The following is a 72,089-nucleotide window of genomic DNA, read 5'->3' as shown; positions in this document are numbered from 1 at the left end:
ACAGTTTTTCATCATGGTTTTTGGAGTTCGTCACTGTCTTTGGTGAAATAAAGGAAGGAGATTTATTGAAGGAGAAAATGGCGTTTTGGCTAAGGTAAGTGAAGCACTGTATTTGTCTTTTTAGGTTTTAATAAAAGTAGTTAGTTAGAACCCATGGCTTGGCACAATAAAACTGCTAAACCTGCTCTTCATAACGTCTTTGTTTTAAATTTATCCCATTGGTGTCAACATTCGTTGTCAAGCTGGATGGATACTCTGGAAAACGGATGTTTTCAAATTGAGGAGTCGTCCTTGGACAAAAAATTAAACATCTCTTGGTGCCCACTACACTGGTATGAAAAACTACACTCAACAAAACCTTAAATTAAAGCGTTAGTTTACCCCAAAATTTAATTTCTGTCATTACTCTCCCTCATGTCGTTCCACACCGGTAAGACCTTCATTCATCTTCAGAACACAAATTAGGATATTTTTGATGAAATCTGAGGGTATCTGATCTACTCATAGGCAGCAACATCATTACACCTTTTGACGTTCAGAAATATAGTTAAAAACATGGTTAAAATAGTCAACGTGACTGCAGTGGTTTAACCTTAATGGTATGAAGTGACGGGAATACTATTTTGCACAAAAACAAAAATAATGACTTTATTCAACAATTTAAACTGTTGTCATACGTAGTGAACTCACTGCTGACTGACTTGTTTACGTCCGAATAACAGCTCGTTATTGGCTGACTCCTGTGTCAGCATCAAATGCACGTGTTCAGCTTCAGCCTATACTAAGTTGGCATTCGGATGTAAACAAGGATGACAGTTCCAATTGTTGAATAAAGTCATAATGTTTGTTTTGTTTTTGACCACAAAAAGTATTCTTATCGCTTCATAACATTAAAGTTGAACCACTGCAGTCACATGGACTACTTTAACCATATTTTTAACTACCTTTTTGGACGTCAAAAGGTGCAATGACGTTGCTGCCTTTGAGTAGATCAGATACCCTGGGATATCAGCAAAAATATCTTAATTTGTGTTCAGAAGATGAACGAAGATCTTACTGGTGTGGTACGACATGAGGGTGAGTAACAAATGACAGAAATGTAATTTTAGGGTGAACTAACCCTTTAAAACAATATTCTCTCACTGGGGTTATGGTCATGAGCATGCATAAAAAAACAGATATAAGATTGTTTATTACCATGATAAATACAATAAATGCAAAGTAACTGACAGATGTTACATGTATAACACTATTGTTAATGGACAATGTTCTGCAGAGTTTAGCTCTAACTTACCCCAGCGCAAGCTGAAAGTTTAACACTTTGTTCTTATTTGAAAATTCAAAAAAACATTGATGGTTCAGGTGCATTTAATTTGGGTCGAGCTAAACTCCGCAGAACAGTCCCTCTAAGAGCAAGCTTTCACACACCTGATGTAAAGCATGAGGAGGATGGATAACTGAAAGTGGTTGAGTATGATGGGAGCAATGGCAGGGTAATCCTATGGAAAGGTGAATTATTTTCATTTTAAAGGGTAAAGGCTATATTTGGGTAATGTTGTTGTTGTTGTTGTTGTTGTTTGCATCTTTAGAATGGTGACATTGAACTGAAGAGAGAGTGCACAATCAAATCTCTCTGTGTCTACATGAAAGAAGGCCCTAGCAGTCTGATCTGTATATGGTGAGTATATGTGCATTTTAAAATGTTGTTTATTTTCAAGGATGCTAAATGCTTTGTTAAAGTTAATACACAGGAATTTAAGAGTACTGTTTTTTTTTTTTTTTTTTTTTTTAATATCCACACTAGGACAGGACAGGAGGCGATTCAGAAGACTTTGATGGGGATTTATTTCATAAGACTGGAAGGTGCAGATATAGAAGAGAGCCTAGCAGATGTTGGAGTGGTGTTAGAGGGGCAAAAGGTTCTTCAGACCTTAGCAGTGTCCCATATGCCATATACAGCCATGTTGATGAGAGTAAAATATGGACTGAATTTGAGCTACCCTCCTGGATTCAGGTATACTTTCAAAGCACTGCAAAAGTTGATGGCAACAAGTTATCCAATAAAGTGCATTGAAGGGCACAGTACCATCTGGACACTTTTTTTTGTAAATTTGTATAAAAAAAATTTAATTGTATTTATCCTTTGTTTTTTGTTTTTTTTTCTAGGTTAATTTTCACTTTCTGAGTTTGCAGAAGTCTTTTGATTCTAACATTATCTAAAATTACTTTTACATCAGACTGTTAAAAGCATTTGCACAAGTTTAAAGATTCTTGAATGTAATGACTGAATAGGCTGTTTAAAACATAGTTTATTGCAACTGACAAATACAGTTTGATAACTTGTTACATATCTTGTCTTTTTTTTTGTCTCTACAAGGTAATCACACACAAATAAATGCTGCTTTGAAGTGAGTTACTTTAAATAGAAATCACTGAGTTAAAGTAACAAAACCTAATTGGATGGAACCACTGTCCATAATTTAATTGAGTTATTTGAAACAAATCTCCTTTTGTTGGTTGAATGAAACATATTTGGCTGGTTTTAAATAAACTAAAGCATGTCCACTAAACTTAACAAGTTTAAGTTACAGGGAAGCAATTGCATTGATTTGATTTGACATTACTATTTTAAATAGATTTGTCCTCATTCAGTTGTGTTGTCACAACACAAGAATTTTACATAGATTAAAAAAATTCTATTAATGTTAATAAAAAACAATTTGCTTGTGTGGAACCACTGTCCATAATAAAATTAAGTAGGTTTAAAGGATCATTTTTTTGAGTGTACATTATTCATGGCGTGAGCACGTACATATTCAAACGGATCAGAAGTTATTAATCTGTAATAAATACAAATGACAAAGCCAAATTTTGGTCAAAATTATTTTGAGTTTCACTTTCACCATTGTGTTTCTAAGCCGGAAGGCAGAAAATGAGGGACAATAAAACATGCTTAACGTGAAAAAGCTTAACGTGGCTTAATTTACTAATGCTAATGCTTTATTAGTTTGGTGTTTACTACAGAAAAGCAGACGATCCCAGAATATGAACGCACATTTAACACAGGCATTTTCCTCCCATAAAGAAAACAGTTAATGGACAGTGACTTAACGTGTAATAAGACGGGTTCTGTTCATATTCTAGGCTCATATCTGCTTTGCTGTAACTGTTACTTACAGTTTCTATGGGAGGAAAACGTTTAACGTGAAATTAAACACGTTGCGTTCAAATTCTGGGCTATTAGTATGATGTTTACTTACATTATGCCACGTTAAGCTTTTTAGAATGTCCCGAAAATGGGACAAAATGGCGCTACATTTCACATTCGTTTTCCACGCTGGTCAGTATATAGTTCATACCACAGCCAGCGTTCACCATTCTAATATGTTTTTAAATGTATAATATAAATTTTAACATCTTCCTCCACTATTTCCCAGTCTCTACTGTACTGTCCGTGACCTAATGTCCCAGAATGCAATGCGCTGCTGACGTCACGTTCCCAGACTCTATAGTGGACTTCAATGGAGCACAAATGGTTGAAGGTCAAAATTATAGTTTCAGTGCGGTTTCAAAGCGTTCTACACGATCCCAAATGAAGAATAAGGGTCTTATCTAGAGAAACCAAAAATAAAAAAAAAATTATATACCTTTTAACCATAAATGCGCATCTTAAACTGGCTCTCTTCTTCTTCTCTATTAGAATTCCGGCAGTAGACGCTGCTAAGTGTATTACTGCCCTCCACAGGTCAAAGTTTGATTTAATTGTTATATACTTGCACTAGCATATTGTATATGACAATTTAGTTCAAACTTTAACCTGTGGAGGGCAGTAATACACTTAGCAGTGTCTTTGGAATTCAAATACAGAAGAAGAGGAGAGCTAGTTCAAGACAAGCATTTATGTTTAAAACGTATAAAATTATTATTATTATTTTTTTTAGAAAATGACTGAGACCCTTAATTCTTGTCTGGGATCGCATAGAACACTTTGAAGCTGCACTGAAACTGTAATTTTGACCTTCAACCGTTTGGGCTCCATTGAAGTCCATTTATTTTCAGTAAGTACAAGCAGCTCTTTAAAAAATGAACGTAAATAAAGTCGTTTTTTCATCTAGTGATTTGTATTTATTGTCATTGTACGCTCCTGAGCGTGACATAAAACATGGCGGCGACTACCCAGAATGCAACGCGCAGTGACGTAGTTTGCCAAGCTCTATATGGAGAAAAATCCTGTAATGTTTTCATCAAAAACCTTAATTTCTTTTCGACTGAAGAAAGAAGGACATGGACATCTTGGATGACATGGGGGTGAGTAAATTATCAGGAAATTTTAATTTGAAAGTGAACTAATCCTTTAACAAAGGGTTATGACACTTACACGTTTTGTCTATTAGGATAATCTTTACAAGTTAAAACAAAATGTATACATTTTGAAGCCTAAATAAAGTCGTCAGATATAAAAGGCTAACAGTAGGCTATAAACGGACTACAGCACACCATGGACGCGGATCAACGTCGTCACCACCAAGCGTCCTCAAACTGTATTTAAAAAACAACTTTATTTATAAACATGCTCGCTGATTATGATCTGTGCTGTGTATGAATACTTATCCACTTTTTCATGAGAAATGCTGTCCAAATGTCCTGTTTATCATGATGATGTCTAAAGTCTCCGCCAAAGGAAGTAGTCCCTTTTAGCAACTTGTTAGCAACCGCCGTTTTTTAGACATAATAAAGGTTTAAAAAAATGTGTTTTATGTCATAGATCAAAACATGAAAATATTTAGAGGCTTTGTTAACCAAAGAGCTTATTTCAGGCGATTTAGCAAAAACCCATAAAAAAAACATAGACTTTAGGGCGATGGAACCGTAAGGAAGTCCTAAAATGCTAACTCACTTCCAGGTTTTGCATACAAAAACACATCCTCTCTGAGGTACACTATTGTACTCTGATTATATCTAAGAACAATTATGTTTGTCTTAAAGGAGAAGTGACAGACAAAGCACAAGGCCCAATCTTTCCTGCAGGACCGTGGTCACAGTTTTAATTTCAATTTAAGATATTATTCATATGCGTCTGTCCACAGAAGCCTTTGAGAACATGAAACGGTTAGCTGTGACATCATCAGTTTTATCTGCTGCTAACCGCAGTGTCACATGACTGTATCTGATTTAATCTCTGTGCCCTTTCTTCACACCAGCCAAGCATCAAGCAATACCACCCAAGAACGGACTCGTCTGTCAAAACAGCCCTCAGGACAAAGTGTGAACTTAACAAAGCCAAGGGTTGGCTGGTCATTGAGCAACCAAATAGACTGAATTACATACTGGGACCTGAACAGTCCTAAATACAATGGAAGCGCTATGATCCATTCTATATGTAGCCACCCATGCTTTGATAATAGTGTTTTTTTAATTTATATCTTGGCTGCTGCTGTCTTAAGTCAATGCAGGTTTATTTTGAGTAGATGAAATGTGTAAATGTGAAGTACAAGTACAAAAATAGCTTTAATAAAAAATGTACTTTTATCAGCTCAAAAGAGTACATTTGAGAGTTTACAACTATATACAAGGGCATTAATGGAGCTTTCACAGTTCACTCTGACGCTACAGTACATTGGATTCAGATCTTGGCTTCAGGTTTTGCTGTTGCGATGTCAGAGAATGGTACACAATCTGGATGCTGCTGGTGAGGAGGGAGGCACGGAATCTTCCGGTAGCTTTGGAATGCCATCCAGAACTTGAAGTTTTGGCAAACAGAAGAACACACTGCGGAGGAAACGGCACAAATCTCAAGGTTAGACTTGGCTCTCTTTGAACGCTCGGAATGAGCTATCAATCTTTGGTCAGCTCTTTTTTTTTTTAGTAAATTATATCTTCTGGCATAGCTGTTAACTTGGGACATTATACGATTTCTGAGACAAATGATGCTGTATGGCGTTTTATAATAATTAAAATCTGTAATTAGCTGATTAGTTTTAAGCAATCCACTGTTTTGACAGCAAGTTATTAAAAGCTCAGTGGTGATCTATGTATCTATGTGAAATAGAAGTGTGCTTAATTGTACTGAATATGCACTTGTAGTGTACTTTTTTAAAAAACTGTACTTGCAGATAATATATTATGCTGAAATAAAAGACCATTTATTTACAATACACTTTTCAAGTTTCTTAACACACTTAAAAAAAAAAAGAAAGTTTTGTCATTGTTTACACTAAAGAAATTTAGAAGAATGTCAGTAACCAAACAGTTGATAGGCCCCATTGACTTCCATAGTATTTTGCCTGTACTATGGAAGTCAGTGGGGTCCATCAACTGTTTAGTTACCCATATTCTTTTTAAATATCTTCTGTGTTCAGCAGAAGAAAGACATTCATACAGGTTTGGTGCTTACAAACTTACAAACTGCACTTTGTATTTTAGATTACAATATTCTTTTGTTGTGCTTTAAAGAAGTACAATTATTATCTTGTTTTGTTGAGTAACAAACTAAGGCACATGCAAAGAACTTAATTTTTAACTGTAGCGTGTTATTCAATATTACATTCAAAGTAAATGTATTTTAAATGTACTAAATTGCAATTTCAAATATTTTTAAAAACATGACATAGACATTTCAATAGGAATTACATTAAATTTTAGTTTACATTAAATATTTGTCAGTATCATTCACCAGTAAACTGTTAAGAACAATGTAATGAACATTTCAAAGAAATATATAGAATAGAAGTAATTATGAAATTACATTTAAGCCTCTGGTGCTGCTCGTTTGGTGGTCAAAAATGACAGATTTTATTTTTTATTATCTCAATTAAATGAATGTACTATATTTTAGTATGATAGTGTTTTTTATTTAATATTTTGTATTTTTAAGGGATTTCATGCTACTAAATTATATTTATAGAATATTTATGATCCATTTATTACCTAATCATAGACCTAAAAATGAAATTTCCTACTTCAACTGTCATAAATCTTGAATGCTTTGAAGCACAGACTTAGGTTTAGTCTCTTTTTAAAGAAGACACAAGGCAGAATATTGCTTAAGTTAAAAAAGTAAAAAAATAAAAATAAAAAAAAGTAAAAATGTTACAGAAGTTTAAGTTTATTATTATGAAAAATGCATAAAAATACTATTTTTAAATTTTATATGAAATATACATTCCAAAATAAAATCAAAGCCATATCTAAACAAGTTGTGTTCCAAATTTGAGGTTGATATCCCAAAAAATGAGCTTTTAGTAAGATTTTGTTTGGATGCAGTACCCAACTTTTCCACTAGATTAATTTTGCTTCCCTTTCATTATCAATGCAGTCATTTTTTGACCATGAACAGTACAAGTGTGACTATTTTTTCAGGACCATTTAACCTTTTTGAATCATGTCCATAATTTTTGTGTGCGTGTTCATATAGCAAATCCCAAAACTATTACCAAGTATTGTACCATTCCGATGAAGTAAAACATTTCTCTCACCGTGAGCGGTAGTCCTCCAGAAACTGGCAGGGGTTGCATTTGAGGGTCAGAGATCTGAGCGGCGCGCTCCTCAGCAGGGACAACTCGCCCAGAGAGGAAATACTGTTTTCAGACAGGCACAAGTGCTGGATCTCAGGAACCTTTGGCAGCTGACGAATGGACGTCAAGTTGTTCCGGTGAAGATTCAGGATTTTACATCTATAACACATGCACATTCTCACTCACAGGTTTTGTTAGTGATTGTAATGTGCCACAATGTTCTGCCTTATATACTAAACTCACATTGTATGAAATTGTATGAAATGTATGAATGTCGTTGGACTAGATGATAAAATATTAAAGCAGGATTATTCTAAAGAAAAAAAATACAACGACATTTTTGAAGCCAAATATTTCACACACAAATGTGCAATGTGTTGATCTATAGTGAAGAGAAAAGATTGACTATATTGTATGTATTATATAAATTATATCTAGTGAAATGATATTCACTGACACTAAGTGTGACCAAATCCTTTTTGGAGCCACTGTATTAATAAGTCTCATTCATTATGGCTGAAAAATATTAAATTTTTTTTATATTTAGTTTAGCCCATAAATTGAAATTTATGACATTCCAGAAATTGTGTCTAGGAAATCCGCAAGACAATTTGAAGTTCTGGAGAAAAAATATGTAAAATTAATTTTATGTCATGTAATTGTAAAATTCAATTAATGTCGTCATGATTATAAATGAAATATTAATATTATTAATGCAAATATAATCTTTTATCAGCAAGACCCATATTAAAAAACAAAAACAAAAAAAACATTGGGATTAAAGAGGCTGAGTTTGATGCTGATACATAATTAACAGTTTCCTTCTTACTGTAAAATAAACTCCTCATATGAGATTACAGCACACAGCTAAAGTTGCACTACATGTATTTTTACACAGCCATACACTACAATGTTACATAACAACCAATGCAATATAATAGGACCACCTCCATTGAAAGATCAAGGGGAATTTGTGTTATAACCAACCAGATCTGCACTCCATCAGCTCATTTCCACAGTGTCATCAGTGTTCAGAGTTACATTCATGAGCACTAAAATAAATACATCTTGCAGTTATTATAGTGTAAAGGTTAGTTTGGTACCTTGGCAGTCTGACAGAACTGAGATCCCTCAGTGCATTATCCACCAGTTGCAGACGTTCCACCCGGATCAGTCTCCTCAGGATGCGGATGAAGTTCTCCAGCTGGTATGGATCTCCCAGGTCCTGATAAGACAAGTTCAGCACCTGCCATCACAGAGACAGAACTGTGAATGCAATATGAAGCTAGATAGATAGAATTTTCAGTATCGTTACTTCAGTATTCAGTGTCACATGACCCTTCAGAAATCATTCTAATATGCTGATTTGCTACTCAAGAAACATTTCTTATCATTAGCAATGTTGAAAAAGGTTATGCTGAATAATATTTTTGTGGAAACCGTGATATATTATTTTTCTCCAGGATCCTTTAATTAATATAAATTTCAAAAGAACAGCATTTGTTTGAATTATAAATATTTTGCAATTATTATAAATGTCTTTACTGTCACTTTTGATCCATTTAACCCTTTGATGCACAACATGGGTCAAAAATGACCCGACTGATTTTTTTATTTTCTATATCTTTCCAAGAAATTAATTTCATCATTCAGTATTCCAGGTATTCCTCAATGAACTTGTTTTTGATCATCACAAATCCTCATTTTCATTTTTTCTTTCTTACTTTTTGAATAAAACTCATTTTTGTATCACTACCCTTCTAATGCACAACATGGGTCTAAAATGACCCGTATTCTGCAGCATCTCTATAACCATTTCAGCCATTTTAGTATGGAACAGCCATACTAACACTCTGGATAATATTTTCAAATACACATCAAACCGATGATCGATATACTTATTATTTCACTGTTGGACAGAAACCTTGTCCAAAACTGTTACTTTTCAGGAATACTGACAGACGTAAAGGGTGACCAATAGCATTGATTTATGACAAAAATTAAAAATAATGAAATATAATATATAGTATATTATATGAAATATAATAAGACTTGCATCCTTCAAATATACAAAAGCAGATGTGGCAGATGAATAGTTTAATAGCAGTATAGCAGTAAATATGTTCCAACTTGTAAAAATTTGCAAAGGTTTCTATATGGGTCATTTTGGACCCATGTGTGTAAAATTGATGTGGAAATACAAAAACTGTGTTTGTTTATAAAGTAAGAAAGAAAAAATAAACATAATGATTTGTGAAAATCAAAAACAAGATATTTAAGGAATACCTGGAATAAATAAATGATGATACATTTCTTTCAAAGATTCAGCAAAGAAACACTCAGCCATGATTGAAATAACATAGGAAATGAATACGGGTCATTTTAGACCCATGTTGTGCATTAGAAGGGGTTTTCATAGCGTGTGCATCAAAGGGTTAATGTGTTCTTACTGAATTAAAGGGTTAGTTCACCCACAAATGAAAACTCTGTCATTAATTACTCACCCTCATTTCGTTCCACACCCGTAAGTCCTTCGTTTATCTTCGGAACACAAATTAAGATATTTTTTAATCCAATGGCTCAGGTGACAGCAAATAATTAACACATTTAAACGCCCAAAAAGCTACTAAAAACTTACTAAAAACAGTGGTTCAACCTTAATGTTATGATGCAACAAGAAACAAAACATCTTTATTCAACAATATCTAATGATGGGCAATTTCAAAACACTGCTTCATGAAGCTTCAAAGATATACAAATCTTTTGTTGTGAATCAGTGGTTCGGAGCGCGGATTAAACTGCCAAAGTCACACCCCCCAGTGGTGAACCATTGACATTTCGAAACACTTATGACGTAACAAAGCCTTCTTTACTGAAATCAGGTGACTTGGGCAGATACACGCTCCGAACCACTGATTCGAAACGAAAGATTCGTAAACCTTCATTAAGCAGAGTTTTGAAATCGCCCATCACTAGATATTCTTTAATAAAGTCATTATTTTGTTTTTTTTGGCACACAAAAAGTATTCTCGTCACATCATAACATTAAGGTTGAACCACTGTAGTCACATGAACTGTTTTAAATACATCTTTAGTACCTTTCTTGGCATTTGAAAGTATTAATTATTTGCTGTCAATGCAGGCCTCACTGAGCCATCGGATTTTATCAAAAATATCTTAATTTGTGTTCTGAAGATGAACGAAAGTCTTACGGTGTGGAACAACATGAGGGTGAGTAATTAATGACAGAATTGGATGAACTAACCCTTTAAAATATTAATTTCTTTAAAAAAATTAGATAGATAGATAGATAGATAGATGTCTCACCACACAGTTCTCCCAGTTCTCCTGGAGTCTCTCCTCCCATTTCTGTCCTTCATCCTCCCTCCTCTTCCTCCTTCCTCCTCTGAGAAATACATCTTCACCGTTAACAGACAGCTCGTCTTCAGCAGGTCCTGTTTGATGACATCACTGATGGTCTGTGTCCAGTGGTTATATGATGGTAAAACTGAAAAAATTTATAGTGACCCAGAATGTCCTCTTACCCTCTCTGACCCTGGGACAGGCGAGCTGGTCTCCGCGGACATCATGCTCCTCTAGCCAGTGCCACGAGGCAAACCTGAACCGGCTGGATGGCAACTACACAAAACAACCACAACGACAACATTCAATGTCCGTATAGTATAGACATATAAGGTGTCAATCAAACCAAACATGATACTTTGCAATCATATTGACTTTGAATTGACTCACTGGTGTGGCAACAATGCCAGAGTCTGGAGTCAGTTCCACAGAGAAAGGAGTGTGTGCGTCACTTAACTCAGAGTAGTGCGAGTGAGACTTCGGAAAGCTTTCACTGCTGGTGTTCACTCCAGAGGAACTAGACAGAGAGAGACTGAAGTCATTACCAAACATTTCATTGGCCTAGTCATGCTTAAAGGGATAGTTCACCCAAAAATGAACATTCTATCATCATTTACTCACCCTCAGGTTGTTCCAAACATTTTTTTGTAATGTTGAACACAAAGGAATATGTTTTAAAAAATGTGGGAAACTGAGCAGTTCTGGGGCAGTATTTTTTTTTCCTACTATGGAAGTCAATGATGCCCCAAAGCAGCCTGGTTACAAACTTCAAAATATCTTCCTTTGTGTTCAACAGAACAAAGACATTTTTACAGGTTTGGAACAACTTGAGGGTGAGTAAATGATGACAGAATTTTCATTTTTGGGTGAACTATCCCTTTAACATACAATTTACATTCAAATTTGAATAGATATGAAAATATAGCTGTTTGACTTCACATTACCTGCTATGATAAGTACAAGTATGATAAGTAATATTTGTTAAAGGTCCCGTTCTTCGTGATCCCATGTTTCAAACTTTAGTTAGTGTGTAATGTTGTTGTTAGAGTATAAATAAAATCTGTAAAATTTTAAAGCTCAAAGTTCAATGCCAAGCGAGATATTTTATTTAACAGAAGTCGCCTACATCGAACGGCCAGTTTGAACTACATCCCTCTACTTCCTTCTTTAATGATGTCACTAAAACAGTTTTTTGACTAACCTCCGCCCACAGGAATACACAAGAGTTGCGTTTGTAGAGTGTGTTTGTCGCCATGTCGTCGAAACTGTGTTATTTTCATCCCGCAGTCCAATCCCCTTTGTTTGGCCTTCCCAGGGACGCTGTACTTAGAGATCAATGGTTACAATTTATGTTTAACTCGGTTCCCGAAAATTATAATTGTGGTATCCTTACTGCAATAGTTTATGTTGGACTGCAGTGCACATAATGGCCACAAGAGGGGACTATGTTTATGTATATGGCTGTTTTCCGTATATGAGGTACTCTTCTGAGTGAGTGCTAACATTGTACATTTTCTGTCTCTCTACAAAGCGTTCAGTCTCTCGGGAATTATTGTCTTTTGTGTTCATTCGGCACAACACCACAATAATCCACATGTAAAACTATGTGCAGCACACGTTATGGTAAGAGGCGTGACCTTTCCGGGCAAGGAGCGCTAAGCTGCTGTCGAATCACAACACAGGAACCGCTGGAACAATCAGAACTCGTTACGTGTTTCTGAAGGAGGGACTTCATAGAACAAGGAAGTCATCAGCCCGTTTTTATGACAGTGGAAACAGCGGTATACAGATAAGTAAATTATGTGAAAAATACTGTTTTTTTACACGCGAAACATGAACACATGTTATATTGCACACTATAAACACAATCAAAGCTTCAAAAAAACATGAAAAATGGGACCTTTAATGTTATTAATGACCAAATATTTTCAATAAATTTGCACAAATAGAGACAGATCCTTGGCTGTGTCCCAAAACATAGTGAGTTGACTATCCATTTGTATAGAAATTTTGCTGTCATTCACCGCACCGGTGGATACTATACTTCGGAATCACAGATTATAGTCTTGGAAGTATGACCAAAATAAGAATTTTCACAGAAAAATATCATCTGAACAAGTAAGTAACAAATCTGCCACTTTTGTTCTGACCAACTGAGGAAAAAAAGCATTACAATAAATCAAGCTACCAATGGTGATTAAATCTAACGATCGCTTGGCTCATACAAAGACTATAGAATAAAACAAAAGATGTCACTCGTATTGTTTTGAATGGGAGAAAGTGTAACGCACAATATGGCGGAATAAGTCCCGCCTTCTAAATAAGAGCCAATCGCCGACTGGTAAAGTCATCGCGTCACTTCAGCGGCCGTTAGAATCGCCGGTTTCTATAGAAACAATCAGACGCGCACCTCCGAAGAGACATGCATTTAGGTCAGCGCATGCACATTTGTTTGATCCAGCCTGAAAAATACAGTTTTTTTGTCATGATTCGAGCGTTTAGAAACTAAATTTATGAGCCGGTTGTTGTTAGATTTCATTGGTGATTTCAAATAAGAAATTTAATCGTAAGGTTGGAGAACAGTTTTGGAGAATTTGATGTTTCCCCATTCAAAGAGATTGCATGATGCCCGCGAGGTGTTTCAAAGATGGCCGCCGAGTGAAATGACTTGTCTTAAAGGGACTTTGGCTCATATCACATCAAACAGTGCAAATTATTATTGTTATACTTTGTTCTCAAATTGTTAATGTTAACAACATCAGCATTGCGTCACTATGTGTATTTAGTGTGTATTAGCGTAACCTGTAGATTTCAGTTTCTGTACAGTCTAATCTCTAATTCTCCATTTGTCATACCATACAACTCGCCATCAAACTGATAAGTTTAATTATTGCAGCAGCTGTGAGAAAATGCTATAAATGATCCGCCACCAAGCAGCATCCTCACTTGCCATATAGCCTACTAGCTGAGACGACTCCTTTATGTAAACACGAATGGCTGCATGCTCAAATTTCCCACGGAAACCTACCAGTACCACTTGAATTAGAAAACATTATTACAAGCTTACCATTATGAATCGGGCTAAGGAAGGAGATAGTTTTGAACACTGGCTGGTTATGTACTTGCTCAGAAATTGATTTTGTATACTTTTCAACCAAAAAAAGTTCATTCTGTTCATTCATTAATTCAGATTCAATCATATTAAATTACCACTTAATTTATATGTTATAATATGACAAAACATCTTCATAATGTACAGTACAACACCTACGCTGCCCAAACATGCTACCTATGTAGGGAGCTCAGCAAGCTTTGAGACACATCTTCTGTGTGTAATAAGAGCCTGTGCGTCCTTACATCCGCTGGGCTGAGGTTCTGGTGTAGATTACCGTGAACTCTGCACCCTGATCCGGATTAAAGTCACCCACGTCACCCGAGCACACCGGCACATTATATCAAAACATTGTATATAAGACGTGCTCACATTAACGCTGTTATATTGAGGATGTGCTAGGTTTTGGGAAGCTGCTACTTGTAAATACAAGTTATTTTCACACAATGATTAATTAAAATATCTTGTCATATTTGTAACATGTACATCGATCACATAATGTCTTAATTATATTTTAATATAATGTCTTATATTAACCTAAAGCCTATATAATCCACGAAAGAAAATAGCTTTAAAGATCGATCAGTGGTAATTCCCATAAATTATGCAGAAAATTAACTATCAACTATTCTAAACACGATTAAAGCAGACAGGTCTAAAATAAAAGCCAGATGACCATGCGTTTCTGTTCCAGACATTGTTTAGAAAAGTAAAAAAATAAATAAAAAAATACAGCAAAGTGCTCAATATCAGGATATACAAAACTTTTCCTACCTTTCGGACATGTCCGTAGGTTCTGACAGATCCCTTTGGCATTTGACATGCAGTGAAGAGGGTTATTTACAAGGAATATGGTGCGGTTTCCCATTGATGATGGATGAATTGTGTGCAAAAGTGCGACAGGTGAGTGTGAGCTCTGCGCACGCGCGCAGCAGCGTCAGCTTCAGTGATCTGCGCAGGGAGGTCAGCCAGGGCAGCAGTGTGTCTAAGGTTGCACTTCAGTGACTTTTGGAAAATGCAGCATAGCTGTAAACGGTTAGTATAGCTGTACCCCTATTATTCGGTATAGACTATATTTTTGCATTGTACATGCAGTCTTTTTTAGATCATATTGAGATTTGTCACACCACAGGACAATTTTAAATAAATTTAATACATAAATATATAAATAAAATATGCATATATCCTTTCAGCAAAGCAAAGCTCAAAACCTAATTTTATAAACTAATTTTAGGTATATATATAAATAGGCCTGAGTGGCTTGAATATGTTGTCTGTCAGAGATGATAATGTACATAATACATAACTGACTCTCATAAGCACAGATTTAGTAACTTGACAGGTGATTATTATTTTTTATTTATTTATTTATTTTTGTTGTAAAAATCTAGTTTGATAACCATCTTCTCAGTTGTTAAGGCAATTATCAAAGTTTGATAAAACATTGTTTAAATTTTGAAAATAAAAAATGATATTGATAATTGATTTTTAAATAATTTGCTACATTATATGAACTTTTTCTGACTTTTTTAAGTTATATTGGTGATGCGATCTGGGAAAATCCGTCAGATGTCATGATGGAACGTTTTCAGTAAAGTAAAAAAATAGGTCGAATGTCTTTTTTGTGTGTCAAAATTCTATAGCATCTTGTCTATCATCTCTGAAAATATCTTGGCAAAATTTTCCTGTTAAGTGCAGAAAATAGCGATTTATAGTGGCAAGGCTGTCTTTCTCCAACGCCTCTGTTTAGGAATACACCCAGCGGAGGTAAAAAAAACAAACTCTTAACACAACAAAGACAGTTCTCAAAATAAACCACATAACATGTAGAATGAATGTGTATTAAAGGTGCAATATTTTCTGTCCGCCAGAGGTCGCTAGAGGCCTAGTGCTCAAAACAAAGGCGTAGCTTGATGACGCCAAGTTTGAGCATGGAATCTTGGGACATGTGGTCTTCAACTCACAGCTGGTGGAAATAAATCGGGATAGGGCTCGGTAAGAAATCACGTTCATGGATGCGATTATTAACGTTACAGTAGTATGAAGCAGTGTTGTGGGAGCTGAACGAGGCCGCTGGAGCCATTGCACAAAACATGCCTCACGAGCAGCAGAACTTTTATTATGCCACAGTCGCCGGCACCGCTTCCATTTTTCCAGTCACGAGTCTGAGTTAAAGCAGATCTGTTTATCATATTAGATACATTTGAGTGTGTTGGAAATGTTATAACATTACACAGTGCGTTCGCTCTGTGGCTGCTGTGAGACACTGTTGCATACTGCAGCAAGATAGATCGATTTTAGAATATCATATTAAATATTGGATGACTTGTGTTGATAAATGGCATGCAATTAATTTTAAAACGTATTGTATGATGGAGAAAATTCTGTATTAATGTTATTAAAAATAAAGTTGCATCTGATTATACTATGTTAGCTACTTCATAAAATAGTGTTTTTCTCTGAGGCATGGTAAAGTGTGGTACTCGCAAACAATCAAGAAAATTAGATTTAAAAAGACCCCCCCCCCCATATAAGGTTATCGTGAGAGGGCGGAGCACAAGAGAGCAACGGAGCTATAATGAACACACATTATGTTCTAATTATGTGTTTATTAGAGGTTGAATTCAAATACTGCCCATACTACTTCTGAATAGGATGTCTACTTCATAAAATGTATGAAAATATGAAAATATATGGTTCAGATTACTCAAATAAATGGAGGCGTTCTTAAATGGTCAGATATGGAGCTTGGGTGTCACCAAGTGAAAAAGTTTGGTACTGCGCCCAAACAAACTCTTACTGAAAGCTAATTTTTGAAATATTTCCACGTAAAATTTGGAATGTTGACATTTTTGGCTTTTATTTTCTTGCAGTTTAAGAATACAACATGCCTTGTTGTAATATATTATTATAAAATATAAACAATTATATTTTTACATTTTCATAAACGTAAACTTCTGTAACTTTTTTATATCACAATTTATTTCACTTCTACAATAATCTGACAAGTGTCTTCTTTAATACAAGACAACCATAGGTCTATATTCCAAGGCATTCTTGAATTATCCATTTATGTTTGGATAGTGAATTTTCATGTCTATGAAATTTATTTAAACCTGTTTTTCTCGAAATTCTGTTACTGAAAATCAGAGCGATCAGCCGACTTCAAATAACCATAGCTTTTGTTACAGACAAGCTATGAAAGAAGTAAAAACAGATTTGGAAAGGACTCAACTCCTGCATTCAACGGGATGGGTAAAATTTCACCATGTGATGGTTTTTCACAGATCACATCACATTTGTCCACCAGTAGGTGGTGACAAATGACCATCTTTAAGAGTGAATTATTCAATAAAACAAAAGTAATTAATTCTAACTATATATATATATATATATATATATATATATATATATATATATATATATATATATATATATATATATATATATATTTAGATATATATATTGAACTAATTTGGTATCAAGTGCTAGGTGGATTCTGAAGGGGTCGCAAAGACTGATGAAGTGGGCAAGGATGTCCTTTAAGCCTACAAAATCAAGATCTGTTGTGCTGTAGAAGGGGAGAGTCTCAGAGAAATTTGTATTCTCAATAGAGGATACCAAATCCCAACCATCACAGACAATCCTGTTAAAAGCCTTGGGAAGATATCTGATGCAACACTCAAGGACAAGACAGAAATAAGAGATACTTGTGGGGAGTGTGAGCAGGAAGTTGACAGGATTGGCCTCCCAGGACGGTTCAAGACTTATACCAATAATCCTCTGACCACTGCTGATATATGAGTTCCCAATTTCCACTGTTGGTTCTTGCAACGATGGCTGGGTTCCTTATTAGGAGCTCCTGCAAACAGACTCCCCTTGAAATCTTTTGAAGAGGAGTTCAAGATAATGCTGCAGAACCGTGAATCTTCAGATCCAAAGGTTACCGGAGCAAGAGTAGCAGTGAGAATGGGAAGAAAGTGGAGAGCAGAAGCTGTAGTGGAAGGAGCTGAGGCGCGGCTGAACCAGGAGGGAAGAGCTATTGAATCATTCATTCAAATGATTTATCCAAACACACTGATTCATACACTGCTGTGGGTTTGCTCCACGATGCACAATGGCTGATTCTGCTTTGACTCAATTTAGAAGTTTTTTCCTTTGGTGGAGCAAAAATACCCTAAAACAACGTCCGTCTGTCTATCTATCTATCTGATGGTCTTAACATAGACACTTTACTCTGTTTGAACACTGCTTTCAGCATCTTCTCTTGCTTTGGCATATAATCTCACTGACATTTATCATACAAAATAGCACACTAGACATATTTTTAAACATTAATAACCTGACTCAATTGGCCTTTTCTCTTTATATTAACTTCCAGCGACATATTGTCAGTAAAGTAATAAATGTTTGTCTTTGAAGTGGTTTGTTAATAGTTTTCAATAGAGGTTATTTTAGACATCAAAAGTGTGTGCTGACAGTGTGTGAACAGCATAGAGGCTTTTTCTGTATCTAAATTTTGCATCAACTCTGAAATTTCAAAACATCTGTCACTAAAGTAGCACAAGACGACAAGTTGAAGACATTCATCTTTATTTCTGAAATAGAGAATACAGCTGGTATTTTTTTCATCATTTATACCAAATGCACTCTCTCTCTCAGTCTGCCTGAGTCTCCATGGCAACAGCGCTTCACTACCTGTACATTCGCAACCTTACATTAAATCAAAAACTCATATTTATATAATAAGGCATATTAGTATGTCAGCAGTAGTTCAGCCGTGTACAAAACCAAACAAAGGGGTGTCTCACCTTAAGTGAGTCTACATATAGAGAAGTGCACAAATCCTTGCAATAAATATCAACATTTCTCTACGAAACACAATAGCAAATATACATGAGAAGAAATACAGGAATTACAGGAACAAATGATGCTGGTGTGGAATAAGACGTGATTGAATGCGAGTACATGGAATGCAGTGGCCGCTGAGACTTCAAATATTTACAGCTCTGTATTTCCTGGTACGGTTAAAGCTTATGAGTATCAAAACACAATCACTTTTATAATATAAATATCCTGCTTATATAATATTTTCTTGTGTGTTTAGAAAACCATGGCAAAGTAATGAGTTTCCTTTCTGTGATGTAACTCGTGGTTGGCAGAAGATAAGCATGAACTCGGTTGAGTGTCACGTTGTGATTGCTGGGCTTTTACATGTCAAAGTTGTTGTCAAATGGCTCGATGACTTCAGGATTCATAACTCTGCCCATGAAGAGGATTGATCCTGTGAGAAAACAAAACAATTTATAGCACAATATATAATACTATGCAAAAGGCCACCATTAGATGTTGTTTTAGCAATAGTATAATGACCATGGAAAAGGACTGGAAGGCCAAGAGAAGTTTCTCAGAATTTCTTCTTTGAGAAAATGGAAGAAGTTTGCTGATTTTTGCTCAAAGAAGCCATTTTGTTCTGATTTTTTTTATTTTTTTTTTTTATTTTGTGTATATATTTCATGTATTTTCTGTTTGTATCGTAATAAAGACATAAAAATAAATATTATATTATTATTATTATTAGAAGTAGTAGTAATTATTATATTAGTAGTATAGACAGTACACTATCATTCAAAAGTTTGGGGTTAATTTCTTACAGAAAAATTCTATTTCAAGTAAAAAATAATATTTTTGGACCTGAAAAAAGTATCATGGTTTCCACAATTTAAGCAGCACAAATGTTTTCAACATTATTAATAATAACAAATGTTTCTTGAGCAGCAAATCAGCATATTAGAATGATTTCTGAAGGATCATGTGACACTGAATGCTGGAGTAATGATGCTGAAAATTCAGCTTTGCATCACAGAAATAAAACAAATCATTTATTGGCAGTGTATATATTGTTTTGTTTTTAATTTGTGTTATGGTCATGGGTTTTTGAAGATGGCATGTACCTGTTTTTCTATTTCTGATGACGAAGAAGAAAGGGTGGTCAGCCATGACCTGTGGGTAAAGCACCAGCGTCCTCGTCAATGCGATCATACCTGTAGAAGGGCAAACAATAGAGGCTCAGTGATGTGAAACCATTTGTTTTGACTGGAGTAACCAATTTTATAAAATACATTGAATGCATTTTTCATCTTAATGCTCTTTTATGATTTGTTCATCATAAAAGAGCATTGAAATGAAAAGTGCATTCAATGTATTTTATTAAAATTGTGACTTTTTTGTGGGGTTTAAAATGCAGGTGTAAGTCTCATTAAATCCTTGAGGAAAAACTAGTTTAAAGTAGTTTTGGTTTAAAATATCAATATTTAAAAAATGCTTTGTTCACTAAGAATCTGTTGTTTAGAGCAGGGGTACTCAAGTTCAGAGGCCAAGAGGGCCGCATTTTAACCAAATGAAACGCGAAGGGCCACAAATTATAACTTGGATCGTAAGACTTTTATTTAGGCCTACTTAAGACAATATTTGTAGTTTTACTGTTTATTTACTAAAAGTGCAGTTTTTAAGGTCTGGCTGTTGTTCACTGGCTGATGAAAGTTTGTCCATAAGACGAAAACATTGCACTTTTTTATAGTCTTTTTATACTCCATTGCACCTTTTTAACACTTTTTATAGCACCTATTTATACTCAGAGAATAAATGTTTTATTATTTTTATTATTATTACCTACCTTTTAATTTGGTCAGAATCCAACATTTTTTTTTTTTTTAATGTTCAATCACAATTTTATGAATTATCTAACTATAACCAACGTTGTAAACATGATAAAATATTCTCCGTGAGCTCAATGATGTGATGACAGATCTGTAATGGGAGCGCTGCTTGCTTTCTGTTTATAACACATTGACATTAAGAATAAAAGGTGTGTTTTTCATGCTGCTCGGCAACTTACACACTGCAAAGTTTGAGGAATGTCAACTGCATTTCATCATGGAAAAATAAGGTTACTTTGTTATTTACTTGCGCGCACAGTCTCGAGTCTTTGGTGGCGTTCACGAACACAATTGCTCGACACATGCGCACTAGAGAGATTAATGCTTGTCTAGTCTTTTTCGCTCAAATAGTTACAATAAAATGTCTTTGTACTTGTTTAAAATTAGAGTTGCTGGTATCTTTTAATGCCCTCAAACGAGCGCTCTTCAACACGGTAGGTGTTTGTTGTTACTCTTGTTCTGTCTTCTCCGTTTCTTTTCAGACTGAAACAACAGCCTGTTTCAGTGCTGACACCTTGTGGACAAACTAAATTAGTGCAAAAACTATTCAATGCGCGCGTGCAAAGTGCCTTCAGTTTATATTGTTCTTTGCGGTTAGAAAAACTGTGCTGCGCGCGTACACTATACGCGATCTCTGCTGATGATTACAGCGTCACGTGCACTGTACGCCTAAAAATACGTGTACGTGTAAAAAAAACGAAGTAATATTCACGCTAATTTTGAACGCAAATTATAATAAAAATATACATTTATATGTAGCATGATTTGGGCCACAAATGTAATGCTGGCGGGCCGCCTGTTGAGTACCCCTGGTTTAGAGTCAATGGCAGGACGCCATTTCTTGTCATGTGACAAGAAAACTGGGAATTATATAACATTTTTCCTTCAGGCCCCTTAAGGTTAGAAAGTTCTATGTGAATGATCAAATATGCACTTGATCTGCTAAATGATATTTAATGGGTATAACCTAATGTAAAGAATGAATTCGCACACAAAGAATTAGGGCAAAAGTTCTCCCAAAAATCTTTACTTTGAAATTTACAGAGGCCACAAAAAGGTGCAAAAAGGTATGCATCAATGTGGATATATACAACCATGACTCATTTCTATATGTGATAATGGCTTTGATCTTGTATTTGACAATGTATTACATGTATTAGGATGTTTATGGTAATACTGCATGCTTTAAATGGACGGAGGTGTGCAGTTGCAGTATATGGCACTGATGAAGGATTGATCATGAAAACGTTTTGCACTTTGCACTTTAATGCACCTGTTTGTGGCCTCTGTAAATTGGAAAGTAAAGATTTATTTGGAGAACTTTTGCCCCAGTTCTTTGAGTGCGGATCCATTCTTTTCATTTGATTTTGTGTGGGATTTACGCACCTAAGCTTTTTGATGTTGGACTTTGGGACGTACATTTGGTGCTATACCATTCTCTTTACTACTGGTATAACCAACATATGCTTGAAAAATGTTATTTATTTTTTATTTTTTTTTTAATTTTGTTCCACTTTGATACATGGAAAATTAATAAAATAAATAAACAAAACACAACTTTTCACCACACCCAACACAGAAAAAAAGACAATTTCAGCTGAATAAAAACATGCTGTATTCATTGATTTAATCTTCAAATCTAAGCTTAATAATATTAATAATAATTGTTATTGTTATATCGAGTATATAACTAGCTATATAAATTTGCGATTAAAAGCCATTTGAGTCATTACATTTTTTAATTTGAAAATGGTAAAAACATAAATGATACAACCTGAATACAAAGATTAAACATCTAATAATAGGCACATGCATTATTTTTTAAAACCATTTCATATTTTCCTTATTAGTTTTTGACATCAATACAGAACTGATATATAAAAACTAATATTAAAAAGATTTAACCAACACTACATGACTCAACCTTTCATAAACCTTGATTAAAAAGACAAGAGTTGAACAGGAGGGGGCGCTTTTAGCTTGTCTGAATGTACAAGATTCTCAAAGCAATTTACTGCAGTGAGAAAAAAAGCGTATAGAGAACAGACGGAAAAAGGAAGGATGGAGGAAAGTAAAGGTGCACAAGAGGCAAAATTGAGAAGAAGTGATAAAAAAGACTTGAAAAGAGAAAATTTGAATTAGAAATGCAAAGGATGATGGCTGTGTAGACGAAGACAGACAGAGTGAGAATATTAAATGTGTAATGTAATTATAGTAGAATGTGCCAGTAAAAAAAAAAGAGATAAATGTCACCTGATCCTGCCGCCCCCTCGGCCCCTTCCTCTGTTACTTCCAGGTAAGCCTTCTGTACAGCCTTCCCGATAAACAGATCCTGTCCATCTGTAGACAGCATTTTCAGATTTTTTTTTTTCTTTTTTTCTCCATATTCTGTCTAAGCAAGTTATTTCCATTTATTTATGAGCTGGTGTAATCAAGGATGCAGAGCAGTGTATAATACACATAAAGCTCATTCATTTAATTTAATAGATTTAGTTACATCCTGTCCTTGAGCTGTCAATTACATTTTGACCATCTGTGTACATGTGCAGAATAACAGAGCGTTCTCATAGGTCAGTGGGTGTGTTTTATCGATTACCTGTCACATCGGCTGTCATGGCTGACAGATCGGCATCTTTGGTGAAGATGTTCTTGATGCCCAGCTGCTGCAGTACATCTCTCAGATCAATCTTTTGTTCCACCTTGAATCTAAAAATAATCAGGTCAGTGTGAACTTGTCCAAAAACAACAAGTACACTGGTTTTACATGAATCATAAAGCCTTAATAATTAATTGAAAAAACACCTGGTAAAACATAACAATGTGTGCCTCACCTGGGCAGGTAGACCTCCACCTTCTGCCTCTTGACATTGTTGGCCCACTCCTCCAGCAGCTGGGCTTTGATGATGGGCTCCAGGGTGGCCAGAGGAACCTCTTGACGGGGCAGAACGATCATCATGCTCATGTCTTCACCTTCATAGAGCATCTCCAGGACCTGGTACACTCCACCCGCCTCTGTGGTGCCATCGCTGAACTCTCCTGATGATGAAGAGCACGGCAAGGTTAGTGATTATTAAATCTACTGAATGTTTGACATGATGGAGAGGATTTCAGTAGGCTGAAGCTGTATTTTATTTTTTATTTTAGTATGATTGGGATACTATAATAGCTTTTAATGGTTCTGAGTGCCAAAGTCACGTGATTTCAGTAAAGAGGGTTCGTTTACGCGATCCGAACCACTGATTCGAAACAAAAGATTTGTAAAGCCTCGAAGCAGTGTTTTAAAATTGCCCGTCACTAGATATTGTTTGAAAAGACGTCATTTTGGGTTTTTTTGGCACACAAAAATGATTCTCGTTGCTTTATAACATTAAGGTTGAACCACTGTACTTACATGGACTGTTTTAAAAATGTCTTTAGTAGCTTTCTGGATCTCGAGAGGTTCAGTGACATTGCTGGCAATAGAGGCCTCACTGAACCATTGGATTTCATCAAAAATCTTAATTTGTGTTCCGAAGATGAATGAAGGTCTTACGGGTGTGGAACGACATGAGGGTGAGTAATAAATACATGATTTTCATTTTTGGGTGAACTAACCCTTTAAAAGTAATTTTGTTGTGTCACTTTTAAGTTTTTGTTTTTTAAAAATGTCTATATAGTTAAGTATGTTATATTTTATTTCAGTTAATGTTAATTTTGTTTCAAGTAATGAACATTTTTTTATGGTTTTATTTTTAGTTAACAATGAGGTGGACAATAGTATAAATGTGAATATGTAATTTGTCCAAGTAGGACATGTTTGCTGGATTGACATACTATGTTGGTCCTAGAAGAGCATTCTTATCAACTAATTAAAATTGTTCACTTTCAATGAATTAAAATTTCCTGATAATTTACTCACTCCTATGTCATCCAAGATGTCCATGTCCTCCTTTCTTCAGTCGAAAAGAAATTAATGTTTTTGATGAAAACATTCCAGGATTTTTCTCCATATAGTGGACATCAGTGGACCCCAAACGGTTGAAGGTCAAAATTACAGTTTCATTGCAGCTTTAAAGCGTTCTACATGATCCCAGACTAGGAATAAGGGTCTTATCTAGAGAAACCATCACTCATTTTCTAAAAAAAAATAAAAAATTATTTATGTTTTAGCCATAAATGCTCATCTTGAACTAGCTCTCTTCTTCTTCCCTATTAGAATTCCGGCAGTATAGACGCTGCTAAGTGTATTACTGCCCTCCACAGGTCAACCTAATTGTTATATACTTGCACTAGCATACTGAATATGACAATTTAGTTCAAACTTTGACCTGTGGAGGGCAGTAATACACTTAGCAGCGTCTACACTGCTGGAATTCAAATAGAGAAGAAGAGGAAAGCTAGTTTAAGATGAGCATTTATGGTTAAAACGTATAACATTTTTTTTTTTTTTTTTTAGAAAATTAGTGATGGTTTCTTTAGATAAGACCCTTATTTCTCATCTGCGATCACGCAGAACACTTTGAAGCTGCACTGAAACTGAAATTTTGACCTTCAACCGTTTGGGCTCCATTGAAGTCCACTATATGGAGAAAAATCCTAGAATGTTTTCATCAAAAATCTTAATTTCTTTTCAACTGAAGAAAGAAGGACATGGACATCTTGGATGACATGGGGGTGAGTAAATTATCAGGAAATTTTAATTTGAAAGTGAACTAATCCTTCAAGGCATTTAGCGGTTCTGTACTGAGCCATTTTCAATGTACTCTAAAGCTAGGGTAGGTAATTTCGGAGAGGCTAGCAATAGCAAGTTAGCTTTAAAAGCATAAGATCCCACCCTCCCTTCAGAGTGCTCTCTAAAGCCACGCCACCTCCAAAACACATGAACGTGCAAAGCCAGAGCAGAGTCTGCAAAGCGCCATGAAAGATGGCGTTAAATTACACATAACATTACAATAATAATGAACGTAAACAATTTACAGAGCTCTTACGTGTGCAACCTGACTGCTGCAGATTCATTTCGGCATTGATACTGTTGCCGTAGATAGGCAGAAATCCGAGTATGAGGACGTGAACAGCTCTGAACAGAATACACAGGTTCTCTTAATTACAGTAGTTATGGTGTGAACGCAGCATAAGCTCGTTGTTTTGGTTCAGGAGGAAATGTAAAAGGCAGCAGCTGTTTGTTTGTGGTGCTCAGTGACTGTCTGTCTACAACTTTGCATAGCCTCATCATAGAACACGCTGATGATGTCTGCGCAAGAAGGGTGCATGGAGGTATGCAAATACATACATTGACAGCAGTGTTGCCAGGTCTGTGGAACAAAAGTAGCCCAATGGCTAGCCAAAAAAATATAATGTTTCATTTTCTCCATCAGGCAGTCGAATTATCTGGTGAATTTGTACGAGTTGCAGTACGTGCGGGGATAGAAACAAAGTCCCTTTAAGACAAATAATTTCACTTGGCGGCCATCTTTGAAACGCCTCTCGGGCATCCAGCTCCTATCTCTTTGAATGGGGAAACATCACATTCTCTAAAGATGTTTGTTTATTTTAAATCACCAATGAAATCTGACAACAACTGTCTCATAAATTTTGTTTCTAAACGCTCGAATCATGACAAAAAAAAATGTATTTTTCAGGCTGGATCAACTTAATGCGCATGCGCAGTCCTAAATGCGCATCTCTTGTGCCTTATTTCGGAAGTGCGCGTCTGACTGTTTCTATAGGAACCGGAGCTTCTAACGGCCGCTGCAGTGACACAATGACTTTACTTAGACTTTTACAATGACTCTTATTTAGAAGGCGGGACTTATTCCGCCATATTGCGCGTTGCACTTTCTCCCATTCATAACAATACTAGTGACACATCTTGTGTTATTCTATAGTCTTTGGTAGAAATCAACCTGTGGAAAAAAAAATTTACCCACAGCATCAACTTAAAAGTAGCCCAACTCTGTGGGAAAACCCACAAATACTATGACTGGACGAACAATTTCACTTCCAAAGAAGATATATGTACATTTTTTGATATTTAGACCACTTCTATTATTGATTGCTATCAGGATGTGAAGAGAGTTTCAACCAGTATAACAAAAAGTGTTCAATCAGCATGAAAAAACATTGCCTACCCTAGATTCAATGTGACTCAGATTTTCCTGTTTTGAAGAGCTAGAGAATTCAAACGTTGAAGACAGCTCTGTGTCTCTCATTTACCATCATCTGTCTTTTTTTGTCGGAGAGATGAATGGGACAAGCGCACTGCAGTGATTCTGCGGGATCTGAAAGTCTCAGCCCGACTGATCAGCAGTGAGCAACTCATACTGTATAAAGTACTACTGTTTTTCTCTTCTGCTCACCAAGGCTGCATTTATTTGATTAAAAATACAGTAAAACAGTAATATTACTCTTCTCAAGCCAACATTCAAACTTTCCTTTTCTAGTTAAACTCCTGCAATCACTCCACAGGAAAATTTGTGCAGCATTTTAACAAAACAAATCATCAAAAAACAACTAAATCTACAGACTTAAGCTTGTTTTCTAAACCCTGAGGTGCACTCAAGCCTGTTCTTACCGTAATAGAAGTCTCCCTGCTGGTACATCATCAAGGTCTGAACTTCACTGCCATCATCCTTGGTGAAGGAGAAGGTTCTGGTGTTTTCTGGTCTGAACTGGTTCTTCCAGCTGCCCCTGAAGTACACAGCATTTACTAACATGATCATGGTGGAGCTGCTGAAGTCGTCCGCAGACACCAGGTTGTGGATTTTGCCTGCAACAACAACAACAAAAACCCAGACTGAAATAAACGCTGCATATCACAATCCTCTTTTTCTCAGAACAGGAAAGACGGCATGATCTCTTCAGGAGCATAAAATCATCTCTCTTCCAAAGCTCTGGGATTTGTGCTGGTATCTGACAGTCCTCCTGCAAAGGCTAAAGCTGACTGTGAGAAAATGGATCTGCCTGGAAACATCATTATCATGCAGAATATGACTGATCTGCCATTATCTACTTTAGTGTACTTATTCACTAAAGTCATAGTAATTCCTCTTAACGCCATCTATTCATTTGAAGAGAGTTTTACTTGAAAGTAAAATCATTCTAAATTGGATACACTATGTTTTTATTCAGTGCTTAAATTACATATATATTTCTTTCTATCTAATATATTTGGGGAAATTAATAGTTTTATTCAGGAAGGATGCTATAAATTGACCAAAAGTGACAGTAAAGACATTTATAATGTCACAAAAGATTTCAATTCATCAAAGAATTTTGATAAAAATATATTTTTGATAATAAGAAATATTTCTTGAGCAGCAAATCATCATATTAGAATGATTTCTAATGGATCATATGACACTGAAGGTGAATATATTCAAATAGAAAACAATTATAGTATAATAATATTTCACAATAATACTGTTTTTACTGTTTTTTTTTTTTTAATCAATTAAATGCAGTCTTGGTGAGCATAAGAGACTAAAAAAACTTTTGAATGGTAGTGTGTGCATATAACTATATTTAAGAATTTTGTGACTTCTAGTCCATGTCTATTACATTTGGGGCCATCTATATGCTTCTATATGTACTTATAAATGAACAAACCCTTCAAGATATCCAAAGTTGTCAATACAGGAATGAAAACTATTTCAATTTCAAGAAATATTCACAAATACAGCAGCACACAGCCAGTTTGAATATTTTTTTCCAAAGTGATGCAAGATGACTTACTCTCCGTGTGGTTCAGCACCCAAGAGTTGATGCGTTCAGCCACGGCTGCTGACTCACTGAAGTCCACCGTCTCCACCTCCGCTTTGAAGTACTTCTTCATGAGCTGTAGGAAGTCCTCATTGAAGTGAACCCCCCTCTGCAGAAAGAGGGAATTGGCCAGCCGGACCACGTACTGCTCTTCATCTGTGGACAGGGCCTGGGTCAGGTTGCTCAGCAGAGAGAACTCCTCATCTGGAGCAGGTGAAGAGAACAAAAAAATAATTTTTGAACAAAATGCTGCAATAGTAAGGTCTGGTATTAATAATCTTATTAAAAATTCAGAAACACTTTGAACTTGTCAAGAACATGTCTAGGACATATTTCACTCCAAAATAAAAAAGTAAATTATTATTATTTTATTCTTATTCTTAAATTATTACTTTAAACTGTTTGTATATAACCTCCAAACTTCAAGTTTTTAAAAGCATTTTAAAATTTCAGACTATTTTCAGCCAAAATCTTCGAAATTTTAAAGTATAAGCCATTTGTTGTACTGCCTTTAATTGATATAGAATCACTACTAAGAATAATGGGAATCACACAATTTGTGACCGCCTTCCGTATTCAATACGTCAATTACGTAATTGTTGCGTCAATTTTTGTTGTGTTTTTTTTCCCATAAGCTGAATATGATAGGCGTAGGACGTAGTGTAAGCATTTTGAACTGTGAGAGATTTACAAGTTGAATATGGAAGGCGGTCTGGTGGAAGCTAGATATTCTACTTTATAACTTGTTAAATATGGATATTTTTCTTATACAAACACATCGCTTTGCTTCAGAAGGCCTTTATTTAGCCCCTGGAGCCGTGTGGAGTAGGTTTATGATGGATGGATGCACTTTCTTGAGCTTCATTCTCGTTGTTTCCTGTTCACTGCCATTATAAAGCTCGGATGAGTCAGGATATTTATTAATATAACTCAGATTGTGTTCATCAGAAAGAAGAAAGTCATATACACCTAGGATGGCTTGAGGGTGAGTAAAGCTTGGGGTAATTTTCATTTTAAAGTGAACTAATCCTTTAAGTTTTTATTCTATTTAAGCAAAATAATATACATTTTGTTTTTTGATTTGTAAAGGCAGGAACACACCAAGCCGATGGGCAGTCTTTGTTCATCAGCCGACTAAGTTTTTTCAGTATGTTCCACACCGTTGGCTGAAGTTGGTCCTCGTCGGCTTTTTTCCGGCCGATTCGGCATGTTGAATCGCCGTCGGAGCTCGTCGGTCCGTCCGGCCATCTGATCATTGTGATTGGCTGTTAAGCTACTGCCACCTGCTGGTACGGAAAGGCATTTCATCTTAAGCAGGCGCAGAAAGGACGTGCTGTCCGTTGGCTGTCGAGCGTCGGTTTGGTGTGTCAGGGAAACTTTGGACCTAGACCCCGCAGTCTGCTTTTGTCACCATAGTTCGCTGGCGCCAGCTTGGTGTGTTCCTGCCTTAAGTTAAATGTCATTTGTTTTTGTGAGATTTGCTTGGCATCAGTCTCGGTTTGACTTGAAGGATTTTTTACTATACTTTTTTGTTCTTTGAATCAAATGTTTAATATTATAGCTAATTTGTTTAGGAGCTTGTTGGTTTGATGCAGAATTTGTTGAAATGCCTTTGGAGAAAATGTATAGGAAAAAGTATGTGGTTACTGTTGCGACCAATAGGGAAAAGATGAAAGAGAACAGGTAACCTCTCATGTACTATAGATTTTGTTAACTGTACCTTCTCTGAAATGACTGTAGCCCACAGCTTGTCTGATCTCCTCTAAAGAAGAGCCGCGGGCGCCCAGCTCCACCATGCCTAGAGCCAGAGCCACGCTCAGTGGGGAGAAGATGATGTTCTCTTCTCCCCCTGTGATCTGGAGCTGGTGGTAAAGTCTGACCGAGAACTCTGCCGTCACATCCTCGGGAACGTCTGCAGCCTGGCAACCACACCCCCGTAGCAACATCAGCGGCAAGAGTCCGAGCAGCAACATGGTAAACGAGGGATGAGCTAACGAGAAACAGGAAAGAAGGAGTGAGTCAGAGAGCGAAGGACATGGTAAATATAACCCCACGCGAATGAGAGGTATCTGTTTAGTTCGAAAGAGACATATCATGAAAATATTCACCATATTCAACATATTCTAATGTTCATGATGCAAAACTTCCATATCACACTACACAATCATTTTCACAGAATTTTGCCCCGATTTGCAGTCTGGAAAAGCCGGTTTTACAGAAAACTGCACAGTGTATGATGGCCACAGAACAGGTTATTTACATACAGACATCTGAGAATTCCAAAAAATGTAGATTTTAGAAAAAAAAAATAAAAAATACAAATCAAAATTGACCAGGTTCTGGTCTTATTTTGTGCACAGTGTTGGGGAAAGTTACTTTTAAAAGCAATGCATTACAATATTGCGTTGCTTCCTAAAAAAGTGATTAAAGGCACAATATGTACTTTTTCGCTGCTAGAGGTCACTTAACGTGAGTTCACGTGGCCTCATAATTCCTTTAGTTACGAGATTCTATCTTGTAAAAAGCGTTCACGTCCTTATAGAGCTTGTAATTACGGCTTGTAAGCTGGGAGTTTTCTGAAAGCTCCCAGATGTACCACGTGGCCGGTATACCACCTGACCGCTGTAGATTCATTAGGCATTGATAGTGGTGCCATAGAAACACATAATTCCCAGTCAAAGGATGTGAACAGCTCCGAATACAACGTCACGTGTTGTCATCTCAAGATTTTGGTAAATACAAGGTGGCGTGAACGCAGCATTATTCAAAACAAAGGCGTAGCATGATGATACATTGATTTTGCAGAATCATGGGAGATGTTGTCTTAATATCTACAGCAGGTGGAAAAGAATTTGATGGGCTTCGGGCAGAAATCATATTAATGGATGAGCTAATGTATTAAATATTTATTAAAATTACTGTAGTATGAAGCAAGGTGTGGCCAAAGACTTTATATATAGAAAGATCGTGCACTCGTATTACTATGAATGGGAGAAAGTTCAATGCGCGATATGGCGGAATAAATCCCGCCTTCTAATTAAGAGCCAAACGGCAATTGGTAAAGTCATGGCGTGACTGCAGCCGCCATTAGAAGCTCCGGTTCCTGTAGAAAGTCAGATGTGCGCTTCCTTTAGAGATGTGCACTTAGGACTGCGCATGCGCATTAGCTTGATCCAGCCTGAAAAATGAATTTTTTTGTCATGATTTGAGCGTTTAGAAACAAAATTTATGAGACAGTTGTGGTCAGATTTTGTTGGTGATTTTAAATATGAAATTTAATCAAAAGCTTTGTGCACAACTTTGGAGAATTTGATGTTTCCCCATTCAAAGAGATAGGAGCTGCACTTGCATGCCTGAGAGGTGTTTCAAAGATGGCCGCCGAGTGAAATGACTTGTCTTAAAGGGACTTTGATGTGGCTAAAAGACATTGGAGTGGAACAAGGCTGCTGGAGCGATTGCTAATGAGAGACACATGTCTCTAGAGAGCAGTAGAGCTTTTATTATACCGTAGACGACCACTTCCACTTTATCTGGTTGTCATTCCGTAAAACTGGAAATCAAATGTAACGCAGTATGATATCACTGATAGGCGACGCACAGACATGAACCGTGTCCTGGTTAAAATTGCTTATTTCTCTGGATTTAAACATTCTTGGAAACATCTGGGATAATGTAAGTACACAAGTCAACAAAGTATATAACATTGTTCTAGTGTTTTTTGGATATTTTATTCCAAAAATCTTACATATTGTGCCTATAGTTGTGTTACTTAGTTACTTTTTATGGTAAGTAATGCGTTGCGTCGTGCAGAAGAAAAAATCACCACTTTTAGTTCAGCAATAAAAACAAAAAAAAATTAAACAAATGTGATGTTTAACTTAAGTCATTTTGCTTATTTATTTGGTTGATTTGGATCACTAACTTGCGTTACTAAAAAGTAACTCAGATATTTTGTTGTAAATTTTAAAAGTAATGCCTTACTTGTTACTTGAAAAAAAGTAATCTGATTACGTAACACACTGGTTTATCAGTGTACATTATTCCAAAGGAAAAAAAAAAGAAGTAATTTTTACTAGTACTGAATCACCTTTTTAAGTCCTAATTTAATCAGCATTATTGTTATTCAGTCATATGAGTACATGAGTGAATGAAATTGTGTTTTTCTTCTTACAGTTACTGGTGCAATTTTACCTCAAAAAAGTATGGAAATTGAGACCTGCGCTGAAAGTAAAATAGGTTCAGATACAACAGTGTTAACAGTCTCGCTTCCCCACAGGGTTAATGCCTCTGTTTCTCCCTCTGACTGCATAGCCAATGTTCAATGCACCAGCACACCTGCTTATGCAAGTGAACGAACCCACATTCACCCTCACATGTGCACAGATACAGCTCTACCTTCATCCTAGTCTCCCAGCTTTAGTCGTTGCCTGGCAACAGTGTTTTCCACACAAACAAAGAATGCAGGGGAGAATGTGGCCTTGTGCCATTGTGTGATGGAGATGGATAGGAACAGGCATAAAGCTATAGTATGTTCTAGAATTATATATGTTTATAAAAATGATAAAACTTTAAAAAAGATTAAATGAAAATTAGACTGAAATAAGTTTATGTATTACAATTACTAAAACTGAAAAAAAAAAAAAAAACTAAACAAATATAAAAAAATAATAATTGACAAATCACATAACAAAAGTACTAAAACTTTAAGCTGCTGTCCATAAGTTTTGCCTCTTTGTTGCCATCTCTGTTTGAAACCTGCAATTACAGTTATTTGCAGAATTATCATCTTTACGTGGGTTGTACATCGTCACATCTCCTCAGTGCGGATGGATCTAATGTTTGTCAGTCACCACATCGGTGTGGATACTGTACTTCAGAATCACAGATTCTACGTCTTGGAAGTATGACCAAAATAAGAATTTTCACCGGAAAATGTCATCTAAACAAGTAAGTTACATGTCTGCCACTTTTGTTCTGACCAACTGAGAAAAAAAGCATTACAATAAATCATGCAGCATCCTCACATGCCATATAGCCTACTAGCTGGGACTCCTTCTTTATGTAAACAGACGTGACGTAATGATGCAAAGACGAACAACGGCATGCTCGAATTTCCCATGGAAACCCGTTGAAATCTGGCTAAGGTAAGGAGATTACACTGGCTGGTTATGTACTTGCTCAAAAATTGATTTTGGATCATTTTTAACCCCCCCCCCCCCCCCCCCCAAAAAAAAAATTACAGACTTCATCTTTAAATTAAAAATCTGTATAAAAATATAAAATATATATATAAAATATAAAAATAAAACATTAATTTGAACAAATTAAGAAATACTAAAATAAAATAAATAATAATAATAAAAAATAACATTACACTAGTGACAACAGTGACACTGGACCAGAACATTTTAAAAAAGCGGATTCAAACTACATTTCACATGAAGAAAAATAAAAATTTTACTGATCTTTTATTGTTTGCCTATGCAAAGCTTGCTGCCACGTACTTAATACACGTACAAATTTTATTATCGATTCAATTTGTCATTGAACAGAAATTTGCCTTTGACACTATGGCACAGAAAGATTACAGACATACATACATGCACACAGTACCTACGCATGCAAATGCAAAAAGACATAAAAAACAAAATCCAGGCATATAAATTAACATAACAACAGAAGTTTAAAATTTCAGAATAACCAGAAGCAATAAAAAAAGAAATAAAATAATAAAAACCCTTTACTTAAAAATAGTACTGTGTTTCATGATGTTGAAAGGGTGTTGCTGCAGTTGCAAGGGTGTTGTTGGTGATTGCCAGGGCATTGCAATGTGGTTGCTTTGGGAGGTTGCCAGGGCATTGCTATGTGCTTGCTAAGGTTTTCTGATTGGTTTCAGTGCATTGCAATGCATTTATATTTGTCCAAATTGACATACAATGTGTCCAAATGTGGCTGCTAGGATGTTCTAGGGAGATCTGAAAAACGTCTGATGCACCAGTCATCAATTTCGAATCTATCAAAACTATATTATTATGTGCATCTATTCAGCACCACAAGGAATTCAAGCGAAACAAACAGCTGATTCAAAAGCTTGGTTTACAATCCACAGACGATTCATCTGTTCTCATTCCTTGAGCTTTCCTGATCTCTCCATTTCAGATACTCTTGGTTTAAGACTCATGTGCGCAGTCTTGTGTAACTGGACCTGACCCTGGTGACCGAGGTCTGGGCTGAAAAACAGATGGTCGCTTGTGAATGGGAGAGAAAAGAGAAAAGTGGGAGGACAAGAGAGGGTTCACCTGTAAACAGCACCAAACCTGCCTGACCTTTCGCTCACCCGTGCGTGATTCTGTACAAAGGTCTGATGACCACCTGGGAAAACTCAATGAGACCACCAACCACCCTAATGGGACCAACCAGAAAGAAATCAGCAACAATGAAATTCTGGCACTTGTGTGATCTGTCCTCTCTGGTGACACTTTGTCAGTAGAATTTCAGCGTAACAACATTAGTGGTGCCAGCACATGCAAAACCATGTCGTATTTGGTGTGTTGCTAACTGCAATGCAGTTGCTTGTGTGGTTGCTAAGTCTCCATGAAATTCTGTCTCTAGATATTAGGAGTGTAACTGTATATTTATTCTTCCTGTTTCACGGTTCGGTGCATGCAGTCAGATGACGAATACAGTCGGCAGTGTTGCCAAATGCTTTCAGTTGAAAGTAGCTAAAACTGGTCACTAAGGGTGCATTCACAATTGTCATGTTTGGTTCGATTAAAACGAACCCTGTTGCGATTGCTCTGTTAGTGCGGTTCATTTGAACATATGTGAACGCTGCCATCCGAACCCTGGTGCGCACCAAACAAGCGGACCGAGACCGCTGAAAAGATGGGTCTCGGTCCGCTTCCAAACGAACTCTGGTGCGGTTCGAATGATATATGAACGCAACACGGACCAAAGACATGTAACCGATCCAAAAACAGGAAGACGAGACCCTAAAAAGGACGGAATCATCACGCATGTCGGTTTTTCTTGTCATAGTCGCGAGTTTTCCCATGACAGGCATCAGACGCGCGTCTTCATGCAGCAGATCATTTGTGTGTGTGACTGATGGACAGCAGGATGGATTCCCGCCCGTGTTTTGATTACTTTACACATTTTATAAGCTCTTCACGAGTTCCCAGCTGGCCTAAATACCATCACATGCAGGCTACGCACCGCTACGCACACACAACGAGCGCATTTACCTCAGAAAACAGCATTGTTTTGGATGTTCGGTAAGTTCCGTCTCAAAATAGGCAATACTGTAAAATCCGACCAGTCAGGTTGTGAATGTATCCCTATGCCTTAAGGTTCGGTATCTTTTGGTTCGGTGATAAAATTGCCAATGTGAACGCTAACCGGACCAGGACTAAATGTTTTTTTTTCTTCTTTGGTCCGGACCAAATTAACCAAACGAACCGAACTACAAGTGTGAACGCACCCTAAATGTCGCTACTATCATACTGGCGAGTCCACTGATCTATATTAATATAAATATAGATCAGTGGGCGAGTCACAGAATCTAGATAAGGTTTGTCCAAGAAGTTGCTAGATTTATCGCTATAGGCTTTTGAAAAAAGTCTCAAAAGGGGGACTAAAAAATGCTAAATTGGTAGCATTACAGTCACAGACGATCCACACTCCAATCCAGAGGGGGTGCACGGTAACAACAGGAAAAAGCACAGAAGAAGAACATATGCTCTATGCATAGTCTAGATATATTTATATTATAAAAAAGAAGAAAGAAAGAAAGAAAGAAAGAAAGAAAGAAAGAAAGAAAGAGGAAATTTACAGAAATTTTATCCCCTGTACTGAACAATGACTTCAGTACCGAGGTATGTACCGAACCGTCATGTTTGTGTACTGTTACGCCGTTTTACACCGCAAGATTGAGTGGTGTGTAAGCAGTGCGTGAGCAGTGCAGTGACACTGCATTCACATGGAGCATCGGCGTTAACGCTTCTCATTTACTTTGAATGGGTGATGTCATGCTTTGCCGAATTGAATTATGGGTTCCGTCGCGTCGCTTCACTCGTGTTGCTCGCGGCAGAAGTTGAAGATTCCTCAACGTTTTAAGCACCTACGCAGGTGTCAGCCAATCAGATCGCCTTATGCAAACACTCTAGAGCAGTCGCTAGCCAATTGCGTTCATGCAACACCTGAAAGTAATGTGATTGGCTGTTATCACTTTAATGGTCGCGTCAACACAAGCTTCAAACACGCCCTCCATCAAGCGTTGAAATCCTGTCAATTTCAAAATAAACACCCCGTGCAGACTCATGTGGGGGAGCAAAAACACAACAATAAACAGAATTAAACTAGACAAAAACAAACATTTAACTTACTTATTTTAGAACACAAAAAATTTGAGAAAAACAACGCAGGACAGACAAATTACATGGTCTTGCGAATCCTGTCACTTCGCTCCTAAAATGCTCCTGGTTTGAATTGGCACCACCTAGAGGACGGAACAAAAGCTCGCCAGAGCCATGACGTGCCGCAGACATGTACAGTGTAAACAAGGCTCAGTCTACACCTCTACTAGATATGGATCCCATTTTCATTTTTTGCTGTTTTATGATCTGCCAGGTGAAAATCATCTGTTTGCTTCATTTGAGATGTCATTAATAAGGTATAATTTATAACAAATAATGAGGAATGAGTTTGATGGCAAATGTTATTACTTTTGTTCAAATCACTAACAAAGTGCCAGTGCTTTTATTACCTCAAAGCACAACTCACAACAAATTTTTCTGAGCATGTCTGAAATCTGGCTGTAATCTCAAGCAAAGCCTAGACAAACCTGTCAGTATCTGCTCAAGTGAAATCAAGCTTCAAAGTGCCACAAAACTCTTCTCAATTCCTTTCACACACGCACAGAGCAATTGCTCTAAATATTCTCCCAACTGCTTTCTAAATGTACTCAACTAGCAAGCACATAGTGAAGACTCCTCCAAAATGGGGGCAGCGTAGGCGCTCTTTTCATCTCTTACTTTTTTAAGCTTTTCCTTTTGAGCTCAAGCCAAAATACAAGAGAATAGAAGGATATAGAAAGACAATCTGATGGGAGACCAGCTTACATATCATGAATATCCATGCTTGATAGCCAATATTTCAATGTTGAAAGGCAAAGACACAGAGAACAATAAAATACTGCTATTTCCTAACTCAGGAAACTTTTATAAGAAACCTTTGGAAAAGTAAGAATGATAAAATTGGGAATTGAGACAAAATTGAAAATTGTTATAATACATAAATAATAATATAAATGCATTTTATTTATACATACATGGACAGACATCTCAATTTGCTGTCGAGAAGAAACAATTACAGAGATCTTCATGTTCATTTTTCTTTTCTAAGCAGAGCGATATTTTAAATGTTAAATCTTAACAACGGAGGCAAACCAAAGCAAACAAACTTGGTTTTCCATTAAGTTCCGAATGGAGCTCTTATTTCCCAAAGATAATCATTCATTCATACAGGTGCCTCTGTCATCATCCGAGGGAGAATCACAGTTGGTGGCACCAGAACACTTCCACATCCATCAGCCTCCTCTCTCCTGACATGATGGCCCAGATAGCGCAAAGCATGCTGGGTAAACTGCCATCTCTCTCCTTTTCTAGCTCCAAAAGTCTCCAGAGGACAGACCCAGTGGTGCAGTGCTGTTTAGAAAGGGACACGGAAAAAGACGGAGCGGGAGCAGGATTTGACTGCAAGTGAAATGTCAAGCAGGTTGAGGAATCGGAATGAGACCAAAAATATTCAGACAGAAGGCTGCAAAGGAGAAGACATACTAGTTGCGGAGTTAAAGAGCCATGCACTGACAGTGCAGTGGTGAGGGAACTCCACTGGAGACCAGAGAAGTGCAAGACATGGGTCAGCTTTAATTAAACTCTATTCAAGCGACTGACACCCACAGGAACCTGCTGAACACTATAACAAATGACTGTTATCACTCTGAAGATGCAAATGCAGAAAACTGAGCTAAACAGACATATCAAGACTTTCAGACATACGTTTTTGCTGCCTTCAAGTGCACATGGGAAATTTTTTCTTCTGAGTTATGACATTGAGTTAAGAGTTTGTTATGACATGAAGCTTTATTTATTTATATTTATTTTATTTTTTTATTTATTATTTATTGTACATTTTTATTTGACATTTTCATTTATGCATAGTATCTAACAAAAAATCTTTCACATGAAACGTGACGTTAACTTTGTGTTTGTTGACTATACTCTTTTGTACATTAATGCATTAATATTATTTTTAAAATACAGCACGGAAATTAATAAAAAATGAGCAGTGTAGTCCGATTACTGAACGAATGACGAAGTTGATTGTTTCAATTGACTTCAATTGAAAATATAAATAAAAGATGATACAAATTTTTTTTTTTGTTTATAGTGGTTAATTGGATTGGCACCTCTAAAAACGTAAAAAGTTTTAAAGGCACAATATGTAAGAATTTTGCAGTAAAACATCCAAAAACCACTAGGCCAGTTTTATATATTTTGTTCAGTTGAGTACTTACAATATCCCAAATGTTACCAACTATTTGTAAATCATGAGAAAATCACGATTTTAACCAAGACGTGTCCGGGAGCTGCCTGTCAATGGCGTCGTACCCGTGGTAACCTTAGGATTCTGGTTTTATTTTGTAGAAACCATGGAAACACCAAAGACGTTTTAATATATTACATGTTTTATTAGACGATGGAACAACTGTTTGGTTACATTTATAGACAGAAAATTAATTATTGTTATATAGCTCAACACCTTTAGTCTTATTGTTTAAATCTAGTTCTCTTGATTTTCGGAGAGTACCATGCTTTTACCATGCCTCAGAGAAAAACACTATTTTGTCAAGTAGCTAAGTAATACAGCATTTTCTCCAGAGAAACGTGCTAACATAATTTTCAACACAGTGAAATGTGTCTAATATGATAAACAGCGCTGTGTTACCTCATACTAATGACCGGAAGAAGCGGCGCTGATGACTACGGCATAACAAAAATTTCGCTGTTCACGAGGCGTCGCGTTTGTCTCTCATTACGAATTGCTCCAGTGGCCTTGTTCAGTTCCCACAGCACTTGGCCCCACTCTGCTTCATGCTAAATTAACAATAATAATCTCTTACATGAACATGATTTCTGCTCGAGTCCCATCCCGATTCTTTTCCACTGGCTGTGAGGTGAAGACGACATTTCCCAAGATTCCGCGCTCAAACTCTGCATCATCAAGCTACACCTTTGTTTTGAATAGGCGACCTCTAGCGGCAAAATACTACATATTGTAGCTTTAACCTTTTTACAATTTTTTTTTTTATATTTATTTGTCATGATTACCAGCTAGAGTGCCCTTGATAGCCATCAGAGGGCACTCCACCCTAGACTATTATCATTCCATCACAAACTACATTTTCCAGAACTCACTACCTGTTCTCATCATGCTTGATTGTTCTCAGCTGGTTCTCATTACCTTGTCAGTCTCTGCCTATTTAAGCCTGGTTCATTTTGTCATTCATTGCAAAGTCTTGTATGTGTCATCACTGCATTTCTGAGCACTCCAACTGCCTTGAGCATCCGGTGTGTGAGGTCTGAATGCGCTCTGACAACGGATGTGATCTCTCATTGAACCATAAGCATGAGAGCACTTCCGTCATCAGTGCGCCATCAGACCTCACACACCGGATGCTCAAGGCACTTGGACATAGTGGTGTATTAGAGGTAAAAAATTATATAAATTTCATATCTTAGGACGTAAATGCGTCGTCACGAGCCACAGGGTTTAATTTGGATTTGTCTGTGCATGTTTTTTTTACTCTTATAGACGAAGTTCCCATTGCCATGCATTATACGACTGACATAGCGCAACGGTTGGAGTTAAAAATCATCATTTGTGTTCTACTGAAGAAACAAAGTCACCTACATCTTGGATGCCCTGGGGGTAAGCAGATAAACATCTAATTTTCATTTTTAGGTGAACTATCCCTTTAAAGGGTTCTTTTGGCATAAAGCCCTCTTTAAAAGTGAGTCTAGAACCTGCTGAATCTTTTTTTTTTCTAAGGGTGCAGAGGAATTTCTAATTAATTGGAGCAGAATCGTTAAGAGGAATCTAAATTTAATTCTTTATGATTCCCATCCCTATGTTTAAATCAGTCCAGTGGGAAATATTTGTAGGCTGAAAACCAAAGAAATACAGATTGTATGGTTTTACAGTAGCCGAGCTCTTATCCTGCCAGCAGTCCTGTACCACCCAGGTCAACAAATGGCAGCATCCATCTATCATTAGAGGGTCAGCATCTGGCTCGTCCTGACAACGTTGTGGCAGAGGTTCAAAATAAGAGGCTTTGACTACAGTATGTGTGTGTTTTTGATAATATGTCCTTCCGTCTACACTGGCACAGATTTCCAAAAGCATTGCCCACTGCTGGAAAATAAACAAAGCAGGGTCATAAATCGCTGCCACCAAAGAGACCACCAGGCTGATGCACGTCACTCTATTACAAATGATATGGGACATCTTTGCTCACTTATGCTAGTAACACATCTCTCTTTCCATCTCTCATTTGAAAGTCATTTCCTTTGACCTTTGCCTGCACTTCCTTAAAGAAACAGTTCGTCATCATTTACTCACGGTTAGATGCTTTATTTTTTCAGTGGAACTCAAACTTAGCTCATATAGCAAGATACAATTCATAGCGACCACATCTGTTAAAGGGTTAATTCATCCAAAAATAAATGTATATATTACTTGTCCATAGATAGCAATTTAACCGACAATCGATGTGAGTGCTGTGGTTTAACCTTAATTTTATGAAGCAACGAGAATATTTTTTGTCTGCAACAACAAAACAAAAATAAAAGACTTTATTCAACAGTCTCTTCTCTTCCCTGTCATTATCCTTACATAGTTGACGCAGTAAGCACAGTGCAGGCTTCCGTGTTCACGTCCGAATGCCGGCTCAGTATTGGCCGAGGCTGATGCTGTGGCGTGTGATGCTGACGCAGTAATGGCCAGTAATGTGTCAGCATTCTGACGTAGAACCTGGAAGTGCTGGATGTAAACAACGTACGAGAATGACACAGAAGAGAAGATATTGTTGAATAAAGTTATTTTTGCACACAAAAATTATTCTTGGCGCTTCATAAAATTAAGGGCGAACCACTGCAGTCATGATGGTTTTATGTCTTTAGTACCTTTCTGGACCTTGAAAGTGGTGGTTAAATTGTTGTCAATGGAGGAGTCATATAACTCTCGAATTTCATCAAAAATATCAAATTTAGGTTCCGAAGATGAATGAGGGTCTTACGGGTGTGGAACAACATGAGGGTGAGTAATAATTAACAGAAATTTCATTTTTGGGTGAACAAACCCTTCAAGCTTTAAAAGTGGTATAGTTAAACAGCTGCTATAGTTAAACAGCTACTAGAACACACACGCGCACACACACACACACACACACGCACACACACGCACACGTGTGTGAAATGCTTTAAGACAGCAAATTACCTGAGTTTGACTTTACCTCTCCCTGCAACCCAGAGTTAAAAACCTTTTATCCTTCCCAAGTTCAAAGCCAGAGTCGCTTCCTCCCCTGTGCTGACGAGTGAAGACGTGACTCAGAAATGCAGGCGTCCTTCAAAACCACCCCCAAGAGGGGAAAACAGTGACAAACCCAATTGCTCATGGGCTGCCAATAGTCAGACACTTCAAATCTCCTCATCAACATTCACGCCAATTCAGCGGTTCTACAGGAGGTTTATCAGCGGCAGAACAGCCTAAAACATACAACAAAGTCAGCAATGCTTCTATTTTAATTAATTAATAAAAATTTATAATTTAAACTACTTAATTAAAATATTCTGGGTTCACTACAGCTTACGATTAAAAATAATGAAATGTATTTGTAAAAATACATTTTAAATATTTGAAAATTATACATACATACATACACACATACATACATATATTTATATTTATTATATAACAGGCACATGAAACTACATAAAATATTAACATATTTTAGGTTCACTACAGCTTATTAATAATAATTAAAAAATATTAAAATATTATTAACATTTAAATATAAATAAAATATAATTATTAAACAAATAAACAACTACTTACTAAAATAGAATTAAAATATCGCGGTTACAGTACAACTTATTTAAAAAATATTTTAAAAAATAATACTATAAATTTTGAATATAAATAAAAAATATATTTGTAATTTGCAAATAAGATTAGTGCGATACAATGGAATAAAGATTAACTCCTCTTATGATCATATTAAAGCTGCTGTAGAGAGTTTTTAGAAAACCTTGACTTAGCCTGAAAATTTGAACAAGCACAACTCACAGGTCACTCCCCCTTGCTCTCTGCTGCGCTACAGCCCTCCCTCCACAGCTCCTCCCCCATCACAACGGAGCCTGCCGTGAACGCGCAGGCTATATAAACAGTTATGGCCTATGGCACATTCACTGGTACAGACGAAACATAATCAGTATGATTTACACTGACTATGGCCTGCCCATACTTTGACTACAAACTTGGTCCTCAAAACATTACGTATTTTGCAATACATGTAATGTAACTATATGACGTTGCACTATTTCTATAAGTAATAAATAGCTAGTATGATAATATAGATAACGGTAACTAACGTTACAGTATGCAAGTAATTATTCTATCGATATGTAATGCTAAATAAGGTTTGCTAGTACATTATTTCAGCAACATGACAAGCCAGTGAATTAGTAGGCTTCAATAGTTGCACAGTGCGTGACATTTTATCTGTATGTTATGCGGCTAGAGTTTTGACACCGAGTCAATGGGCTCCGACGAGGAATCCACACCACAGCGACTTCGAGGAGTCAATGGGCGGGGAGAAGAGGAAGCATCAGGCAGGGGACGGCCAGGCCTGTTTTGAAATGATCTTAGTTGTGTAGTTCTTAAAAAATGAAACAAATCAAGCAGGCATACTTACTTGTCAAGCAGAAATGTGGCTGACTCTGAGCTCTCTCCACCTCGGAAAAGCCGCTCCTATATTTACCCTCGTTTTATTTTGGGCTCTATCTAATTCTTTCTTTTTGGCTTTTTTATCCTCGTCATCTGTCTTTTTCCGTTTACCCGTCTTTATTTTGTGAGCAGGTGCCACTCGAGGAATTGGCAGTTTGGATTGTTTGTCCGGCATAAGCAAAGCTGCGGCACACCGGTAATCTTGAATTTGAACGCCTGTATGCGCTGCACTGTGCATGAGAGGAGTGTGATCAGCGCGCACGCGAGCTTGATTGACACTGCTAAGACACTCCTCCTGGCTCTGATTGGTTGTTTCACCGGGAGCAGTGTATTTCTGCAAATGGCAATAGGACCACTGGGAGGAGCTTGATATTTTCACAGATTATCTGTCTCATATTCTACTGTCAGGACATAATGACAGGTTTAACAAATATGTAAAAAATACATTTTTACAAAAGTTACCTACTGCAGCTTTAAGCCTATAAAACTTTCACTTGATTTGCACAAGGATATCAGCAAGCAACAAGGTATGAGAGGCTGTGCGCTTCGTGTCGTGCCCATAGGTCGTGCCTAACAACGCCCTTCAGCCATGACTTAGTCACAATACAGCACTAGCCTCAAATACCTTATTGCTTTTATAAAACGGTTACCACACAATACAAATATTATAGCCAGAAATATGTATTAATGAAACTTTCATGAAGCAAACTTTTTCTAAAAGCCTTCCTTCCGCCGGAAAAAATAGTCCCTGACCTTGAACAGCAACAGAAGTTACATTATCACGCCATTAGATGGCGGCAAAGACTGTCTTTATGAGCGTGTCAGTCAGTAGCGAAGACTTTTACATTGAAACGACTGAATTGTTTTGAAAACGGAACAAGACGCAACTGACAAATGCTTCGACTAACTTACCGCTGTTAGTCAGGAAAACCCCTTAAATGTTAAAAGGACAAGATAACAGATTTTTGATTATGAACATTATTATGAACATAGGACTGATCTGAAGGAAAATGTTAAATCTGAATGTAATCTTTTTCTCACAATACTCTTCTACGTAATAGAGGGTATACATCGACGTCACTTTCCCGCCGAAAACGCGCTCCCTCAGCTAGACTGAGTGGCAAAAGTACCAGCTGCGTAACTGGATTAATAGGAGAAACGGCGAAAACTTGAGTAAAACTAACAAATTAGGTTACCCTAAAGGTTGGACTTGAAAGTGTTTCTTACAACTTGTCAAATAATGGATATTGACATGCAGCAAGGATCGTGTTTCCTGACATTTATATGTGCCTGATTTGACGCCGGGGAAATACATAAAGCAAATCTGCCTGTGAATATTTTATATAACTACAATGTCGGTAGGTTTAAATCTGCTTAATCACTTATATCAATGTTATAGTCTATCGTCATATTGTCCAGCCCTTAAACTTTTATCGTATAGTTTTTGACAGCTGTTGTTTATAAAAATATATAAGCTATGATTTTACCTCAAAATTCAACAATTCGACACAAAATGATAACTGCAAATCCATGTTTCTCTGCTGGAGTCCAGCTGTTTCTGTGAATTGCAGTGATCCATTTGCTTCTTTTTCTGTTGCTTTCTCTAGTTTTTAAATATATACCTCAAGGTTTGTGTCAAATCTATTTGTACAGTCAGCCGCAAAGCTCTTTCCCATTTTGAATGTGTTTTGTGTGTCATTCACGCTGAAAACCAATGCTGCTGCTCAGTCTTTTGCCACTCAGTGTGCGTGACCGCAGTCCTAACGGTTGACGGTGACGTCACGTGCATACCCTCTACAGTAAGCTTCAATGAACAATATCAATTGAGAAAACAAACAGTTTACGTTGCTAAGAGTGGTTGCTAAGGGTGTTGTGTAGTGATACACAGAACTGTTGGGTGAAACGGTTATAGTGAATAAAACACAGCTATTGACCAATCAGTATCAAGGAGAGGAACTAACCATTTTATAAGAGAAAAATATAATAAATAGCCAATATAAATATTAATTCAAGGACTATAGCCCTATATATAAACTACACAACAAAAAAGGAGGTATTATTTATTCATATTTGATCTGTTATAATTCATCCACACCTTATTATTGCACACATTGACTGAGTTTTATTGATGGAATTGGATCTTCCATCACACAATCCTGACTGAAAGGAGAGCAGCACAGGCTGTACTCAATGCAGAGGACAGAGACAATAAGAAAGATGGAGATTAAATTAAAATGTACTCGCTTTCCAGAAAACAAGTCTGCATCCACTTAGAAGCAGAGAAATAATTGTTCCATGTCGGTCAGTTGTTCTGACCCAGTCTGCTTTCTGCTATAGACCGTATTCAGAGCAGAGCCATAACAGGTATGAAAGTGAGGCGGTGGGGGAAAGACTTAGCATATTTTCAATGGCATCTGCTTTGAAAAGCTGCATAAAGCTCCTAGATCATTTATAATTTTCCACAGCTCATGTTGTCTGGAGTTTTTTTTCTACTTGAATTTCTTGGAAAGATATTTTGGCAGTGTTTCATTAGCAGAACAATCCAAAAACACACTAAATAACAGCACAACCCACTGAAGAGATGTATGTCTATCCCTCACAGCCTTTCCCCTTAAAAATCAAAGATATAATTTTTAGAATAAGGTAGAGCATGTTTAGCAGATGCGGTTCACAGGCTTGACACATAACTGAACAGTGATCAATAACAGGAGTTTTGCATACTGTATGTTTAGAAAGGCCATCACAGATGCTCAAGGAACATGTTCAAAAAGCAACAGTGAAGTTCAATATATTCTGCACACTTAGTGACAAAGCCTTTGAGAGAACACAGATGTTTTTAATACTCTTTATGCCATCTGTGCTGTCCTGAGGCCAAGCGAGTGTTGGCGGGAAGACAGTACTCAGTCAGACCTGAAAAAAAAAAAAAATCCCTTCACCACGGCTGAAATCCGACAATACATTGTTTTTTAAAAAAGGAAAACATCAGCTAAAACATGCAACAAATTTTAAAATATAAAATAAAATAAAAAGTAATATCACGCCACACTTCAACAAGCACCATGAGTTTAGAAATCATTTGTTTGTAGCAAAAATGGGGCAGAACAAGTTACACACTTAAAGGGTTAGTTCACCCAAAAATTAAAATTCTCTCATTAATTACTCATACTCATGCCGTTCCAAACTCGTAAGACTTTTTATATATATATATACACATTTTATTATTATTTTATTATAAATTATTTTCTTCTGTAAAAACATCACACAACAATTACACAATAATAATTAAAATCAATTACAAGTTTAAAATGTAAACACAGATTCTGTATTTATTTATACTCTCATGGTGCAAACAGTTTCAAAAATAGTGCAAACAGCAAAAGTAAATCGCCAACCATGTCTTTAGTTGTGTTTTAAAATTACAACTGCAAATAAATCCTGATAAAGTAACAAACATGTTTAAGTAACCCGATAAAGTAAAGAAGTTTCAGTGTGAAACGGTCAATAACACACTCTTAGAATGTAAATATAATACAGATGTGGAACATGCTACCACCAATTACAAGGTAGTTAAATTTTCAACGCTCTTGTCCCATGGAACAAATTGTAAAAAATACCGTATCAAATACTGTATCAAAAAGTAACGATCCCAACTATGTCTTCAGATAGTTTACAAAATACAGCTGTGACGCAGCTCTCCGTGTACGCGCTTCGGATGAGTCTCCTCACAGCGCGCACGAGTTCTCTTTTGTGTCTTATGGTTGAATGTTTAAATTGGCAAGGTTTAAATTAGTTTAGTTTAAAAACAGATAGCAAGGTCTCACCTGCGCTCGCTCGCTATCAACACCCGGGCGATGACGGCATAAATGACTGCTCATCGAGCATACGGCTCTTGCATTGAACCTTTGTTTATATTGATTACGGTAGTTTGCTCCGCATCTGATTTTCTATAACCAAACCAGTTCCAAATTGTGGAGGTCCCCAACAACAAGCTCCTCCTCAGCCTCAGGTCCTTCTTCCACCATGCTTGATTTCTCTTCGCACATGAACAGTGAATCGGTCGCGCACGAAATTACGTCATCCACTAGACTTACTGTTTTTATCGCGAGGAGACGAATTTTTTTAGTGAGGTGAATTTTCAACGGTATATCGCAAACGATAAGATATCGCCCATCCCTACTATGCAACTACCACTTTGTCACTTCAAAAAGTTCATAAAGAGATTGTAAAACTAATCCATATTAAAGGGATACTCCACCGTTTTTTTCATATTAAACTATGTTATTCCATTAACTAAGACGAGTTGATACATACCTCTCTCGTCTCAGTGCGTGCACTAAATCGCTCTGTCTTGCGGCGAAACTTTGTTAGCACTTAGCTTAGCCCAGTTCATTCAATAGGGGCCAAGCAGAGAAGCTACCAAACACCTCCACGTTTTCCCTATTTAAATACAGTTACTCGAGTAGTGTAACTCGACCTAGGACGGTGACACAAAACAAAACGTTGCGCTTTTCTAAGCGTGTAAAATGGATAACTATATTGTATGGCGGAATACCATAGCAAGTGCTCGGGAGCACTTTGACTTGGCGTAGTAATATCTTCACTCGTGAAAAGTCCTCTCACCAGCCCCCGCTCTCTCTCCTCCTCCCTCTCATTTCCGTCAATAGAACCAATGTGACTTTTACAGGAGAGGGAGCGGGGGCCGGTGAGAGGACTTTTCACGAGTGCTAGGTCGAGTTACACTACTCGAGTAACTGTATTTAAATAGGGAAAACGTGGAGGTGTTTGGTAGCTTCTCTGCTTGGCCCCTATTGAATGAACTGGGCTAAGCTAAGTGCTAACAAAGTTTCGCCGCAAGACAGAGCGATTTAGTGCACACACTGAGACGAGAGAGATATGTATTAACTCGTCTTAGTAAAGGGAATAACATAGTTTAATATGAAAAAACGGTGGAGTATCCCTTTAATTGAGCAGTTTAGTCCAATTTTTTTGAAGAGATACGATCACGTTATATGATGAACAGACTGAATTTAGGCTTTTATTCACATATAAACATTAATCAACTCACACATCATGTTTGCTTGATGTGCGAGAACCAATGAGGTTCATTCTCATGTGTAACGCAGCAACGTTTGAGCTGCTCCAAGAGGTTTGTTCTCACACATCAAGCAGGTTCGGTCAAGCTTCTTCTTATGCTTGCTTATCAATGTTTATATTTTGGAATAAAAGCCTAAACTACTCAATTCATATGGTTAAGCTTTACAATCTCTTTATGAACTTTTTGAATCGTCAAAGCGTCAGCTGCGTAGCTGTCAATGGAGGTACAGAAATTTCATCAAAAAGATCTTCATTTCATCAAAAAGATCTTCAAATGTGTTCAGAAGATGAACGAAAGTTTTACAGGTGTGTAACGGAGTGAGTAATTAATCAGAATTTTCATATTGGGTGGACTATCCCTTTAAATATATTAAACCCTATACATGCAATAATAAAAACAGTGATGCTTGTCTTTTTTTTTTATTAATTATAAAAACATATAGTGCAATATTTCCTGTATATGTTGCAAACTGTGTTGATTCTGTCAATACATTTGAGAAAGCACTTGAACTGTGACTGTTATTCAGGCTTTCAAATGAATGGCTCATGCACGCTTGCAAACCAGCAATCAATCTAGGAATCAATACCCACTAATTGGAGGTGACCACCAAGGAGTCCACATATGTATAGTGTGAGTGTGATTGCGAGCCCAGAAAAGCGCTGCAATTCTGTTCCAACTCCTTTGCACCTTGCAGCTTTTTCCCACCGTTCCTTTTTAGTCCTCTCTCTTTCCTCATCCTTTTCCTATCGATCCCTCGCTTTCATTGCCTCCCTACTCATACCGATTGCACTTTAACACCTCGTTTTCCCTTACCTCTCCTTTAGTAGCCTCTCTCTCTCATATATTCCACATTACCCACACTCTCCAGCACACCTAATCTCCACGTGAATGCGTCCCACAGAACAAACCAGCTATTTTACACCAGCAGTAGCAAGGAGGGTTTGGAAAGGAGGTGCGTTCACCGTTCTGCTCTCCCCGCGTGTCTCATTTACAGAAACATGGAACAGGATTTTCTTGCAAGAGATGATTTATGCATCCCCAGATACGCCCAGATGTGGGGATGCATTGCTGTCTGCGGTTTGCACATACCCTCAGCTGCCCTTTCTGACTCAATACAATCCTTTGAATTATTGAATCAATAACGAGAGGGTTTAAAATAGAAAATGAAGAAAAAGCCTAAGAATAATCACTAAAAACAACACTACATGCTCAACAAGACCAGGAGAATAAATGGGTAAAAAATATTAAACAACAGCAGAATTATCCTGAATTTTCTTCACCAAGGATTGTGATGTTTTTGATTATTTTATGCAGAAAAGATGTATGTAAAACTGCAAATGCATTTAATATCATTGCAAGTACAATTCTAAGCTTTAAAGAAATGTTGTATTATGAATGTACAATCAGACCAGAAAAACATTTGAGAGGAAAATGTACACATAGATTAAAAAAAAACCATCACTTGTTATTAAAGGACATTCACATCTGCACACCTTGTAAAGAATAAACCCATTACACCAATAACATAATGATGAATTATAAACCTTACGGAACACATTTGTCCTTGTATTTCTGAAAAGATGATATTTGGATAACATAAAAGGACGATGCGTGGATGTCTCTTACCGTGAGATGCTGATGCTCTGGGATGCTGATGTTAAATCCTGCTCGTCTCTGCACCCTCACACACCTTTATTATGAGAGTCAGCCCTGCCCCTTTTCTCTTCTGATTGGTCAGGCCTAACCTCCGCTTTGAAGCGCCCTTTTTTATTGACAGCTTTTTTGGTTTTCGCCTTTTATTTGTTATCTAACGCGGACTATTTTTATCTTAAATAAATCTTATTGCATTTAATTTAACATTTAAAATACAGAAATACACATTAACCAAACAGAGTTTGCATGAATACTGCGATAAGGCGAAACAGACGCCAGTCTTTTGACAGCACGTAGTAAGCTTTAGAAATGGCGGTCGTGGGAGTTGTAGTTCTTTGTCAAAATTATGCGCGTTACCTTGCACCGTTTGAAGTCTTTTAAAGGACTACTAAACGTCACACCTCACGCTTTGCCGTTCTCTGATTGGTGCGCACCACCGCATAGCTCCGCCCCTCATTCTTCAGATTGGTCATGCAGAAAACTTCCGTCTTTAGCGAGCGATTCCAATCCTCACAGAAAGGAAAATATTCAAAAGAGTTACCGAGCTCATCGGCAGTCAAATAAACATCTATACGAGCTTCACACAGGTAGGAGAGGCTAAAAAACACACTTTTGAATTTAACCTTGAATTAACGATGTCGTTTCGCTGCGGTTTCCATGAAAATAATTTGTGTTGGGACTAGCAATCACCTAGCTAACAGAGACTTTAGCAATCCAGCTAATCAGAGCCTCACAATAGATCACAAAGTAAGTAAAGTAATGATGGTTTAATTTGATTTATTGTGTTTTATACAAGGCCAGGAAGCCCGTCTCGGATCAGTAATTACAAGGCGTCAAGTTCTAATGGAGAGTAAATCAGTTTTGAAGACAGTAAATGCAGGCCTGCTGAAGACTGAGAGAAAATATAATGGGAATTTACTCAACCAGCTTGAGAATGACACAGTTTAAATATTACATAGCCTTTGGTCTTATACCATCATTCATCAGAATCAGGTTAGATGGCTGTTAGAACGTTACAAATGTTGAAACGTTGATATCCTGAATCTGTTTCAGACGTTAGAATCAAGCTGCTGTTACAGTGTTTCACACAGTTGCAGTTTTGATAAATATGATGACGTCACAGTTGGGTGTAAACCTGAAACGTCTTGACAGCTTAAATCAGTCATCAGAATCTGTTTTGATGCCATTATCCACTTATGTAAGAGTCAGATATAGTTCAGTGTATAATAACGACCCGTTTATGCTGTGTGAGGAAAAATAGCAGGATTGATTAAATTGAGGTGAAGGAGACCCATCATATATATCAAATATTTGTATAGGTTTGTTGTTACAAATGTATACACACACACACACACACACACACATATATATATATATATATATATATATATATATATATATATATATATAAACACACACACACACATTGTTTTGTTACAATTGTAAATATTTTTAATACTGAGGGTCCGTGAATTGTCTGAGAATCCCAGGCTCTTTGAAAGTTGAAAAAAAAAAAAACCCAAAAAAATGTCTAGAGCGACATTGACGACTAGAGTTTTTGTTAACTGACCAATTTTTGTCAGTTTAAAAATGCTTGAATGGAAGAAATTATTGTTTTTAATCACAATACAATTATTATTATTTATTTTTTTTGGTGTTTATTTATGGAAAACTGAGCTAGAAATGACTGATGGAAATGTGTTCCTGCTCAGGAAAATGTATTGATTTATTACTATAACAAGTATTAAGAGCTGATTTGTGACAGCTAGTCAACATAAGATTGAAAAACCATCATGCTCTAACATATTCAAGCATAATAATGTATAAAAGCCGCTTTTTAGATGTATAGAGCATGACAGTATTTATATAATTACAGGTACAATATTGTGAGATACTAAAAAGACTGAACAAAGTGCTTATTTAATATGTAATCAAAATTACAACGGTGCAATAAACAAAAACGAGATGACCTATTGTCATGCATAGCTGCATTATTATTTTATATTGTGGTGGTTTACAAACTTCCCTCACTTTACAGTGAATATGTTGTTTCACTTTAAATTCACTTCTTTAATCTTCAATGCATTATAAGGTAAAAATGTAGCATAGGTGGATCTGATTCAGGATCCACCTGTGTTAGGGTGTTACCCATTTCAGTGCCAAGGTCAGACTCTGACTAGAGACACTGCAGGAATCAGGTGTTGGTTGGCCTTTGCCAAGAGGAAAAAGGTGAGTCATAATAATGCATATGTAACCAGGCAACCATGTTTTATAAGAGGAGTGGTGGTATTTCCAACCATTAAGTGAAGCAACAGCCTGCTCTATGTGAAGACGTCACAGTGATCCCTATGAATGTCACCCAGATAAGGCTGCCTCCCACAGTGGGGCCAAAGGCCTTCCGATCAGGTGGGAATGACTCACGGCCTCCTGTCCATTAGCCTGAATCGGCGGCATTGAGATAAGCGTGCCTCGCTTTCAATGGTTTGTAAAGTTCCTTGTAGCTTGAGAGGAACTGTGACCTTCTGCAGATAACAAGAAGCGCTATTGTTTCACACTTGTTTGGTGAAGGAATAAACACTTTGGCATGTTCTTGTAGACTCTGAGAAGAAATAAAGTGACTTAAGGCCCGTTCACACCAAGGACGATGACTATATAACTAATAATCATTCTTTGAGAAGTTCATACCACAATGATGACTGAATACTGAAGAGCGATATTGTTTCACAGACTGTGATAATGCTTTTCCACAGTTGCCAACATAAATCTAGCAAAGAGTTTATTATTTTCATATTTATGAAAAAAAAAAAATGTACATTTATAGCACTATACTTTATCATTTCTTACCTTGGAATTAAATTACAGAAAATGGGTTAGTGACAGCAGATTTAACGTCATTCTTCTGACCACTAATCAATCTCTTTTTTGGATTTTTTTTTTCTTTTGCTATTGGGCCAAATGGGAATACATAAGTTATATTTGTTGTAGTTTCCCTTTACCACTATAGAAGTTTAACCAACTATGATGACTTCTGCTTCTGGGAAGTCTGGAAATGTGAAAAGGGTACATTTGTTGAATTCAGTAATGTGTACTTAAAATTATCCTTACAATCTGTGTTGTCTTTGGGCTGTACAACCTGAGAAGGATAATTCAAAATCTATGGGCGCACCATCCAGGAAATAGCCTTTATTTTTCTTACACTGGCCACGTGTCTCATACCTTTAATCTTGAGGGGCCCAAATCGCCTAAATCTCACCGAAAACTTGGCGCTTTCCCATGGCTATCACGTCTACCTTTGAACGCAGGTTGAAAATGTCATTTCCTTACTTGTGAAATGGAATCCTGCTACCCTTTTATAATCTCTTCCTCATTGGTGCCCCTTTCAGAGATCGTCTGGGCCCCCCTCATCCCGAGCCCCCCAGGAGTGAATGACGCTCCCCCCGTCCCTTCCGTGCCCTGACGAGGATGACAATGGAAGAGATGAAGAATGAAGCAGACGCAACCTCGATGGTATCCATGACTCTCTACGCTGTGATGTACCCTGTCTTCAATGAGGTATGGTGGTTAGTTTCCAGTAGGAGAGAGTTCAGTTATGGTTTTGTTGACATAGACCAAGGATCAGGATTGGGATTAGTGCAAATGATGCACACCCACATGCTCAGGAAGGTCTGAGGAAGTGTAGTCACACTCATTTTACAGCACTGCTAGTTCTGATTGTACTAATATTATTTTAACAGACAAGTTGGATGCTGAAGTTATTATCTGGCTGGCCAGAATCTTTGAATATTTTTGAATGTTTTTAAAATTAAAATGGAAAAAAAAGTTCATATTATAGAATCCATTTTACTTAAAGGTGCAATATGTAATATTTTTGCAGTAAAATATCCAAAAACCACTAGGCCATTGTTATATATTTTGTTCACTTGAGCACTTTCAATATCCCAAATGTTTCCAACTATTTGTAAATCATGAGAAAATTCAATTTTATCCAAGGCTCCAGGACGTGTGAGGAGTCGCCTGTCAATTGCGTCATATCTGCGTTACCCCTCGGTTTTATTTTGTAGAAACATGGAAACACCAAAGATGCTTTAATATATTACACCAGGGGTCTCAAACTCAAATTTGCGGGGGGCCGTTTCTGTGATTGACACCTCATAGGAGGGCCATATTAACATTCAAGCGCAAGAAAGCGCAACATTTCAGAAAATTTACTTTCCTTTGCATTATTTCTCATTTACTTCAAATTTCATTGGGCCTAATAAAAATGTTATACCTATACTATAAATATTTTATTTACCATACTAAATGTAAACAGCAGTGTTTCTCTCATTGTTACAGAGTAATATAATTATATAATACTATTACTAATATAATACTACTAATATACTAATATAATAATAGGCCTACTAGTATAATACTATTAATTGCAATAGTCTGGTGCAACTTCTCACATCCAACAAGGTGCATGGAATAAAAAAAAAGGAACAAAATCAGCAACACTTGTGGCGTGGAGGGGTCAGAAATGAACAAAAAACTGGAGCTATATCAACTTTATTTTGCCAAAAAATAAAAATCTCTCATTGTTACATACATTATTAGTTTTTAACATTTACACAGCTGAGACACATTTGTCCAAGATGTCGTTTGAGCATCGGTAATGTTTACTGTTAGCATTGGGCGCGTTTCGGTGGTTTTAATCAACGCTCGTGACTAAAGCCCCGTTCACACTAGGGATGTCCAGATCCGATCACATGATCGGAAATCGGGCCCGATCATGTGGTTTCAGACTCGATCGGAATCGGACATTACCTCCCGATCAGGACTCGGATATATATGTATTAGGGGTGCAACGGTTCTCCACTTACAGACCGCACTTGCACTGCGGTCCATCTCGAATGACGACGCATCTATTGGTTAATATGGTTTGTTTAAAATAGCAACGTGGAATACAGACAGAGTTCAGATAATGTATGTTTCAGTCGATGGATGCACAAAACGTTACAACAACGATAATCAGAAAGCGTGGACAAAACAGTCACTCTTTGTAAACTGTTAACTGCGAGTGCCGTCTGCTCTCATGTCCAGTCATTTACGCCGTCATCACCCGGGTGTTGACACACGTTGCTGTCTGTATTTAAACTAACTCTTTTAAGCCTTGCTGATTTAAACCTTAAAGAACAAGACGCGAAAGAGAACTCGCGCGCGCTGTGAGAAGATTTGTGTGCGCTCATCCGAAGCGCGCACACGCTTATTCCAGTCAGCGCGCAAATACTGAGTTCTCTTTCAAGTCTTGCGCTTCAGCAGACAAATTCATACAAACATTATGTCAACATGCCCGTCCTAGCGAGAATCCTAGCAAACATAGTCGGTTATGTCTTAAATGAACGTATATTAGTCGAGAAAGACAGCGCATGTGTAACAGTATATGAACTGGATCGTGCATGTCTTAAAGGGACATCAACTATTCCTGCTGCCTGTATTTAATGTTAAATCAAACAACAAAAAACAAAGAAATCACTCACTGCTCTTGACTGAATAGTTTTTGTAACTTCAATAATGATTAATCTTTATTTATTTTATACAGTAAAGATAATATGCAGTGATATTTTATATTTGATTACTATTTGAAAACCGAATACCTGAAAAACCTGAAAAGCACTGTTCCTGGATCAGTTTTTTCGCTCTTCTTTATTCTTTTTTATGTAGGCTATTAAGTATTGGATCGGGACTCGGTATCGGCAGATACTCAAAATCAAATGACTCGGACTCGGACTCGAGGGCAAAAAAACGTGATCGGGACATCCCTAATATTTTATATTTGATTACTATTTGAAAACCGAATACCTGAAAAACCTGAAAAGCACTGTTCCTGGATCTGTTTTTTCGCTCTTCTTTATTCTTTTTTATGTAGGCTATTAAGTATCGGATCGGGACTCGGTATCGGCAGATACTCAAAATCAAATGACTCGGACTCGGACTCGAGGGCAAAAAAACGTGATCGGGACATCCCTAGTTCACACCGCCAGTGACAAGCAGTGACAAAGCTACAGGATCCCATTCATTTCAATGGAGCGCTGGCGACTTCCGGCGACAAGAGCGTCAGTGACCGTTGGCGACGGAATGTAGGCGTGTCAAGCGACGAGAGACAAGCGACAAAAGTTCAGATATTTCAACTTTAAATCAGGAGCGAATTTTGCGAGCGACAGCCAATAGGAATGAAGCTCTCTGGAGCTCACGTCACCGTCTCGAGTGCGGGCAGAGCGATTTCACTGTTTTATATGATTTGACTGTACATACATGGATATAATTAAATGATGCGTGGAAAAGAAACGGTCGGCAGTCTTGTGAGTTTGATTCATACAAATTTGTGTTGTTATTATATGATGTTGTGAGCAATTTAGCACTGCTGCTGTTCACAGTTTCCCCTGCATTGTGTTTATTATTAGGGACAAGAAAATTGATTATTTGTCAAATTCGAATGACATTTTAGTATTTTTGACAGTATGAGTGAGTTTAATTTGTTGATAGACCGATTCTTAATCTAGTTAATTATATAATGCACCGAGCTCTGCAGTCACAACACTCTACAACAGCAGAATATTACTTTTAATTATTTTAAACCTAATTCCTTGTCAAATTTGAATGATTTCTTAGTTTTATAAATCATTTGTGATTGCATTTTCTATAGATATGATCAGATGTGCAGTCTACCAATGACATTAGAGCGACAGCACTAGGAACGCCCACAAGCGACTTCACAGTAGGAGACTAGCGACATGCAGCAAAAAAGTCGCTGGCGGTGTGAACGGGGCTTTAAAGTCGAGTAATAAAAGCGGCGCAGCTGAGAGCGCGGCTCATGGTTGCATAGCAACGACAGACGCCACTAGAGCGAAAGCAAAAAGGAGAATGCGGCGTGGCCGCTTATGTGACGCGATATGTGAATGCCCCCTTTGAACGGCGACTTTTTCTTTGCATATCAGACCGGTAGCAACTAGAGAATAATAATAATAATTTAGCGGGCCGGATTATGTTTTATTTTTGAGATCAGTTGCGGGCCGGGTAGAGGGGGAGGGCGGGCGTTTTTTTTTTTTTTTTTTTTTTTTTGCGAGTACCATGCTTTACCATGCCTCAGAGAAAAACAGAATAAGCACATGCCTTTTAAAGGTGCTAAAGAGGATGTTTTGTTTTATACATTTTTGCAATATTACTTGAAACTGTCTTGAAACTGATAAAAGAAAATTTATTAGGTGCACTGAAAGTAATAATATTAATATACATCATCTTTGCACGAGGTAGGGCCTTAAAAACATCAGCCAATCGCGTAAACGATTGGCCCTCTGGCTTGTCAATCACTGCCGTGACGTTCCTTGTGAGAGACGAGCGCGGCTGCACGCTCCAGTAACTTTCCACACTCCACAGGCGCTGCATGCAATGTTTTTGTCAGGAAACAGGAGTAACAACTGCAGATTGAGTTACCTGTGGTGAGTCCGACATAATGAATCCAAAAAACACGACACAGCGAATGCTGGTGGTAAACACTCGTGTTCCAATACTCATGCACGATTTTTGGGAGGCGGTCCTTTGAAGTGAGCTGTGAAGGAGGGGGGCTGTTCTTACAAATGTGCTCATTTAAAAAACTCAGTAACAGTCTTTGGATTCTCAGTCGACGAAGAAATCCTCTCTATCATCTTTAATTCGTTTTTAATTCATATCAGCAAAATTGGTGATTTTTGTAAAATGCAGTCTAATGCTGCCAAATTGCGGGATGTGTTTGATAAAAAGAGTTATTAAAAGCACAATAATCCGCACGAGATGCTTTCCCAAGATGACTTTCTGTGCTCCGAAACAGACCGCAGCTAGACAAGCAAATTATACTTTGGGCTTCGGGTGTGCGTCTAAACGATCAATACATACAAAAATATGTCAAAATGACCAGCTTGGGGAGTAGTCACTTAAACACAGTCCAATAAACCTCGGATGCCACTTGGGCCATTGATATGAATCAAACAACAAAAGACAGAGAAAATCACTCACTGCTCTTGAATGAATAACTTTAGCTTTAACAAGCATTAATATATCAATTTATACAGCGAAGACCGCACAGTATTATTTTAAATTTTGAACAGTAAAGTTAATAAACGATCCTGAAAAAAATTAAAGCACTGTTTATTTCATTTGTATATTTGTTATATTGTATTTATTTGTCAGTTTGTTTGTACTTTATTTCTTTGTTCTTGTTCTTATATGTTATCTTATGCATGTAAAACTTTAAAAATGCCAGTACACTGGTGCATTTATTTTACATTTCAGAATATATAAAGCAGTGTTAATTCTTAATTTGTTTCTTTATTTTTAATAACAAAATACAACAAAAAACCAATAAGAATACAGTTAAAGTACCGAATCGATAAGCAGTATTGTTGAGATTAGTAATACCGTTAAAAACTTAACGATACCATCCCTATTCCTGTCACATTTTATCATATTTTTTGTAGCTAAATAAATGTTTTGAGTTAAGTATTAAATGTAGCTGTTTTTCACAATTTCCAAATAGTTTAAGGATTTTTTATTTGTAATTCAATTGATTTAGATGGTTAGGCCTGCAAAATTAATGTATTTTAATGTATTTAGCTGCGTTTGTTTGTAACTTGTATTGTGTGTGTGTGTGTGTGTGTGTATATGTTCATCATTGATTTTCTACTCAAGAAACATTTATTATTATTATTATTAATGTTGAAAGCAGTTTAATATTGTTTAATATATGTTTAATATTTTTGCTTAAATTTATATATATATATATTTTTTAAGATTCTTTGAAGAACTTTCAAAAGAACAGCATATTGCTATACATACTTTGCTACACGGTACATTGTAATTTGAGATAAATTTTGGGGTTGTATTTACTGCAAAAATAGTTCTGTTGAAATGTATACTGTTACAGTCATATAATATTTCTGTCAAACCCTATAATGCAATAGATTATGGTTGAACACACTATGCTGGACTTTTAACTTTGGTGATTTTCTTTCTTCAAGAAGAGAAATGCAAATATAGTACTGTCTTCTAAAAATCTGATAACCATTAAAGTTGTCCCATTTTATAATAAAATAAGTACGCTGACTCTAACATTGGCTAACACTGGAACATTAAGCATGTCATATTCTTTAGTCATAAATGATCTTAATTCTCAATTATGAGCACAGTTAACACACAGCATACATACTTTTTACACAGTCTACATGTGCTGCTGTGGATTAATTCATGTCTCTTTAATTAGAGGCAAAATCTACACCCACGACCAACTATATTTCCATTTTAATGTGGTGATAATGACTATGCATAACGTATGCAACACTAAAACCAAACAACCTGTTTTATCTGGCAGTAAATTAAGATGGCTTGTGTGTGGGTGTGTGTTACAGCTGGAGAGAGTAAATCTGTCTGCAGCACAGACTCTGAGAGCAGCTTTCATAAAGGTGAGTAAACACGCCGTGATTCTGTCATTACCTGATCGACAAAACCCTACGCTCTTCGGCTTGATTTTTTTCTTCTTCGTATATATAATTTGTCAGAAAATCACCTTCAGACCATCTGAATTTTAACTACCTCAAGGTAAAATCAAAATGAACTCCATAAACTTGTTTAATACCCATTCCTGGTCTTATTGCGCATGATTCATCAGTGCATGTTATTTCAATGTCTAATGTAAAAACTTGCTCCACCTCTAAAACAAATTTCCTTTCCTGCTGATGTCACCAATGCCAGAAAGTAATGTTAGTCAGAAATCAAAAAGCTATTTAGGGATTAGTTTCCATCTGTTTTCATTGATCTCTTGAGAAAGGCTTAGATGAAAAATCGTACTCGGTTACTAACGTAACCTCGGTTCCCTGAGATACGGAACGAGTACTGCGTATGGGGAAAGGTCTCCCTTTTTCCCCGCTGCTGAAGCCTTTTTCAATAACGCAGTGTAACTGCACCGTCATTGGTTCACTCATAGACAAGTTGTTGAACCAATGGCGGCGCGGCATAGCTGCGCGGCCTATGGCGACAAAGCGCGCGAATATTCCCGCCGAAATGGGCGGGGTATAGGGCTATATAAGCAGGCGTTTCGCCATAGGATTTCAGTGTCAATCGACTGAAGCGACGACCCTGAGCCGCAGCCTCGTGGCACGGCAAGTGACGCAGTACTCGTTCCGTATCTCAGGGAACCGAGGTTACGTTAGTAACCGAGTACGTTCCCTTTCGATACTTCACTCGTACTGCGTATGGGGAACGAATTCAACCACGCCGTGCCACGGCTGGGAACGATATAGCTTGCATTTGGCCACCCAGAGGGGGGCAAAAAGGACAAGCGGAGGCAAAGCCTAACCGAACCCATGGTTACACTGAAGGAAGATACTTCCTATGGTGGCGTGAAGCGGGACCTGTTGGAAGCCGCTAATCACACCGACAGGACCCGAGCTTGTAAGGTCGGGACATCGAGGTGATAGAACCTGACAAAGGTGGACGGCGAAGACCAGCCGGCCGCCTCACAGATGTTTTGGATGGAAACTCCGTTGGACCAAGCCCACGAGGAAGCCATTCCTCTAGTGGAGTGGGCCCTGACTCCTATGGGGCAATTAGTGCCCAGTGAGGAGTAGCACAGGTTAATAGCATCCACTATCCAACGGGAAATGCGTTGTTTCGAGACCGGAGACCCTTTGGTGCGGCCGCCAAAACAAACAAAGAGCTGATCTGACTGTCTGAAAGACTGTGATCGGTCTATGTAGGTCCTCAATGCCCTGACTGGGCAGAGTAGCTGCAGCTCTGGTTCGTCCGCCGAGGGAGGAAGAGCAGAGAGCGAGATGACCTGAGCTCTAAACGGAGTTGAGAGCACTTTAGGGACGTAGCCATGCCTAGGTTTCAGAACGACCTTAGAGTCACCAGGCCCGAATTCGAGGCACGCACGGTTCACGGAGAGGGCCTGCAAATCGCCAACACGCTTTACCGATGCTTAGTGCTAGTAGCAGAGCGGTTTTAGCGTTAGGGGCCTGAGGTCGGCTGAACCCATTGGTTCAAATGGGGCTCCTTTCAAGGCCCTGAGGACCAACGAGAGGTCCCAGGAGGGAATAGTGAGAGGGCGAGGAGGATTCAAACGCCTAGCACCTCTCAAAAAACGGATCACGAGCCCGTTTCGTCCCACCGATTGGCCAGCAATAGGAGCGTGGAGACGCTGCAATGGCTGCTACGTAAACCTTAAGCGTGGAAGGGGAGCGCCCCATTTCCAAGCGTTCTTGGAGGAAAGACAGTATGGAAGATACGTCACTCTCCACAGGGTCTATGTTGCGTGTTGAACACCAATCAACAAAGACTGACCACTTCTGGTCGTAGAGGCGCCTCGTAGATGGGGCTCTAGCCTGAGAAATGGTATTTAGGACGTCCTCGGGGAGGCTAGTCGGCTCCCATCGAGGGACCAGAGGTGCAGAGCCCAGAGCTGCGGCTGTGGGTGCCAGATTGTTCTGTTTGCCTGAGAGAGGAGGTCCCGTCTCAGGGGAATCGGCCACGGGGCTCTTAGAGAGAGCCTGAATAGCTCTGAGGACCAAACCTGGTTCCTCCAGAGCGGGGCCACCAGAAGGACTCTGTGCTGGTCTTCTCTGATACGCCTGATGACCTGGGGGATCAGTGCGATCGGAGGGAAAGCATAAAGGAGCGTGCTGGGCCATGTGTGGGCCAGAGCATCTACTTCCTTCGAGAAAAATGTTGGGCAATGAGAGTTGTCTTCTGAGGCGAAGAGGTCTACCTCTGCCTTCCCGAAGAACTCCCAGATCGTGAGGACCACTTGGGGGTAGAGCATCCACTCGTCGGAGGGGATGTTGCTCCGTGACAATATGTCCGCACCCAGATTGTTCCTGCCAGGAACATGAGTCGCTCTGAGCGACTGAAGCCTCGGAAGAGCCCATTCCAGCAGACGTTTCGCCAGAGCGCATAAGCGGCTGGACGAAAGACCGCCTTGGTGGTTCAGGTATGACACCACCGTCATACTGTCTGACCGAACTAGAACATGACGTCCCGTCAAGTAAGCCTGAAAGAACTGAAGGGCTTTCATCACTGCTAGCATCTCTAGACAGTTGATGTGTAAATGGCTTTCCTCGTGGCTCCACGAGCCGAAGGCCGGTCTGCCCTCGCACACAGCGCCCCAGCCCAAGTTGGAGGCGTCTGTTGAGAGCACCGTCCTCCGTGAGACCGCCTGTAAAGGGACTCCGCGTTGGAACCATACTGGATCCATCCAAGGTTTCAGGGCTAGAAGACAGGCCCGATTGACCTTGAGACATAGGCGGCCGTGCCGCCATGCGCTGGGAGGAACCCGGAACTTCAACCAGTACTGAAGAGGCCGCATCCGAAGAAGGCCTAGCTGCAGCACCGGGGAGGCGGAAGCCATCAGCCCTAGCAGCCTCTGGAAAAACTTCCAGAGGGAGATAGGCTTTGTTCGTGACAGATGCCGTGAGCTGCTGAATTGCCAGGGCGCGCTCTGGCGAGACTACTGCCGTCATACGGACCGAGTCGAAAACTGCTCCCAGAAACGAGATTCGTTGAGTGGGGCATAGCGAGCTCTTGGCTAAGTTGACCCTGAGACCCAGGCATTGTAGATGGCTGAGGAGCACGGATCTGTGGCGTTCCGGCTCGTCTCGCGAACGGGCTAAGATGAGCCAGTCGTCGAGATAATTCAGAACCCGGATTCCCATCTGTCTCAGAGGGGAAAGCGCCGCGTCCATGCACTTGGTGAAAGTGCGGGGAGCCAGAGACAGCCCGAAGGGCAGGACCGTATATTGGTATGCCACCCCTTCGTATGCGAATCTCAAGAATCGTCTGTGACGGGAGGGCTATCTGGATGTGAAAATACGCATCCTTCAGGTCCAGCGAGCAGAACCAGTCCTCGGGGCAAATGTGCGCGAGGATCTGCTTCAGCGTCAGCATTTTGAACTTCCGTCTCGTGAGGGAGTGATTCAAAAGCCTGAGGTCTAGGATGGGTCTGAGACCGCCATCCTTTTTGGGGACCAGAAAGTAGCGGCTGTAAAAGCCTGTCTCGCTCTCTGACGGAGGAACCATTTCCACAGCTCCTTTTTCCAGCAACGACATGACTTCGGCCCGGAGGACATGAGCGTCGTCCGGATTGACCGATGTTTGAAGCACCCCGGCGAAGCGGGGGGGCCGTCGTGCAAACTGGAGCGAGTAGCCCTGGTTTACGATCCCCATGACCCATTCTGACACATCGGGGATGGCCTGCCAGGCCTCGGCCCGAGTGGCTAGGGGTTGAATAATGTTGGGTGACAGACCGCCGTTGAGAGGGTCGTACACCGCGAGGGGTGGAAGAGGAAATTTGCTCTTTTTGTGATGAGGTAAAAATTTTTCCGCCGTGAAAACGGCGTTTGGAGTGGGCGCAACAGGTGTGGGCCCAGCTGTCACTTGAAGTATGTTTCCCACGCCCGGAAATAAACGAGGCGGAGGGGAAATTACCCGTGGGAGCTTTTGGGGTGGTCCGGTCGTAACGGGACGGTCCCCCATCCTCTTCCTGTCCGACGAATCAGGACGACTTCGGAGAGCACCGGGTCCAGCACAATCCTGGGCCGGGGTCCCTGGCGCCTCGGGAAGGGAGGGCGCTTCGCAGGGCGCGAGCGCTGGCGATGCTCCTGGGGCGGCGCTGCCTGTGTTGCAGGTGGGGCTGGTTTGTTCTGCTGAGCCGGCGCAGTCCTGGGGCGGCTAGACGCAGAAGCGGAGCTGGAGCGCTTAGGCAAGAAATGCCTCATAGCCTGAGACGATTTCTGCGCGGCAGTAAAGCGCTCAGTGAAGCCATCCACTGCAGGCCCGAAGAGACCAGAAGGCGAGACCGGGGCGTCTAAGAAGGCCGTCTTGTCTAGGTCTTTGATCTCCGTTAGGTTGAGCCACAGGTGGCGCTCCAACACGACCAGGCTGGCCATGGAACGACCGATGGCCTGGGCCGTAGCCTTCGTAGCTCGCAGGGCAAGATCCGTGGCGCTGCGGAGATCTTTGAAGGCTGGCGCGTCGATTCCAGACTCATCCAGAGAGCGGAGGAGTTTGGCCTGGAATGCTTGAAATATGGCCATGGTGTGGAGCGCAGAGGCAGCTTGGCCCGCCGAGGTGTAAGCCCGTCCAGCCAGAGTAGAGGTGGTCCGACAGGGCTTGGAAGGAAGGGCCCTCTTCGTCTTCCAACCCACAGCCGCGGGAGGACAGAGGTGAGCAGCCACCGCTTCATCTAGGGGTGGCAAGCGCTCGTATCCCTTCTCCTCGGCGCCGTCGACGGCGGTGAGGGCGGAGCGGTGCGTAGTGTGGAGGCGGGCAGAGTAAGGAGCGCGCCACGACTTCGTCAGCTCTTCGTGGACCTCAGGAAAGAAGGGCGCTGAACGCTGGCGAGGTGCTTGGCGGCGGCCTGGCAGAAACCATTCGTCCAGGCGGCTGCGAGACGGCTCCTCTGGAGGGGCCCACTCGAGGTCCAGCTCTTCAACGGCTCTAGACAGGATGCGGAAGAGCTCGGCATCCATGCCCTGGCCATGCTCGATGGGTTCCAAGGAGGCGGTGGAGCGGGGTCTTCCGGCTCGCCAGCCCATCCTTCCGCTTCGGAAGCCGCAAGAGACATGGAGTCGTCTTGTTCGTCGTCTGTTCCCCCGAATGAGACGAGGTCACTCGCTTCTGCGGAGGGACGCTGCTCAGGGCGAGAGAACAGAACTGGAGAGAGTTCCCTGGGAGGAGAGGGCGAGGCACGCGGGGGCTGGGCCGGCGTGAGCTCGCTCAACTCCTGCCGATGAGTCGCTCTACCCCGCTGTCTAATCCTCGCCGGGCCGCGGGAGGAAGGAGACGGGAGGGCGCGGCGGCGAGATCGCCCTCAGTGAAGAAGGCGACCCGCGAGCGCAGGGAAGCGAGACTCATACACTCGCAGTGCGGGCATGAGTCTCCAGCGAGCGCGCCGTCTGCGTGGGGCTTGCCCAGGCAAGCGACACACTCGCTGTGTCCATCGTCGTCGTGCAGGTGTGGCCTGCAAGTAGCACTTGATTGGCTGCGGATCGTGAGACGGCTCTGCCGTGATCCCGGCAAGTGGGTGGGTCTTTTTGAGTTGCGAGTGAAGCTGAAGCTGTTAAAGCGGTGAAAACAGATGTAAATCGCTCTTTTAGAGCGGCGTTTAAGCCGCGGATGAAGCTCTCAGGCGGCGCGCCGGGATGGCGGCAGGGGACGCACAGGAAGCGGCCGGAAGCGGGAAGCGGGAGGGCGGCGGCTCGGCGACGGCGCTAGAAGCTGCAGTCCGCGAGGGCGCCGGCGCTTTCTTCCACCGGCGAGTCCAGGCGAGTCCGCTGCGCGGGAGCCTCTTCAGACGGCGGCGAGAGCAGAGGCGGCGAGCTTCTTCGGCTTCAGGCGGAGATCAGCGAAGAGAAGTAGATGTCGTCGCTGAAGGAGAAAACACTGAAATCCTATGGCGAAACGCCTGCTTATATAGCCCTATACCCCGCCCATTTCGGCGGGAATATTCGCGCGCTTTGTCGCCATAGGCCGCGCAGCTATGCCGCGCCGCCATTGGTTCAACAACTTGTCTATGAGTGAACCAATGACGGTGCAGTTACACTGCGTTATTGAAAAAGGCTTCAGCAGCGGGGAAAAAGGGAGACCTTTCCCCATACGCAGTACGAGTGAAGTATCGAAAGGGAACTAAAGGTGCAATCTAAGCTTGCAGAAAGGGGGTCATTTAGAAATGGTCACGTAAGTGACATATGAACATAATGTATGTTAAAGTGTTCACCAATGCCTGCCGATTTTACATTTCATTTTCAGCAACTTTGCCTATCCTGATACACCTGAAATAAACTGTGCTGATAGGCTAAGGTAGCCAATCATAACAGGACATTTGCACACAAAGATTACATTTTAAACATTCATTAGAAAAACGGCCAGTTTAATTCTAAATTCTAAAGAAAATTGGTCATGAGTTGGTTTTAATGCAAGTAACCTTGACTAACATTATAAGTAGACCACAGGGGAAAAATAAAATGCTACAAAAGCATCATTTAAGTTTTGATCCAGAGTCTTCAGAATCAAAGAGCTTTGTAAAATTTTAGCAAAAAAAAAAGAAAATGGAGCAGACTGCTTTTGCTGTCTCGGCATCACCATTTCTGCTCATGGCTTTGAAATATAGTTGTGCAACAGTAAGAAATTAATGTTAGAAGACATATTTACAAATCAAGAAAGCACTTTGACATGGTTATCTTTTCCTGATAGTAATATACACAAGTTTATTTGTCTTAAAGGGTTTAGTTCTGTCATTAATTACTCGCCCTCATGTTGTTCCACACCAGTAAGACCTTCCTTCATCTTCAGAACACAAATTAAGATATTTTTGATAAAATCCAATGGCTCAGTGAGGCCTGCATAGACGGCAAGATAATTAACACTTTCAATGCCCAGAAAGCTACTAAAGACATTTAAAACAGTTCATGTGACTACAGTGGTTCAACCTTAATGTTATGAAACGTTGAAAATACTTTTTGTGCGCCAAAAAAACTAAATAATGACTTTATTTAACAAAATCTAGTGATGGGTGATTTCAAAACACTGCTTCATGAAGCTTTGAAGCTTTACGAATCTTTTGTTTTGAATCGGTGGTTTGAAGCATGTATCAAACTGCCAAAGTCATGCCCCCCAGTGGTGAACCATTGAAATTTCGAAACATTTTTGATGTAACGAAGCTTCGTCTGCTGAAATCACATGACTTTGGCAGTTTGATACAGGCTCCGAACCACTGATTTGAAACAAAAGATTCGTAAAGCTTCGAAGCTTCATGAAGCAGTGTTTTGAAATCGTCCATCACTAGATATTGTTGAATAAAGTCATTATTTTGTTTTTTTGGTGCACAAAAAGTATTCTCGTCGCTTTATAATATTAACATTGAACCACTGTAGTCACATGAACTGATTTAAATATGTCTTTAGTAGCTTTCTGGACATTGAAGGTGTTAATTGTCTTGCTTTCAATGGACGCCTCACTGAGCCATTGGATTTTATGAAAAATATCTTAATTTGTGTTCTGAAGAATAACAGAATTTTCATTTTTGGGCAAACTAACCCTTGAAGTTTCAATATAAGAATAATATGTAGATCAAATTATGAAACTCTTATTAAAACAAATATTTTTATAGTTAGGTTTTCCTCTTCATAATTTGGCGCTTAATTTTTTTTTTTTTTATCAGAAATGCTTTATTTGTTGTTGTTTTGGATTGATTTGTGCTCTTTGTTTGTCCATGTCAGGCAGAGAAGGAGAACCCTGGACTGACTCAGGATATTATCATGAAAATTCTGGAGAAGAAGAACGTGGACATCAACTTCACAGAGTCTTTATTACGCATGGCTGCCGACGATGTTGAGGGTGTGTTTGAGTTTTTACATATTTGAAGAGGAGAAGAACATGCTTGTATGGTATGGTTTGCAATGCAAAGTCTTGTTGAAGTCGCAGCCTCTTGCCTCTAGGTGGAGCTGTTTCCCCATGAATTAAAACAGTAATGACTAATGTATTTTCCCCTCATAATTTAATTTCTTCCTTTTTGCAAGTGTTTTTGACATGTTCAGATGTATTCCACTAATGAATGCACAGAAACGCACTGGGTTTCTGGGTAATGCTCATTTTTGTTGATTTAAAATGTAAAGAATACTAAATGTACCTCCAAATTTAATCCAAGCCAATTGTAAAATCCTTGTTTTGCTCTTCCTACTGTAATCTATCCTTGTGTACTTTGTGTTTATGAGGTGCCTGATTGTGTTTACGGGATAATATAGAAGTTTCTGCTTTGTTACATTCATAGAGTGCAGTGCATTTAACATTTCAGCATTTGTTCAATAGCATGTATTATGGTCTCAATTCAGATGGTTGTCCATCATGATTGGCCATTAAAAGTAGTTAAAAGTTCTATTATGTCACATTTTAATGACAGGTCATTAGAATTAAACTGTTGTTGCCATGGTGACTGAGTGTTTCTTGTGGGCGTGTTCTTTGTGTTCAGAGTACATGATTGACAGGCCCGAGCGGGAGTTCCAGGACCTGAACGAAAGAGCTCGCGCGCTGAAACAGATCCTCAGCAAAATCCCTGATGAAATCAATGACAGAGTCCGTTTCCTGCAGACAATCAAGTGAGAACATATTCATGCTCACATTCACACATTTAATAACAAAAAATCTCACTTTCCTTTTTTTTCCATTTGTGTCATGACTTTCGTATCATTTCGTCAGTCTTTGCTTGCACACTTGCCCTGACAGAGTTTCTTTTGAAGTATTTATTTAATCTTTAAAGAAATGTCTGGCTCATGTTTCACTCTAAAATCCAAAGAAAAAAGAAAAATGGGACATATTTGATATTATAAAATGAAGCCTGAACAGCAGTTATATCTGTTTTCTTTTTCCTTAGATTTTTTTGAATGTTTTTTTTTTCTTTTTTTTTTTTTCCATTAGACTTTTTTTTCCCAGCCAGTTTTAAAATGTACAAATTTTGACAGTTGTATGTAATGAGCAGTAACAGTAAAATCTTAAGTATTCACCACAATTACTTTTCATAATTTACTTTACATAAATATGGCTTATGAATGGAAAAGTCACATGTCTCAGACATTGATACAATATGTCTGAACATTTGTTTAATTGGTGTCCACAGAGATATAGCCAGTGCCATAAAAGAACTACTGGACACAGTGAACAACGTCTTTAAGAAATACCAGTACCAGAACAGAAGGGTGAGTGAGTGACCACACACACACACACACACACACACACACACACACACACACACACACACACACACACACACACACACACACACACACACACACACACACACACACACACACACACACACACACACACACACACACACACAGTCATTATTAAATCGATGCAGCCAGTATACTCTCTCACTTACTGAATGAAGAAATGAAAATGGCTTTGTTTTTCAGGCACTTGAGCATCAGAAGAAAGAGTTTGTGAAACACTCAAAAAGCTTCAGCGACACTCTGAAAACCTACTTCAAAGACGGAAAGTATGGAAGTTTTAAGAATCGCCCATTATCTTCACTGCACTTCACACTTTTTTTTTTTTTTTTCTTTTCTTTTCTTTTCTTGCAAAAGTTGTTTTTTCTCCATATAAATTCATAATGGGTAGTTCTTGGCTTAATTCTTGTCATCTTTTGTGCTTCCATCAGAGCATGCCATGATATTTAACACAACAAAGAACTAGTAAATTGAATTTGATTTGGAAATTAAATAACAATAATATGCATAGATGAAATTATTGTCACACTACTTATGAATTTTTCAGAAAAGCAGTGTTGCGGTTCCAATGATCTGTTAGGAATTAAAAAAATGGCAGTGATGTTTGATCATTTTAATTAAAGTTACAGTGATATATATATATATTTTTTTTAACAACCAATTTCAACATAACTAATTATTGCGCAGCATTAAGCATCTTCAGTCACAGTGTCACTTGATCTTTCAGAAATCATTCTAATATGCTAATTTTCTTCTCTACATTTATAATTATTATCATTGTTGAAAACAGTTGTCCTGCTTAATATTTTTGTGGAAACTGATACATTTTTTTTTGCAGGATTCTTTGAATAGAAAGAACAGCATTTACAAAATAGAAAGCTTTACTCTCTTTGTGCTGTCTTTACTGCCACTGTTGATCAATTTAATGCATCTATGCTAAAACTAACTATTTTACTGACTGCTTTTAAACAGTAGTGTACCTTATTAGCACTGAGAGACTTTAAAACCCCTTAACTGTCACCGTCCCACAGGTGGGACGTTTGCCATTACATATTTAAAACAGTAATATTCTTTACTAAACCTAAGCTAATCTTGACAAACTATATATCATTTGAAAGCTTAGAATCTCTAGTTTACATATTTGGTGACTTTCAAAATATATTACAGAGGAGCAGTAATTTATCAATTTGTAACAAGCATATTTTCATACTCATAAGGTATGTTCAGACCTTTATTTTGAAATAGCGATGAACATGAAAAATCATTAAAGATTGGTTGAAACGTGTTTGTTTTCATGCCAAGAGTTCAAAAGATAACATCCATTCAATTTTTAGAGAAAAAAAAGGTCTGAAAATGTTTTTAATTGAAAAAAAAAAATACATTTATGATTGTGGCGGCGATCTATAACCCACATGCATGTTATTTTTATGTTTATTAGAGGCTGAATTCATTTCAAATTCTGCCAAACTTCCCATACTACTACTATATAGGATGTCTACTTCATAAATTGTATGAAAATAATGGAAATATATGGTTCCATATATGGAAATGGAGGCGCCTTTTATATGGTCAGTAATGGAGCTTGGTTTTCATCTAGTGAAAAAGTGTGGTACTGCGCCCAAACAAAATCTTACTGAAAGCTCATTTTTTGAGATATCAACCCGAAATTTGGAAAACAACTTGTTCAGACTTTTGGCTTTGATTTCCTTGCAGCTTTAGAGTAAAACTTATTTTGTAAAATATATATTTTATATAAAATATTAAATATTATATTTTTACATTTTACATTTTCATAAACTTAAACTTCTATAACTTTTTTTCTGTTTCATTTACATAAGTTATTTCACATCTACCAAATTTCATCTTTAAAACAAGACCAGCCTTATGTCTATACTCCAAAGTATTCTTGAATTACAACCATTTAAGTTTGGATAGTGCATTTTCTGGGGGTGAAAAAAGTGGGGGTGACAGTTAAAGGGTTAAAAATTATAATCATTAGAGCAGTTGCGACAATAATGATGGTGGTTTATGAACTCATAATTTGTATCAATTTTTTGTCTTTCCATCTTTTTGGAAATGGCATTTAACCCACACTGCACTTTTCAGCTCATTTTGTAAATGAGCTGCATAACATTTGTAATATCACCTGTAACATTAATGTGTTCAGATCTAATTCGTATTCCTTCCCTCTCCACCTTTCTTCCAGGGCAATAAACGTGTTTGCCAGTGCCAACCGGCTCATCCACCAAACCAACTTGATACTGCAGACCTTCAAAACTGTCGCGTAGGAGTCGTAGAAGTGTATTTTTTTTTTTAATAACCTTTATATGAACAATGTAAAAAAACACACACATTTGGACTGTAATTTATGATTCTTTTCTCCTGGCAGTAACACTTAAGGCAGGATGGCTTCTATTATGGTTTCTAATCCCATTTAAATCTAATCTGCTTCATGAGCTGGAGTGACCGCCCAGTGTTTCTCATATCCTGAGCTTTACAGTCACACTATCGCTGTAGACTCTCTTGCTTGCTTTCTCCCCCTCTCTAGCTTCTGAAGTGTTTTTGTTCTGTCCGGTCAGTCCAAGAGAAAGCCAAATGCCTGGGGGCCTTAATGGTGAGGGACACGGGGTGTTCCAGACGTGCTTGTAAATGCTGGGGTTTAGCTGTCTCCTCTGATGCTTTGAACTTGAATGAAAGATGTATATTTAATAGATATTTGGTAACAGAATTGTTCAAATAAACAGCACATGTCAAACAATAGTTGTTTGGATTTGTTCTTTTTAAAAATTATTTTTATTCCCATTAAGCATTAAGAATAGCTAAGGTAAGAATTACTATTCCTACCTTAAAACTATTACTCGCACTTATGGTTAAGCATTTTTCAAGGCCCCTAACCTTCAGTATTAAACTTTGGGTGCACATAAATGATACTTTATTCATGCTAATACTTTGGAAGGAAAAAAAAAATGGATGGGGAAAAACTGATATGGGCATGCACAAATTTTATATTTAACATTTCTGAGCTAATTTTGGTTGACTTCT

The 72,089-nt window shown here is 38.3% G+C and overlaps 2 protein-coding genes and 1 long non-coding RNA gene across 3 annotated transcripts; 2 read left to right on the top strand and 1 right to left on the bottom strand.

The window, feature by feature from the left end:
* The first annotated feature begins 37 nt into the window (after positions 1-37).
* LOC137022720 (uncharacterized) lies at positions 38-2,087 on the top strand. Its single transcript, XR_010895421.1, has 4 exons — positions 38-94; positions 243-332; positions 1,590-1,678; positions 1,805-2,087. It is a non-coding gene; the product is annotated as an uncharacterized lncRNA (long non-coding RNA).
* A 16,595-nt stretch (positions 2,088-18,682) lies between these two features.
* serpini1 (serpin peptidase inhibitor, clade I (neuroserpin), member 1) lies at positions 18,683-50,248 on the bottom strand. Its single transcript, XM_067389161.1, has 9 exons — positions 50,233-50,248; positions 30,166-30,435; positions 28,419-28,649; positions 27,259-27,453; positions 23,540-23,744; positions 23,305-23,414; positions 22,962-23,048; positions 19,944-20,033; positions 18,683-19,273 (listed from the first exon to the last, which is right to left on the bottom strand). Exons 2-9 carry the CDS (start codon positions 30,416-30,418, stop codon positions 19,200-19,202), a joined length of 1,245 nt encoding a protein of 414 aa, XP_067245262.1. The 5' UTR covers positions 30,419-30,435; positions 50,233-50,248; the 3' UTR covers positions 18,683-19,199.
* A 468-nt stretch (positions 50,249-50,716) lies between these two features.
* Positions 50,717-71,801, top strand: pdcd10a (programmed cell death 10a). Its single transcript, XM_067389932.1, has 8 exons — positions 50,717-50,846; positions 53,643-53,811; positions 59,679-59,732; positions 67,542-67,659; positions 68,291-68,417; positions 68,936-69,014; positions 69,234-69,316; positions 71,254-71,801. The coding sequence occupies exons 2-8, from the start codon at positions 53,722-53,724 to the stop codon at positions 71,333-71,335; spliced, it is 633 nt and encodes a 210-aa protein (XP_067246033.1). The 5' UTR covers positions 50,717-50,846; positions 53,643-53,721; the 3' UTR covers positions 71,336-71,801.
* Positions 71,802-72,089: the final 288 nt, after the last annotated feature.

This window comes from Chanodichthys erythropterus, chromosome 7 (genome assembly GCF_024489055.1).
Source record: "Chanodichthys erythropterus isolate Z2021 chromosome 7, ASM2448905v1, whole genome shotgun sequence".
Taxonomy (NCBI): domain Eukaryota; kingdom Metazoa; phylum Chordata; class Actinopteri; order Cypriniformes; family Xenocyprididae; genus Chanodichthys; species Chanodichthys erythropterus.
The sequence above is the reverse complement of the archived record's forward strand: the minus strand, read 5'-3'. Positions and strand labels throughout refer to the sequence as shown.

What these genes read in the sequence shown, in the direction of transcription:
- serpini1 (XM_067389161.1), bottom strand. Translation starts at nt 30,418, where the DNA reads ATGTTGCTGCTCGGACTCTTGCCGCTGATGTTGCTACGGGGGTGTGGT. An exon ending in GTGGAGGTCTACCTGCCCAG is followed by an intron (nt 23,415 to 23,539) that starts GTGAGGCACACA and finishes GATTATTTTTAG; the next exon opens with ATTCAAGGTGGAACAAAAGA. An exon ending in CGAGGGGGCGGCAGGATCAG is followed by an intron (nt 20,034 to 22,961) that starts GTGACATTTATC and finishes GCCCTTCTACAG; the next exon opens with GTATGATCGCATTGACGAGG.
- pdcd10a (XM_067389932.1), top strand. Translation starts at nt 53,722, where the DNA reads ATGACAATGGAAGAGATGAAGAATGAAGCAGACGCAACCTCGATGGTA. An exon ending in TGAGAGCAGCTTTCATAAAG is followed by an intron (nt 59,733 to 67,541) that starts GTGAGTAAACAC and finishes TGTCCATGTCAG; the next exon opens with GCAGAGAAGGAGAACCCTGG. An exon ending in GGCTGCCGACGATGTTGAGG is followed by an intron (nt 67,660 to 68,290) that starts GTGTGTTTGAGT and finishes CTTTGTGTTCAG; the next exon opens with AGTACATGATTGACAGGCCC.